Source organism: Chironomus tepperi, unplaced genomic scaffold (assembly GCF_022539635.2).
Source record: "Chironomus tepperi strain 1889 unplaced genomic scaffold, CSIRO-AGI_Ctep_v1 contig_48, whole genome shotgun sequence".
In the NCBI taxonomy this organism is placed as follows: Eukaryota; Metazoa; Arthropoda; class Insecta; order Diptera; family Chironomidae; genus Chironomus; species Chironomus tepperi.
This window is the reverse complement of record NW_027226170.1, coordinates 168,970-229,917: the sequence shown is the minus strand read 5'-3', so window position 1 is coordinate 229,917 and position 60,948 is coordinate 168,970. Positions and strand designations below refer to the sequence as shown.

At 31.3% G+C, this 60,948-nt stretch overlaps 1 protein-coding gene across 5 annotated transcripts; it reads left to right on the top strand.

Moving 5' to 3' along the window:
• The first annotated feature begins 2,252 nt into the window (after positions 1-2,252).
• Positions 2,253-52,439, top strand: Sp1 (transcription factor Sp8). Of its 5 annotated transcripts, none has more exons than XM_070652506.1 (5): positions 2,253-2,393; positions 49,092-49,366; positions 49,428-50,128; positions 50,193-50,311; positions 50,372-52,439. In XM_070652506.1, the coding sequence occupies exons 1-5, from the start codon at positions 2,343-2,345 to the stop codon at positions 50,786-50,788; spliced, it is 1,563 nt and encodes a 520-aa protein (XP_070508607.1). In that variant the 5' UTR covers positions 2,253-2,342; the 3' UTR covers positions 50,789-52,439. The 5 variants fall into 5 exon arrangements, with proteins under 5 accessions (XP_070508607.1, XP_070508603.1, XP_070508604.1 ...); XM_070652502.1 differs by lacking the exon at positions 2,253-2,393 and adding an exon at positions 33,083-33,644; XM_070652503.1 differs by lacking the exon at positions 2,253-2,393 and adding an exon at positions 33,085-33,644 and having other exon boundaries at positions 49,428-50,122.
• Positions 52,440-60,948: the final 8,509 nt, after the last annotated feature.

Here is a 60,948-nt window from a genome sequence, read left to right as displayed (position 1 = left end):
AAAGTATTTTTCAAGTATGATGAAAAATAAAAAGTGATGACAAAGTCGAGTTCATCTTTATGCATTGAAGATCTAAAGTTTGTTTCAATTATTATTTCCAGCTACTGTATTTTTGCCGGGACGCTGCTTTACTTTTCTACCTTGCTGCTGTGTCCCGACAAAGCCTCAAAACGTTCAGATTTTCCATATAAATTTTGGAATTTTTGACAAATTTTGAACATTTTCCTCAGAGTGTGGTTGTCTCAAAAACGACCGTTAATTTTTTTCAAAAATATTTTTTTGTCGTTAAAATTCAAATTTTTTTTTCTTCGTAACGTAAATTTATATATTAAAATGAGTTGAGTTCGAAATTTTCGAATTTTCCGGCAATCTAATGTCGAAAAACTCGAATTTGAGACGGCCACACTCTGATTTTCCTTTTGAAGGTCCGTGTTCAAGCCCAGGACTGGAAATATTTTTTTGGAAATTTCATTTATTTTTTGCACTTTTTTGTAAGTTTCTAACCTAATTTAAGTAGTTCTCTGAATATTGAGACTCAAAATAGACCAAAAGCGCCGCAATAGTGCCAAACTTAGAAGTGTCCCGATTTTTCCCCAAAAGGTCTCGATATTTTGCGAAAATCCTCTGGCCACCCTATAATTTGCAGCACACATGTTTCCAATTATTCCAAATTCATAATGAATCGCAACAAAAAAAAGTAAATAAGTCAGGATGAATCGTGCAAAGGAACAAATTTAAGTATGTTTATAGAGCATGTGTCTATTGCTTAAAAATCGATTTTGAAAAGCCGTAAGGAATCGAAATGGACTTCGTAAAAAGTATTCTTGATAAAAAATGCCCAGTGAGTGCGAAACTGCAAGAATAGCGATGGTATATATACAACCGGTAGGTAATTACACCCTACGAGTTTCATGCACATCCATTTACAAGCCATTGATTGTACTCTGCTCCACACTACTTCTGGATACGTGTACACGAGTTGAACTTAAGCATATTATTACAACAGGGCTGGATGATGATGATTTGCTCTTACTTACTTATACCATTTCATGCTACTTTTTGGCTTCCCCTAAGTATCGGTTTTCGATTGCGGTTTTTTTTTCTGTTGTTGTAGTCAAATTATATCCAAACGTACCAATTTTCCATTCGAGCAATAATTTTTTTTTTTCTTTCTTTTATTCAGTTTCATGTATTTTTCATTTCGTATGGATTCCGCGGAAACGGCCACATCAGAGTCCACATCAAAAAGCTTTGATAAAATAGTTTGATTCAATCATTTCAACACGTCAGTTCGGTGGCAGAAATAATAAAGAAAAAAGAGAGTTGCTATATGCAAATTTCCTTTTTTTTGCTCTTTCAGAAGTGCTGTTCATGTCATTTCAATTCTCACGTTGTAACGTGATGGTCACTTTATTGCTCATACTAGCTCATACAATGATTGACATTGCATAATTTGTGGATGAATAAAGGAACTTATTGTTTCAATAATTGACAGAATTGTAATTAGACTCAACATTGAATGACAATAGTTGTGCATCGTGTTGGGGTTGAATATTAAAAAGTGAAATGATGTTGATAACAATCTAGACTTAATATTGATTGAGGACATGCTATGTGCAATTTATTGAGCAAAACGATTTAATTAGTGTAAATTTAAAGTGAATCAGAATTTTGTACGAAAATGGACTTCCTATATTTTGTATAAAAATAAATAATCAATAACTTCAGAAAGTGATTGGTCAATTATAGGTTTACTGGATGTTTACATGAAATAGTGAGGAATAAAAAAAAAAGTGAATTTTCATAGATTTTAATTAAAAAGAAGAATTTTTTGATTCTATTGACTGATTGACTGACTTGATTATGTGTGGATTCTAATTAAAATTATAAGTTTGTTGCATTGGAAACTGAAGGAAGCATTGAAAAATCATTGAGTTTAATTTTTGTACATTCCCTGTATCTCACCCATTGATCCAATTAGAGATTGAGGGAGGTGAAGACTTCTGATTTATATAAAAAGAATATTTCGTGTCGGAATCAAAACTCAAACTCAAAAAAAAAGGAAGGGAAAAGCTCCCTCATTAAAAATCGTTAGAATTTTCTTTGGAAGCGACGTTCGACTGTCTGCATTTTATGTAAATTTCCTTTTGTTTGGTTAAAATAATCATAGGGTAACACCTCAGCTTGTTTCTGTTCCTAACAAAGACGGAGAAGAAATTCTGAAAAAAAAAAAAAAAAAATAAGCAGCAAGACCGAAGAAATTTTCAAAAATCATATAATTTAATAATAGTGCGCGGCTGCAAAAGATTTTCACTAATTTTGTTATATATTTTTGGAAAATCATGGATCGTCAGGATAATAAACTACTATTGACCGAAGATTTACTATTGTCGGTAAGTTACTGTTGTTGTTCTCTATTGTATGTAATATACGATTAATGATTTGATTTGAAGGGGAGAAAATATTCTCTTTTTATGCCTGAAAACGACTGTTTTATTATTATCATGCACCTTTTTAATATGTACAATATAACAAAAAGTACAATAGACCGCTGACATATTACACGATTGATCCGAAAGCCTAAAATTAAAGCGCCAAAAGAGTTATTATTATACAGGATTTTTTCTATATGGGAATTGCTTTTTCTCTTTCCCTTTCTACTGATTATAGAACATACTACGATCTAAAGAAATAAAATAATATTAAATTGAATGATTAGCAGATTTCTTTTTTATTGATTGAAAAAGTCGTGAACTAAAAATAGCGCATGGATATTTTTGTGCCTTTATTGATTATGAGATCGTAATAATTTAGTAGACATTTGAAATTATATCCAATTGATGGGTTAGTGACAAATGTGATCTTGATGAAGGTCAGTTAATGTTTGGTAAAAAATAGTCGAATTAAAACAGCGAATAGTTTGTATTAATGGTAGATCTCTCTAATGGAAAGGTTTTGATTTGACTGATTGTATGTCATCATGGTGCGATTAGTATTTCTAATAACTAGATATGCCACTGTATGAATTATTTTTAACTGCCGACTCAGATCTAATTTTTTAAAATTCTGTTTATTAAATATACCTGAACAGACAAGAAGCATGCTAATGAGAATGGTCATAAAATCTAGCATGCTCAATTATATTATCCTAGCAGGCAAAGAGCGTGCTCTCAATATATTCATCTCTTTTGCCAGTTAGGGTTGATTGAGTATACTCATAAGGACGATCATTTAGGTGAGTATACTCATAGTCTGTTAGGGATTATAGCTCACAACTCATACAATCTGTTTTCTCAATTCTAGTCATTTACTTGTTCTATTAGTTCTTTTAATTTGTTTCTATTAATTTCATGACTTTCAAATGCTATTCTGTCGTGTAACATGGTTGTTACAAATTGCATTGCCTGAGCAAAGTTGATTCTTAGGCAAAGGCAAATGCTAATATGATACACATGTGTCAGACACCTTTTTAAAACGCCAAATGCTTCACACTACTTAGAAAGAACCGGTCTGTTTACATCTGAAACGAACCCGAAGAGCATTGATTCTTCCAAAAAATTCCGTCACCAGGATAAAGTGGCTCTGGCATGGTGCCGGATTGAAATCAAATCTGGCACCAAGTAAGAGTCACGCTTGCTTGAGACCCAATTCTTAATTGATTAACTGATTTGTGCTATCCTGGGACATAATGCAAAGAACATTTAAACAATATTTTTAATTTTCTACAAATATCCCTAACAGGCAATGAGCGTGTTATTGAGTATACTTAATCAATATAATCGAGCGTGCTCCATTTTGAGAACAAACTCAAGAACATGCTCCTTGTCTGTCCAGTATACTGAATCTTACAAGCATCTCTTTAGAATCACACTCATATATGATCATCATGGAGCCCATGCTCAATATTTCAAAAGAGACTTTCTTCGGTTCTTGTTCCTTTTTGGCACTTGAGTTTATTCTTCATTTCAAACTTCAAACATCATATAGCTGCATAAGACGTTTTTCTATCTTTACAACAATATCTTTTGCTGTTTTTTTGTATCATGAACTTATAGACCTATTCTATTGAACATACGCGTATATCTAAAAATAAGAAAAAATTGATGAAAAGTCATGAATGTTATCAGAAGAAAAGAAAGAACAATAATTTGATCGACAGTTTGGACTTCTATGGCGCTGCTGTTAACTCACACCACATTTGCCTTCTCATTTTCTTAAAATTATTAAACTCATTCGATCAGCATTTTTTTATTCCCGATCAAGCTCTACAGTTCATTTCTTTATGATCAAGATTAGTGTTCTCGACATGATGATGTAAAAAATACATGAAAAGGAGATAAAAAAGTCAAATATTATCTTGCTTAATTGATTTTTGAAGGGTTGGAGTCGGCAATCGGCTTCTGATTTTGCGCTAGTAATCAGACAATCGAGAGGTATTAAGAAAAACAAATGGAACCGATCCGGCATAATTTTAAAGCTATAGGAAGCTGATTTGGGTCGTACTCACAGTGAGCATGAGTAACTCCTCTCAAAAATAAAAGAGTTGCTTAATGCGCAATTAATAGCTCTGTGAATTGTATTAAGTCATTTATATTTGTATACTTGTCCATTAATTGACCGATGGCATGCAAAAATTTCATCGCATCAGCAGATGATGGAACCACAAAAAAAATTACTTATTTTCTTTCTCTTCTCAATGGGCTACATCACATGGCAAACAAGTTTTTTGCCTAATAATATAAAGTTCCCCAATCTCTTATTCTTCTGTTTCAATTTTCCGCACAACCAAAACTTTAATTGCATGGATTAAACTGCTGTCAGTTTAAATATCATATAAAAAGGAATGTGTGGTGAATGTGCGGTAAAATGGTCTTTAAATATACATTTTTTTGTGCCTTTATATATGATATAGAAAATTTGTCATGATGAGTTTTGGAAAACATTAAAAACAGACAGTTCCGAGTTTATCTTCCTTACTGCTTTTGTTTGTTTTCTAGCTATTTATACTTATATATATAGGCACTTAAATAAATGAATGTGATAATAGCATATTTACTTTAAGTTGATGGCAAAATTGTTCTATTATAGAAATCGATCGAACTTTAAGGTAGAGTGTGGCGATGATGATGATGGCCATCATGCTTTATTTCAGCACCATGTGCACATTTCATGTCACTGGATGATAAAAAAATATTTTGAATGTCTAAAAACATGAAAAGAAGGAATAAAAGAAGTACAATACAATGCGTCTTGGAATTGAAATATCTCGAGGGTCTTCCTTATGCAACTGTATACTTTATATCCATTTTATTCATACGATTGTTGTGTATAATTTTTATATATTGCAACATATTCAATTTTTTTGTGCCATTCAGGAAGAGAATGTACATTTTTTTATTGGTTTTTTATTCAAATGCCAGCACATTGTGATCTCCAGTGCTGCTTTTTTAATATCCTTGTGAAAAGGAAATGTTTTTTTAAGTAAATGGAAAATTGAGAATTGGGGGAAAAAGATAAAAGGTCGGAAGGAAATCTCTTATCACAATATAGTCATTGAGGGAGATTTATTTACTTATTTTTGATCGTTATGCCGTTTCTATTTCATTGAATTTCAAATTGACATCGTTGCTGTACATCTTTTTATTGCTCTTACATGAGCAATCTCTTTATTGATTTAACCCTTTAACTTTGAGTCAAGACAAAGACTTCTGCTAAATTCTGTTGCACATGCAATCTCCTCATTTATCTCATTCCAAATCGTAATCATTATTATGATATACTAGGAATAAAAAATCAAGACACAGTAGCTAAATTGTGAGGTTAAATTGAAGGTTAATTCCATATATTAACATAGATTTTTAAATCATGCTGCATTTTTTATACAGCTTATGATGGCTACTTAATTGTCAATAAAAATAATATATCCAAGGATAAGACATGATAGAGCATAAAATGGCTTTAAATGCATGAAATTAAGTTTACCGTCGAAGCTTAAAACAATAAAGCTATTACTTAATTATTTTTTTAAAAACGCATCGGCTTATTAAGCTTTCCATTTCACGTAAAATAATCATTACTTCATTTTGAGCCCACTTAAATCAAATTACACAACACTTTGTGTGTTTGTCGGCATCATTAGGCTTCTAATTTTATGTGTAATTTTCACTAGTTCTTCAATCTTATCCATAAAATCTTCTTCAGATCTTTTCATCTCCGTCTCTTTTCAATTTTTTACACATTTAATTTTAAGTGTTGTCTATTTGTGAAGAATTTCAATAGAATTGGACTTAATGATTCTTGCGAATATATATTTGATCATTTTCATGGGAATGAAATATTTTGTGTACTTGGTTTGTCTATTTTTATGCAAACATTGTAGGAATTGGAAGAATTTCAATTTGCATTCAAAATTTGGCAGTATGAACTATAGATTGACCCGAGTGACACTATACTGTAAATTTCATTTAATTCCTTCAAAAATGGGTTAGAAACAATCATCTTCTTTAACATGTTAAGAGACCGCTTTTGGGTACCGTAGTGGTATTTCTGTATCACGAGAGCATGTTCTTTGCCTTTTAGGGTAAGTTGCATTCAGTGCAGTATCATAGCAATGCTCTGGCAATTGTATTGTGATGCTCGAAATGCATGTCGCTGTAAAAATCTTTTGGATCGTTGTCTAGAAATTACTTACTTCCTTCCTTGTCTGGAAGTAGGATATTGCTGATATTAACACTAAGCTCTGGTAATTAAAGAAACTCACTGTCTGAGAAGTTGCCCCGAACAAACAGGAAGCATCCTTATGAGTTTGTTCTCTGAATAGATCAGTATTGGATAACTTTTTAATTTTCACGGCTCATTTTGGTCGTAAGCCTCAACCGAAATCTGACGCTGTATACGGATCATGGTCTTTGGCTCATTTGTTGTTGGCACACAGGGCGACACAGGTACACTGGAATACATCATACTCAATTATATTGATTAAGTATACTCAAGAGCATTCTAGTCTAGGTAGTGTGAGCATTGTCATTAGACTCATTAGACAATGAGCTATAGACACATATGTCAATGGATCGGATTCTACCTTAAGTATTTTGAGCAATCATCACAGGATCTAATGCGTTTAAATCTCTAATATATTGTCAATATTATGACATCAGTCATTGTTACTATTTTTAGAAAATTTCATAAACTAATACTTTTTTATCTCTTCCACACTCGAATCTATCTAAAAGATAAGGAATGAAAGAAAGCATAAAAATACTAAATAATAAAAAAAAGTTTCTATTCACATCACATGAATGAATAGAAATCAATCAATAATTAAAATAAAAGAGATTTTAAGAAAAAAACTACCGAGTTGATGGATGTTGGCGAATGATGGATAACTAAAGAATAGAAGTGCGGATGATTTTTTTTTACTTCTTCTGATTTTAACTACTGACTTCATCGTCACGTTTTATTATACTGAATATGATTTCAATAGCTTTCATTTCAAATGAAATTGATGATGAAGGTATGCCTGGACGGTAGCATGAGAGTTCACACCTTTGACAAAGTTAATAGAGAATCTAGCATCCATAGAATGTTTGGTCTGAGATTGGTAAATGCACAGAATTTCAATATGATGCAAACAATCTAATGTGAATTGGCATTGACGATGCAAATTTTGATTTCGGGTACGGAAGAGGAAGAGGTCGTCTTTGGGGTAGAGGAGGGGATACGACAGCAACTTATCATCCAGCACACAAATCCAAGAACGTCTAGGTTCGAATAAAGCAACAAATTTCATCAAAAAACTTGCTAGAATAATTCAAAGTACTTGAGTTTATATCCAATTTGCTTCTATCCAGTGAGATTTCCTTTGAACTTTGGCGTTCGTCAAATTGCGGTACATTAAGTGAATTGAATGAGAGAGAAACATATTTCAAAGATATTTAATAATGTTCTTCTATACATACTTACTTACTTACTTACTTACATATAACACAATACGATGATTTGCATAAAAATAAAATAGTCAGGCAACGGCAGCAGCAGCAATTTACTCTCTACTTATTACATATTATAAAGCCATGTAATTACAATTTTTGATGATCCATCTCATTTTTTTTCTTTAATTTTTATGCGTATTTATAAAAAAGCGAAAAAAGCTTCTATCGATCTTTGCGGCAATTTGTTGCCTTTTAATTTAAAAGTTCTAAAGAATGCTGGATGATTTCATCATTCACTCATGATTTTTATTTATTCCATTGCTGCTGCGTCTTATTTCATTTCATTGAACCCAATTAATTGTCGGAATGCTCTCTAATCTTCATTGAATCTCTTTATAGACTTTGCGCATTTATCAATTGTGCTGTTAAAATACTTGAATGACTTGAACAATTGTTGAATGATTTTTTTTTATTCTTTCAAAGTAGGAATAAAATCTCGGTAGAACTTAAAAGCCTAATCACGATTTGTGATGTGATGTCCAGGTAGTGATCGTGTCTTGTGTAAATTGTAGGATGGTCAAGTAACGCCATAGCAACTGGAATTTTCTTTGCTTTTATCCCGAGTGTCGCACTTTTAAGTGTTGCTGACTTTCTGGATGGAAAGAGATCTTGAGGTAGACCAATGGGCTTATGGGATTACTGTGTGTTGAACGATGCAGAAGTGCTGGAAATTAAGAAATTGGCAGAAGTTATCTAAAGACAGATCCAGCTGAAGCTAAAGATCCAGCTGAAGCTAAAGATCCAGCTGAAGCTAAAGATCCAGCTGAAGCTAAAGATCCAGCTGAAGCTAAAGATCCAGCTACACACGAGCACTAAAAGACGGCAATGAGCGATCGTGCGCCTTCGTCTAGGAAGTAAGAAGTAAGACGTCGCACTTTTCACTATAAAAATGAATCAAAATCAGTCATCAAGGTATCATCAAAGCAACTTTGTGCCGACGCAGTGTTGCCCATAGAAAACACGATATGCTGCTCGGGTACAGAGCCATTGAGTTGGTTTATTGATAAAAGCGTGGTCAAAAATTCAAATTTTGTCTCGAGACTGAAGACATGAACGATTATTTACGCTAGATTATCATATGCTGTTCATCCTTCGTTAAACTATTTTTCTACTGACATCAATCAAAACTAAATTACATTTAAGATTTCTGTTAAATGTCCATCTAGGATTTCTTTATGATTTTCTTTCTCATTTAATCATTTCGTTTCAGTTTTTTATTTCATAAATAAAAGATTTAATTCTTTTTTTGTCAATGGCGCCAACCACAAAAAAGAAGAAAATACAATAATTGCTGTTCCTTTTTTAATGCTCTTTTTTAAGTTTCTTATAAGACGCAATGATGAGCTCTTGTTTTTAACATTCGGTGCAGATTAAACGATTTCATGCAATCCATTGTTCCTTCGTCAATTTCAATCTTTGTTTTGCCTTATTTCATCGGCGAAAGGTTTTTGTGTTAGGAACATTTGAGTGGCGTTTATGTTTCTCTCTTTTTTTAGTCTTTTTTAAATAGTTTTTTTGAAGATTTATTGTGAGTTATGCTCCTTTGGTGTTAAAGCCAAGAGAGATATACATGTTTTTAGCATATTTTTCAAACTCTTGCTTAAAAGATGAAATTGTTCTCACTTTGGCTGTTAAATTGTTGTGCACAAATTGGTTACTTACTTCGATGGTTGTACAAATCAATTGTGATCCATGGTCTCCCTCAGATGACGCCTAAAGCTGGTTCTATCGCCGAATTCCGTCTGCCAATGGCTAATACCAAATGATTGTCAATACCAAATGCACAAATTGGTTAATCAATCAAAAATCTGTCCCTAGGCTGTTTCTGACTTAACGTCGGAATCGGTTTAAATCTGGCACCATGTCAGAGTCACTCCGGTCTGGTTTCAGATTTTGATACGATTAAATGTGCTATTCGGATCTGTTTTAAGATTGACACATATTTCACTTTTGCCATCATGGTGATGAAGCGGCAGTTTATGTACTTAGAACAATGTTCCAAATCCGGCTGCTTTCGTCAAGTGGGACTGCAAAATGGTTCAAGGTATTCTGCCGACTCGTCGCAGTGGTAACAACATTTCGAAGCATGTCGATCGGGGATTATGACAGTGCTAATTCCATAGTCAAACTATAGTCGATTAAATGACACAATTCGACATGATAAGCTGACCTTTGTCATATTATGATTTTATTGTGCCTAAATATGAATCTGATGCCATGCTAGATTTAAAAAGGAAGCAAAATATATGTAGGAACTGGTACAACGTTTAATGAAGAATGCGCTTCCGTACACACTCAACTCAAAAATATTTCTTACTTGTTCTCCTTCTTTTGCTAGACAAAAAGTGCTAAACTTTTTTCCTCGTTTTTAAAAAATGAACATCTCATAAGACTGTATCCTAATTGTTATATACATATGTATTTCCATTATGCTGCACATATGAGAGAAGAAAAAAAAAGATCTTTTCGGAAATGAATTCTCATTTTGATGTCTGGATTTTTGTCTGAATTGAAATTCACCGTTCATTCATAAAAAAGAAAGAGCTATTAAATCAGTCGGTTCTGAAAAAATAAATCAACGAATTTAGTACTTCATCAAGAAGAGGTGTTCATGGATTTATATTTTTTGGTGCCAATATGATATTTGGGTCTCTAAATTTTTTAATGAATTTCTGTGCATGAAACATAATCCCATTAATTTCATAGCCTTGAATTGTGCATGAAAAATTAAGGAACACAGTATGTAAGTGTCTTGTTAACATATTGCATTTCCATACATTTTAAATTCATAAAGGAACAGAGGTGGATGGCGCCTTTTTGAAGAATTTCTCCCTTTTTTGTCGAACCGCAACTACGGCATGTCTTTAAATGACGAATGAACCCATCCCAATTGCAGCATCATTTTTCATTTGCAATACATTTTTAAATTTTTGTTGCATTTTTTTGTGAAATTATTCTTAATTAATCATCATTTTGCTTTTATGCCTTAATATTACTGTTCATTCTACTCATTCGCATTATGTATTAGTCTCAATTGCTAACAAATAAAATTACTCAAAAAAACTGAAGATTCATAAATTTATGGATTGTTGCATCAAAGGCTGTAAAAATGTTTATGAAAGTGCAAGTGAAGTTTTTGTGCTCTTTTGAGCTTGAGTTTGAGGTGAATTAATATGCATGTAATGAACGTATTGGCAATGCATTCGATACATTTTGCTTAGAGGCATGAACGTTGATTCAATTAACTTTAATCGGATATGCATTACTTGATTGATTGATAAGTCTTTATCTAATTTCAGGCATTTAAAGGATAAGCCATGCATGTTAAAATCTATGAATGGAAGTTGTTGATTTTTGCAGTCTTAAATGATGGTTTTTAAGAATAATTTATGTGGCAGTATTTTCAGTAAATGAAGAAGCAATCGCGGTACTAAATTAGGGGGTGTTCAACTATTACGAAACGCTTCTAGGTGTGGGGGTTGGGGTAGTGTCAATGACGTCACATCCTCATCTATAAATACTGTCCGTTCTCTATGAAGTGCACTAGGGCGACTACTCCTTTGGTGACGCTATTGTCAGCTTATTGTCTTTAGCTGTCTCCAAAGTTTCTCCTGTTGGGTCTCGAACCTATGTCCGCTTGGTCGATATTACAATAATTAGGTATCGAAGTACGAAACGATTCCGCCACCGAGCCACCTCGACTCACCATTTATAAACAACCCCCATTCATATCAGCATTCTGTACATTACTCAAAAGATAGCCTTTGTGGAAAAAAGAGATTGCATTAATGCATCATCATAAAATTAATGCGAAAATTATGCTAATTAAATACAAGTATGTACATTTCAGCATATTTTTCAAGTGTAGCTATCAGAGATTAAAAGGAATTATGAAAAGAATCTTCGCTGTAATATATTTTACTGCACTCGTAAATTTCTTCTGCCTTCCTTTCAACTTCTTCCTCATAAATTTACTTGTACAGTATGGTGGGAAATGTGCCAGCATTAAAATAATTCTAAATATTTTCATTTTTTTAAATTTATATGATTGTTTTTGGATTATTTATCACATCGACAATGATGTACGATATCGGGCTGAAGCACCAACCATCTCAACCTTTAATCAAAAAATTGTCAGTGACCTTTATAATCGTTTTCGAAATAAATAACGTCATGTGCGAAATAAACATAAAAAATTGCTGAATTCCTTGGATTTTGTTTATTAAAAAAGGAGAAATTATATTGGAGTTGAATTGAATGAGTGAAATAGAGAGACAAGCAAACAGCACAAAACATCAGGAAAAAAATGTTTTCTGAAAACGACCATAAAATAACCCATTTGACAAGATAATTGTTCATCCCGTACAAATAAACAACAACTTCACAAGAATGGTTTTTGATGCTGCTTAACATTCGCTGCTTTTTTTTATAACCTCTCTTTCCTTTTCACTTCTCTTAATTCGAATTGAAAATCGCCGCGCACATTTTCATGCGAGACTGAGCGAATCTTGTTGGCATTTTATGGATTACAAGAAAAACAGATAAAAAATTGCTTGATAATTGTGCTATATAAAATTTATTGTATGCATGCATCATCTCATAATGAAATATTGAATTTATTAAATTTTTTAAGGAAATTTTTTGGTTTGGGGAATCTTAAGTACGGAGTCAAGATTGGTATTGGAAGGTGTACAAAAGGTAGAAAATGTTGGGACATTATTATGTTACATTTAATCGAAACTTCATAGTTGACATAGAAAAAACAATAGAAGATCATTCAAAATTTTAAGTCATATCATTGATTTTATTTATAACGATCATTTTTGAATTATTTTCGACATTATTTCGATGTTTTATAGTCACTTGCTCCATTGATTCGACATTTGACAAAAGTGACATAACCAACAAATTGAATTAAAAATGAGTGCAAAAAGTCAAAGTCATAAAATTAATGAAAAGTCGCGAATGAAATCGATATAATAGTCAATTAGTAGTAAAATACAGTCATAATGAATTAAAACTATCATAATTATTTCTCATTGGAAATAAGGACATTAAGAGACAGAACACAAACAATCAAAAAAGTAGTTAAAAATAAAAACCTGAAAATTGAATAAATTGAAATTAACTAAAATGAGATATAAATTAGAGACAATCCAAAAGCACAATACAGATGACAAGGTCGTAAAGACAGTCAAAAACATGAAGTGTGAACGATAGATTTAGTTAAATGAGAAGAAAGATGAGTCACAAAGATCCAGTGAACGAAACAAAAATTCAGTCGAAAGGCATGAAAACATGCAAAAATCAGTAAAATGGTAAAATATCTCACATTAAAATGAATAAAGTGAAAATAAAAGGCATAAATAAATAAGAAAAAGTGAAATTAATTAAATACGAAAATATACAAATATCAACAAAGAAAACATTTGAATTATGAAAAATCGTTACAAAAAACCATGAGCATTCACATTAAAATGTCCAGTTAATGGCTATTTGTAACGCATTTTTGTCCACATGGTGTTCACTCAATAGCATTGATATAAATCATAAATTTATTCATAATTAAATTTCTTGCATGAACATAAAAAGTTAATTCATTTAAATGTTATAGATACGTCTCGCAAGTCCATCGTAAAAAGTTCTTCATGGAAATTAAAATATTTTTTTATTTTATCTAAAGCCACGCAATATAAAATATTTTTCACTCTATAAAAAAGTCATCGTAAATTATAACGGAAGCAAGGAGAAAAAAAAGTATGTTTTTACCACAAACCATTGGCAATAAATTAATTAAGTTTTTGTTTGTTGATGTAAAAAAATGTTTTACAACTCTTGAACTATAAAATGAACAAACAATAATTTTTTTGATATATTTGAAAAGCTTCTGGTATGTGGAATAATTAATGCTGGCGACTTTTTGTCAAGTTGCGTAGAATAATATACATTTTATGAATATGAAAAAAGTGCTTTTAATGTTGATACTTATCAGCGAGTTAAAATGAAAAAATTTACACTCGTTTGTACAAATATGGGAGAGTAAGATGGAATGTTATTGTTGCAAAAAAAAGGGGGAAGAGTGCAATGTTTTCAATTAAAAGAAATTTGTGCTGAACGCCATTAAACATTAATGAAACGAATGCAAACTGATAGGATCTACAAGCGTATACGCTACGGGAAAAGCTTATTCGAGGAAGCGTCGTCGAGAGAACTTTACGCTCATTATTAATATTATAAAATTTATGACGTTTCATCCATGCTCTTATGTATACATATTTTAATTTACTTGCTTTAATTAATCTAAACTAGTGGTTGGCAATCTGTGCGTCGTGGCACGTTAGTGCTCATTTGAAGCTTACCACTAAGGTGTGCCGTGAAAAAGGATTGGTTTGCCCACCACTGATCTATACAATCATGAGAACGTGAATTTTTATGTGAACAAAATGCTGTTCATGCTCGTATCTATGGATACTTTTAATTAATGAAAAGAAGAGATTCAAATCAATAAAAATATTGAGGATAAAAAATTTCCAACTTGCGCAAGTAAAATTTATCATTTTCATGCCTTTCTTCATTGTACATGACATTAGCTGCACGATGCTTTTAGCTTCTCAGTTGATTCAACAAAAGCAGTAGATGGTGTGAAGCTAGAAAATGAGAAATACGAGAATAACTAACTCACTAACTAACCGTTTATTTCTTAGGAAATCATTCGCATTCGTATTGCATTATATTGCAAATTATCTACTACTGAATGCACTTTTCACTCTACCCAACCTGCTTTTTCTTTTTTTTAAAGCACATCGCATAGCAGAAGTCAACAATGCACCTTTTTTCGCATTTTAAATTCTCAATTCTTCAACCATCATTCATTCATTCATTCACTCACTAACTCTTTGAGTGAATTGCCTTTCGTTTGTTTATTAAATGCAATTTATACTTCAAAAAATACAGAATAGATTTTTTTTTATTTAGTTGAGTGAATGATTTGCCCATAACTGGAGAAGAAATACGTCTTCTATGCTATGCTGAAAGAAAGAGGAGATATAAGCCTTAATCACTATTGCATGACTTGAAATACTTGTTTAAAGAGATGAGCATTTTTGTTTATAACCATATATGCACTCGTTGGATGTAATCTGCCAACAATGTAATCGTAATTTACAAATTGGCCAAAGAAAATCATTCAATTGCATCTGGGAGCTATACGTAAGTTTATATAGAACTTCTTACTACTTTTTTTCGACATTGATAGAATTGTCAGTCTAAATAATATCAATGTCTATCACATGCTTACATTTCCAAAGTAATTTCACTTTAACTTCTACTACTTCAAGCTATCTCAATTTATGTAAGCCCATAACCATAGACATCAAGCGATAATGGAAGGAATTTTCAAGCCTCTTACTAAATAAACTTTACTGTCGAATTAGCAATCTAACGCGCTTCCTACTTGAACTTTATGTATTGCACTGAATGACTGTTATTAAAACTTTAAATAGCATCATGTCTGGTGAAGTATTGCAAATTAAAAAATTCCAAAGTACTAATAAAATGAGTGCTACTTAATGCTGCTCTTTTCGTTGTTCAATAATGTGAAATTCAATGGAATTAAAAGGCAAAAGACTCAAGACGAGATCAATAAATTCAAATGGAAAAGAATAAGCAGTCATAGATTTAAGATTCAACACTCTTGTACATTTTTGTCGTGACTTTCATTTCCTATAAAAATTAACTGAATGTCAGTACATTTCATGTTGTACAAGATGCTAGCTAGGCTTACGATAAATACGGTTAAGTCTACTCCTGAAGATGATAATCGACACTACAAAACTGTGAACGTAGCATTAATACCCTACAGGAACTATATAGTAAATTAATTGAGACATGATAAACAAACAGACAACACCCGAAATACAAAAGGATGATGTGGAGAAGATAAATAATATTTAATTAAGAAGCCTTTATCAGACGAGAATTATTGTTATTAAAGGGCCTGAAAAAATGTGTATAAAAAAAAATAAAATCATTGATTGGCTTGCAGCGCTCAATCCAACAATTGAGCTGTCAATCATTTCATCACTTCAAATATCTCTCAGATTAATGCCATAATTACAAGTGAAGGCACTTCTTTTCACTTCCATCCCGAAATGGGAAAATTCCATATAATTTCCAGTCAATTTTCTCCTCCTTTTGTTGCTAAACATATCCTCACATCTAACTATGCTTCTTTGCTTTTATTGATATAACTGCGGTATAAGCCTCAACAGACAGTATAGTGTATAGTGTGAGTAAAGTCGTCCAAAATAGATGGTTAATATAATATTCATTAAAATATAATATTGTTATATACATGTATGATGATGATGATGATGTTGATGCACAGAAGTTATATTTAAGAGCACGAAAACGAAATAATTTCTGCATTTAAAAGAGCATCAGGCTCCTCAGTATATATACATATATTGAAAATGGTTGGTTTCAAACAAAATTACAGTTATTGTTGCACTAATCAAATTCCATGCACACACTTACTTACCCGTTCTTACGTAAACGAGTTACTTTAAGAATATATATCGGTCGAGAAGAGATTAGGTTGTCAATAGGTATCAGGCTGAAGTGAATTATTGAGTAACATTGAGTGAAATATTACCATAGATATTTTTGCGATAAAGGCAAAAGAATCGTTTCATGCCGTATAAATCCATTCGCGTAAAATGATGAATATCTGCAATGTGATGCTGTTGCATTTTTCATGTTTTGTCTTGCACACACATATTTATGCCCTATGGCTAATCACATAAAAAATGTTTCTTTTTCTTTGGTTCTTTATTTTTTTTCGATGGAAAATTTCTTCTCTTAAGACAAAAAAAGTTAAAGTTTTTTAAAAAATCATGAGAAACTATAGCATTAAAATTTACCTCTTTCAAATGCCTTAAAAATGCATCATTCACTCTCCTTTTCGCTCTTTACTGAGTTTTTCATGTATTTCCCGATCGGCACATATTGAAATGTTGCCATCACGGCGACAAGTTGGTATTATACTTAGATCCAAGTTGCAGCCACTTGGTAGGTTTGGTTGTGACTGCCACGAGATTTTAAGTATGCTGCCACCTCGTCGCAATGGTGGGATCATCTCAACATGTGCTGATCGGGTTAGGAATTGAAAAAGATTCCTTCAAAACTGAAATATTTGTGCTGGATCATTTCAATCTTTTGTTAAATTTGATTTTAATTGTGGACTACAATTTGATTTTAAGTTATTAATTGTATTCGGTTTATGCTTTTGTTTTACAAAAAATACATCTATTAGACTTAGAACACTAACCTACTCACAAAACCTGTGAGAAATTCTGTGTCATTAATTTTCATAAATGACTTTTTAAAATTCTCCTCAAAATTTTGTGGGACTTGCTGTATTAAAAATAGATAAACTCCCTCAACAAGATTGTAATTAAGCACCTGATTCATAATATGATCAAATTGTTTTACACGCAAGCAACTTTGTTAAAGTCATAAAGTTTTTTTAGGGTTTTAGGCTAGTCTACTGAAGTGGAAAATTGTTTCTCCTTCAAGAAAATGTGAGTGATGCAGATCGTGATTCTTTTTGACGAATTAAATTGAAAATTCTGTTACAATGTGGTAGATTCAAGGTTAAGGATGTTGATTCTTTACAGAAGTGTTTCACGAGTTTCTAATTGCAAGATTAACTTTGGTTGGTGAGAAACTTTTGATTAAAACTCAATTAGCACAAGTCGAGTAATCGATCCAAAACCCATCACTAAGTCTTCATGACTCTGGCATAGTTCGGGACTTAAGTTGAATCCGACACAAAATCAATTGATCAATTGGTCGATTTATGCTATTTGGAAAAAGGGGAAGCACGTCAAAGTTTTTGGATTTTGAAGATGTGATCTATCAAGAGTTATAGCGGTGGGCTGCAGTACACTAGTATGCCATAGTGGATGCTCCTATATGTCGTAATTCTTTAGTTCAACTGACACAACTACTCAAGCTACATAAATTAGTAAATCAAAGGCTTGCTCATTAAAAGTATCATTAGTATAATTCCCAATTATTCCAGAAATATAAGCTATGATGGTCTATGATGAATTTGAAAAGTACGACAAGTGATTTTTGAATCTATTTCATGACATACTAGCTTGGTTAATTTTGAGCTCATTTGGTTTTGAAGTTTAAGTAAATGCTAGAAAAATCTGATTTTGATAAATTATTCATAATGGACATTAAAAAACAAATTGTAATTATAGAGAACCGAAAGAGATTTTTCAATCATTTAATTTGCTACATTTAAGTTTTAAAGTTTTGCTGCTTTTACATCAATGAAAGAGAGAAATATATTTTTGATGTTTAACAACACAAAAAAATGAGACATCTTAAAAGTTTTTAAATGATTTTTAATAGAGATTAATGTAATGTAGAAGAGACGCACGAAAACGCCTTATTTTTATGGTGGAGGTAAATGTGCTTGAGAAAAAAGAAGTTTCTTCCAAATCTTAATATTTATCTTCTTTTATTGTTGTTTTCGTTGCGTATTGAAATGAAATCTTTAATGTCTTTCTAATGCATAGAGGATCCGCCAAAATGGCTCCAATGGAATGCCGTGCCTTTAGGCTCCAGTGAATTCAGTAAATGCTTATATATCAATTGTTACTTTTTTTTTCTCATACTTTACTCAACCATTTTGTGAATTGAATGAAAAGAAGAATAAAATACTCGTGCAAAAAAATTTGTCGAAACTTGAAACGTGATTACTCGTGCCTGAATCATCATTTTAATATCATTTGAAAAAAACCAGCAGCAGCAGGTTATGCTTTCTTATTTGACTTCGACGTTTTTGAATATTTTGCGAATCTATTATTCGCAATTTACTTATTCAGCTCATATTTCGTGTAATTTTATTTCAATAAATGTTAAATTGCATGAACATAATTTTCGTGACATTTTTGTTGATACAAAAAGAGATTAAACTAAATGAATTTAGGAAGCATGAAATACGATAATTTTTTATATTGAAAAAAACTTTTCAACTTTCATGAGTTTTTGATGGGGCTGTCAACTCCTTGATAGCTATCGGAATGGATCTAAAGTAATTACATTTTGATGAATTACCATTCATCAGGCGAAATTGCGATCGAGTCTGAAGCTTTGCAAGACCATCAGAGATTAGGTTACTTATTTACGGACCCAAGTAAGGGTATTATCCAACGAAATTTTACTAATTTGTCACCAGATTACGTTCCTGACATTTTGAAAATGCAAGTGTTTAAAAAATACGTAACACGTTGTATGCCCTCATCCATCCAGAGTTCGAAATCGAGACACTTCAGGTGGACTTGAATCGACTCGACTCGACTCAAATCAAATCAATACAAGTCGAACTTATATTCTCGATTCGACTCGAAGTCGACCTAAGCTAGAGTTGACTTGTCTCGACATCGAGCTCTGCTTCTTTCCTTAAAGGACCGTTCGCTTGTTACGTTCATACGTAGGGAGAAATGAGTTAGGTTAATCTGATTTTAATGCTAAACTTGGGGGAGGTAAGGGTTAAGTCTGTACCATAATAAGTGGACGGTCATTCAGCGTTATGTAAATTCAGGTTGTTTCCAATGTAACTTACCTTAATATTTCAAGTTTTGGTACATATTGAGAATGTTAAGATTTACAACCCATCAATTCAATTTGCAATGATTTGCGTACCCCGATTTCAAAATTATATGCCAAAAAAAGTTTTGATATTCCTGATAAAATGGGAAAGTTTTCGCTGTACTACAGGTGTTGTAAACATGAGTGTACTTGAACATATTTTATTTTATTTAATTTTTGCAGATCAATTCAATGACGATAATTTCAACACAGTCGAGTGATTTGAAGAAATTCCGCAACAATAATCAAAATTGACGAAAATTTATTCAGTCAAATTTGCCCGCCTTTTGCGCGTTTATTTGATGATTTTCCCTTTTTATATTCATTCAATGAATGAAATAAATAAAAAAAAAAATGTCAATCGAGAGTGAGAGAGAGAGAAAAGTTTATAGAAACACGACGTATATAAACAGAAATGTCATTAGCTGAATGACAAACGTGTGCGCGACAGACATACAAAAAAGTAAGAGAAAGAGATCAAAAGAGATAGATTAGGGGTAATGTGAATACATTATCGCTTGTCATTGTTGTCTGTTTGTCTCTCTTCTTCTATACTTATCATATTTTAATCTCTCATTGCACATTAATGATAATTCGCAGTCTTCATTAATACTGCTTTAATTTAATGACATTCTGGATTCATTAAATTGTGTTTTATTGAAAATGATTCGACTTTCTTTACATGCTAAACAATAAGTCTATAATTTTAAATAAGGCCTCGTTTGAATGAATTACCATAAAATGAATTTGAATTTTTTTGAGCTCCTTATTCTACGAAAATCAATCAATGAGAACACCAACAAAGTTTATTTTATGTAGAATAAAGCAAAATTTAAATATTTTAACTTGTCAATATTTACATAAAGGAGAAAACACGTGAATTGAATTGAATTTCCTTTTATAACTCTTTCACTTGACATTTAAAATTGAAATTTTCTCTTTTTTTTCTCTCATGTATAGTCACACAAAAAATTGTGGGTTGAAACAGATAAAAGGCATCAATGTGGAAAGATAAACATTTCTCGATTAAAAGGTCAAAAAGGCTACAAAGGGATATAAATAATGATCATCATAATCATTACCATCGCCATATAAATAAAATATTGAAAAAACCTTCAAAAAAAGATGTGAGAAAGTTTATTTATTTGTGAGGAGATTGAAAAATCAATTAAATTGTCATTTGAAATTCAAAATTCATTTCTGTAGCTTTGAAATTGTAATTTTCTTTTTCATTAGACGAACTCTCATCGACACGCGTTCTGAATGAGAATGACTTGAATTTAACTTGTAGTTGGAATTTGATTTTAGAATTATAATGAAAATAATATAGAATATCCTCGGGGTGTTCAACGAAAGAATGAAACGCATTTTTGGCCAGAGAACTGTATTTAATTAGTATATAGAAAGGTCGATAATGTTCAAACAAGTTATAAGTAACAACGGTCTAATTTATTTTGAAATTTAACTGTCAAAAAATATTTAAATTTTCAAGGGGCTTAAAACACGTGAATATTTGGTATGAAAAATTGAAAAATCATTAATTAAAGTATATAGTCGTAATTTTAAGCTTCAATTCCAATCTTTAAATCAGTTACTCGAAGATATGGAGCTAGTACTTTAAACCCGAACTCTCAATGATGTCTGGATTCTGAGATCTCACGCTTCACCCAGTAAGCCTCCCAGCCGATCAAAGTGAAGTTGTGAGTATCGTTCAAAAATGCGATAAAAATCTTGTGCAATAAAATTTCAATTTTTGTCTTATTTCCTCTTTAAATAAATAAACATTTCGGGAGAAAAAAAAACTCGTTAGGGTGCTAAAGATCGCAGAGTATATTTTATTTAATTTGTCACTAAATTATCCACCCTTACAAAATTTTCATATGCTCTAAAAACAGGACAAGATTTATGATGATGAAAATGTTGAATGGTTGACAATAAAAAAATATGCTGTAAATTTTACATTCGCTATTTCTGCAGTATTTTGTGAAATTCAAATAGCTACAATCAACTTGAGAGAGAATTGTAGCCATAAAAAGTCAAACTCATGAATTCTTATTCAAGTGCTGGTCCTTATTGCACAGTAGTAGTTTATGCCAAGTATGTATGTTGGAAGCAAAAAGTATTTGAATGAAAATGATGAGAAACGAATCAAAATCATTGATAACGCTACGAGGGTGTCTAAGAAAATATACAGTATATACTCTTGGAGGGTGAAAAGTGCTTTTTGTGCAATGCCCTCAATAAAAAGAAATTCCGTCATGATGGTTTGAGATGAGTAGCAAAGTGATGGCAATAAATTCTGAAATTAAGGGCGTTCTGTTTTGATTTTTATTTATTTCACCCTCGCATATCTTATTCCCCATTCATGTGTATACCATGTATACATCACTTCTATAATCCACTTCTAATCCATAAAAATAGAAAAAAAAAGATGTGTATTTAATGTTTATCGTCGATACCCTCAAGTTGATTCATCGTAAAACCACATAAAATGCTTTCCATTCTCTATTACTTATTTTTATTCATTGCCGTCTGCTATCAAATGGTTTGTATGAATATATCCGATATATATATCGTAAGTACACAAATCCTTGAAAGCATACAATATCGGGGAATCGTTAAGACGGTGCCGTTATGACGATCGCTATTCTGGGAAGAAATTTGATGCATGGAAAAAATGTACCTATTTTGTTATGGACTTCAGACTCGATTAAAAAGTCAATCATAACATGATGCACATGTTACGAAATTTCATTCCTGTATTTCTACATTAAGAGTATAGTCGTGAAATTGAAGGCAAATAAATGGGAATAGGAAAGAATCAGAAATGGTAAAAAGGAACAAATTGGCGGTTAATTAAACTACAGTTTTAATGGTTCATTCAATATGATGCCATTTGTTCTGTTGTTTCTATTTTTTGGGGTGCTACAATCATTTTAATTGAGCCATCTGTTTCAGGGATCTACATTTCTCCATCTCCAATATTTATTATGCTTACAATTATCGCGGCATTATGTATATGCAGAGAGAGAAAATTTTGTTATTTGAAATATACCTTAGTTCCTGCAATGTCAGCAAATAAAGAAAAATTGTTTCCCTTTAGTACCAAGCCATTGCGTCTAAATATTTTCACTAGCATTAAAGAGTACGGAAAATTTATCTACTATGGGGTAATTCAAGTTGAATTTGTTAAAACATTTTCTTTTTCTATTTTATAGGATTAAATACAGCACATAAAAATGGGGAGCAATAGCTTTCAAGTGTATCCACTTCATGAGTGGATTGATTTATGGCACTTAGACACGCCTTTCTATAAAAACGAAAATGTACTTTCATATATTTACGCAATTTTCATTTAAAATAGACGAAAAATCTTTCCATTTTGTTCTTATAATCGTGTACGTGATATTTTTTGTTTGTAGTTTCTCATGGCTTATCACAATAATTTTTTTTCGAAAAAAAGCCACCGTCTTTAATTAATTTAAATGCGATACTTCAAGCCTAATTAACCTCCACTTAATTCCCCATTTTGTTAAATGTCATTCTTAAGACTGGCTCTGTTATGTTGCCTACTTTATTCTTGCTTTTTCGTTTCTACTTCTCTATAAAATAAGCTCCATTAATAATTCTCTCTTGTGACATTGACAACCTTATTATTATCGTCCGCAAATAGCAATTTTCATCATTTGTTTTCTAACATCAATTCTAGATCATTTGTTTTCTTGTTTCATTTGTGTGTCGTTTTTACATTTTCTTTCTTACTTACTCTCTTTCATTTGATATTGATGAACGGTTAACTTGCTAAATCACCTCAAATTATATTCTCCACAGCTTGTTAAACCGTGAGATTTAAACAGAGCTTAAAGTCGACTTCAAATTTATATGGAATTTAGTCAACTCAAGCTGACTTTTCTATAGAAAATCCGAGTCGACTTCGAACACTGGATTTAAGTCCATCAAATTAGTATTACACCAATTAGGGCTAAGATAAGGATTCTCTGAGGCTTTTCTCACAGATGGATTGAATTCGATCGTCAAGGTTCTGTTCGGGTAACTTAGCGTATTGTTGTTAATACGGCGACATAGCAGTGCCCTAGCGAACACGTTTTACTGTTCGAATCTTTGATGATATTAAAGTGAATATATCCATTTCAGAGTTAAAATATATAATGAACTAAGGGATATTCTCTTTAATTTTTACATCAGCTATATAATGAGACAATCTATATTTGGGTTATGTGAACTTTGGGACATTTTACTGCTCATCATCTATACTCTCATTTGTGCTTTTTGTTTATAATTTGACTACAATTTCAAAGAGAATGTATGAGTAGTCCTTAACTCTTTACTCAAAATATCATAAATTAGCTATGCTTTTAAAGATTGTTCCTAATCAGTAAACTTCAAGTATATCTTTTTAAAATAGTTAGTTCTATTGTTTTTAGATTTGTTCTGATGCTCATCATTGATTGGATATTCAATCCAAAAGAATAAATAATTAATGTTAAGTAAATACGTCTGAGTATTAGCAATTTTTCATCTTCATTGTACCCTCATAGAATAGTTCATATTTAAGGAATATAGAGCAGACAGAACATAATAAACTAGCTTAGAAGAGTTTATGAAACGCCAATTAATCATTATTAAAACATCATTAAATTTGTAATATTTTTCAAGGATGATTTCAATAATTAAAGTTTCTAAAAGAAGAGCGACCTTGTCGAAAAGTACGAGCATAATGTTGAAAACATTCCACTTAATTATCAAACCGACACAATGTCAATTAATTTGTTTTAATGTCCTCAAGGTTTGTTTAGGAAATGTTGAACTTAGAAAGAACTTAGAACAATGACTTTAATAATTCATTTGTACACTTTTCATTATGAATGAACATTTGAGTGAAATAGTTCTATCGAAAAATGACAAATGACATCAAATTACACCCAACATATTTATCCACACCTTGTTAATTCAAAAATAATGATTCAGTGAAAATTATACCGAAAAAAAATCATCTATTTCACTTTTTTTCAATTCTCTTTTGTGTCATTATTCAATTTTTTACGTGATAATTCGAAATTAAGTGTTAGTGATGTTCCAGACATTTTTTTTTATTCATTCATTCTAAGACATTCCAATGTGATTCTTAATTGCGATTTTGCGATATTATTCAACATTATTATTTTGAAGAAAAATGAAGTTAGCAGATAATAGCAATGCTTTAAAATGCAAGGTTGATATAAATTCAATGTGGATTAAGAATTTGGGATTTGGAACGCATTAATCTGATTTGCTGTTGAACTACATTATGTGATATAAGAAAAATCGTGCTTCTATAAATGGACATTCATTATTTCTAGAGGCACAATTAAATCACTCGGGCATTGTCATATTGCCGTAGTAATGTTAGAATTCACAGATATACAGAGGAGTCCTAAAGGCAAGAGTTTAGATTCTCGACATAGTGTCATTGAGGTTGATTAATTAAAATGTCTTTAGTGAATCATGAAATATAAATGGTGCAGCATAAATGCAATTTTTGTTTTTGAAAAATAAATCATTAGGAAATAGGACAATAGGAAAGGAGATCAGTATAAGAGTAGGACTATCAGATATCATAAAACGAGTCGGATATCATAAAGAAGGCTGATATCATAATTTTTTTGAAGTCACGTAGAAGCTCCGTTAAATTTGAAGTCCGCGACGCACTACCTAAATTTTTGGGAAAATGCCTTGTACCAAAGTGAAATATCATTTGAATGTCCAATAAACTCTCGCAAAGAGGCTGTTGATAGAGAAAGTAGTGGAAATGGGCAGAATAAAGTAAGCGATGGAGCAAGCTTTAGACGCTATGTAAGAGAGGTTATAGATTTTGAGCGAAGTAAATAAGTTAAAACAGCGAATAAATCCACTCAGTCAGACAATATGCCAATCTTCAATCAGAATCATTCTCACTCCCAAAATCATTGCTTATCATCATCATCTCAAAATTAGAAATGGCCGAAATTGGAAGAAATATTAAAAATCAATTCATTTCATATGAAATCAAAAATAAAGTTCTTTTCTCGTATTCTCTCGTGTTGTCTGATTTAATGCTCATTCTTAATAAATTGATCATTAATTTGAGAACACAGTTGCAATACCAATACGTATTCTTCCAAAATTTAATAATCTCTCGCAGTTATTTTGAAATAAATCGTAAGTCGAAGAAAAACAACGCAAAAAAATGCATCCCGAAAAAAAAAAAAAATCGCAAAATTCTGTGTAACCTGTAATTAGCTTAACAAAGATACAAATAAATAAAAGGCAACGGGAGAAGTAAGAAAAGGCAAAGAAACCCTCATGCTTTATTTTCTTCTTCTCTTAACATTTTATTTCTGAAATCGAGTAAAGAAACATAAACAATAAATAATTTTTCATAAAGAATTTATTTCCATAATTTTTCTTACCTTCTTTTTTCCTTCTCTAGAGCTGTCGTTGCGCTTTGCGAGTGCATTATTTATATTTTCTGCAAACCACTTTTTGTAATGTTATTCCTCATAAAATAAAAAACTTAAAACAATGCATTCTTTTATAATTCATTGATATTTGTATTTTCTCTCCGGTTTCATTCAATTGCCTTTTTTTTCCTTTGCAACCGAAATTTAATTAAGGTTTAAAGGAGTTTGTAGCTTTAGAGAACTATTAAAAATACACATTTGTGTTAAACATTTTATCTGTAAATTTGAGAATTTATCAGATTTTTAAAGACATTGTGGTGAATTTTTCTTAAATTTTGTATTAACTGACCATCAAATATTCACCGTTTGTGTTTGTGGTGTATTAGCTGAGTGCCATTTGAGGTATCAAGTCATTTAAAGACTAATATCTCAGTTCATAAGTTGGGATTTTGACGTCGAGTGGCTACACAGTTGACCGAATATCTGTATCAATCATTTGTAAGCGCAGCTCGATCGGCGAATCCGGATGTTTTCGCCTAGTGGCTGCCACTTGACTTTGAGTATACGATCGACTCGTCGCCGTGGTGGCAACATTTCAATATGTGCCGATCGGGCATGGGTTCGACTCTCTTTTAATCACTATATAAACCGAACAGTCAATAAGCATACTAACTTAAATGAGCGTTTGTATGAGTATACTCAATTAATAAAATTGGTCGTACTCAATTTTGTGAGTATAATCCATATTATGCAATTTGTCTGTTCGGGTAGAGTGTTATCAGTATGAAAATCATGTGCAATGCTCACGACATTACAGTATTGAATACGGATTCAAACAGAAAATCTCCAAAAAGCATAATTGGAACTAGAAATAAATACAAAAATAATCAAAAAAATTCAATTTTTATGTCACCACCGACACTAAAGCTCCGAAATCGTTTAACCTCATTTCATATCCATTAATATTTTTTGAATTAACTAGACCTCATCCTTAAACATTGTCGAGTTCAAAAGCTGTAATTTACAATGCAAAATTTGACACACTTTATTAATGACAGCTCATTGCAAAATATGAAAATATATACAAAATCTTCTCTATTTCTCAACTATGTTATTTCGACAGTAATAATTGACAGCTCTTGAATACAAAAATAAAAAAAATCAAATTTTTTCCCATTCTTGAACAAATGATGCCATTGTTGTTTCCCATAGAATTTACAAATAACTGCAAATAACAGAAAAAAGCGTTAGTCAACAAAAGTATGATTATTATTATTGGGTTTAAATGCTAATGGGTCCTCTCTTTGCATTAGCATTAGTCGACAAAGTGAGAATTAGCTTTGTCGATGTGGACAGATGTAGCTACAATACCTAAAAATATTATTTTTTTATGACTTATTGCTTGTTATCAAAAATAATTAATGAGCTCATTTTTCATAGCTTTCATTCATCTAATTATCTCCTCAGAATTAAATCCTCTAATGATTCTCAATGAAATTAGTAACGGATAAATGTGCTGAAGGTTTTCCAATTTCTTTTTCTTTATTCATTTTATTTGAATTTGTGCTCATCTCACAGTAAGAAGTATTAAAATAACCCTAAAAGCTAGATCGACTGGTGATTTCACAGAATGGTGCAGGCATGTAAATATAAAAATAGCATGAAAATCTATTGAAGAAACTCAAATAATAATAATGGAGGTGTAGACGAAGAGGCAGATTCTAGGCCGGTACATAACGCGCTGAGCACGCGAGTTATTCTTACAGTGAACAGTTGTTGCCTTTTTTTTTCATGTCGTGATTGCTACTGTACATAAGTAACTAACCGAAAGATTTTTTGAAACAGAAATAAAAATTGGGTGACAGTTTTGCATCCTCTTTATATTCCATTCATTGACGTCAAGCAATTTTAAAGATTGAAGGTTACAAACACAAAAAACAAACGAATGATGAATGAGAAATTCAATACCTTTTATGAATTAAATAAAGGTATACTGTGTGTGCAGGGATTGGATGTGGATGCAGATTTTGACACGTGTTACTCGAGTAAATCCGGAAACATCTGAATGAATCAATTCAGCATTTATATTTTTTTTCGCGACAAAACTTCTCTTCTTATTCTATTCATAGAACGCACATTGAATGCATTACCAGTGAATAGCATAAAAATGCATAAAAGAGATTGCAATAATGTTTCATACCCACCCAATTCCGGTTGAGTGCTATTATAAAAATGGATGAACCTTTAGGTACAATAAAATTATAGTTCATCTATAGCTTAAATTGAGTTTCCTCTTTCATTCATCACTATTCATGCCTTTTTCTCTTTTTTTTATTTACTACTGAAATGCATTTGCATTGATACTTAGAGTATATTCCTTTTCTGTCTTCAAAGAAACATGGAAGTAAGACTCATTTAATTATTCGTTAAGAAATGCATCGTCTTAAGTCGAGCAGAGGAAATTTAATATATTTTTTAATAAATTAAATAAGGATAATGACATTCGTGATTATGAGATGATCAGATCTTCATCATTTCATCAGTAGAACGCAATAGGATTAATTGTATCGTCCACTCATAATGTTGGTATTTGGAATGAAGATAGAATAATATGATATACAATATTAAGCGTCGTTACTTGTCAATTAAGTTTAGTTTATCAAGATATTTTTGATTTGAGGCATAGTAAGAGTCTCTAAGGGATATAAGTGATATAAGAATCTATAAGGGATCTGAAAAGTTTCATCCTAAGTCAGTGCTGTCCAAACTTTATGGATTATGTTCAACATTTTGTTATTATATTATGCATATCACTATGCTGCGGTACATATCCGAGTGTAAAACTTGACATAATGTCTAGTTACTAATCCGACCGATTCAAATAAAGAAGGTTCGTCACGGAACTTTTAAGGCTCTACTAGACCTATTTTATTAGCATCAAATGGAAGCCATATAGATGGAAAATGGAGGCATCTTCGATTTGGCGTTCCCAGAAGAGGTTAAATCTTATATGAGCCTTCAAAGCTCCATGGTATAGCCTAAAAAGATCCATGGCAGAGCCTTCTTCATTTGTGTCGCTCGAGTAACTTTAGGTCTTGTCGACTTATGATAAATTTAAAGGAGCAATTCGTAGAAATTATCATTAGTTGACCGAAGGTCTAGTTGTCCACTAGACTAGTTGTCCATTAAAGTAGTTGTCCACTAGACTAGTTTTCCACTCGGAAAAGTTAGAACAACAATCCCCTAAGAATATAAACACACAAATTTCCGAAGAAAATAACCAAAAATTAAATGATAAAGAAATTATTCAAAACAATCAATTTAAAAGGAATGAGTTCCTTTTCCTAGAAATTTCCGATGAAAAATATAGACTAAGAAAATGAGTTGTTTAAAAAAAGTTGTTGAAAGGAATCATGTAGGATACAATTAAAATATTAAATTTAGTAATTACACACTGTCATAAAAAGAGTAATTTTACATTTCTTTCCGTTTTAAATCTGAAAATGTAAAAAAATATAACAGAATGGAACTAAAGGAATAACAACCCTGAGTGAAAGTAAGTACTTTACTCTTTAGACTACATGAAACCATGTTTAAATAATGGATTATATTCAACCATGAATCAATATAATGAAAAGTTTTTTTTTTTGGAATTTTAAACAATTCGAGTAGCATGAAACTTTAGCTTTGAAAACAGTTCAGTTAATTACATACACTTTTCATATTTTTGTGTAAAAAATTTATATTTATGTTTGTTTCTGTTCGTTTTGCCTTCATCACTATCATTCTTTAATTAGCCAACATGTAGGTATTATGAACTGAGAGAGTGCAAGACACTCATTGTTATTAAAATATTAATTTTTAAAAAATGTTAATTCAACTTAGTTTTTATTTTCATTCACAGAACACACAAAAAAAGTGTTTTTTTAACAAATTTTAATGAATTATTCAAAAGTGAAAAATTTACATTTTTTTTTTTATTTTTGAAAAATGAAAAAGTTTTTGTTTTAAAAAATTGTCGCGTTGACGCCTCAACTTTTTCTGAATCTGGAGGTTACATCATTTATAAGGCTATTCAAAAAGTTATTTTTATGATGGGAACCATTGTTATATTTTGAGTAAATTTATGGATTAAGAGATTCGAATTTGATATTTTTAATGCGTTCATTCTCACTTCATAATTTGTAATTTATATTCAAGTAGCTCAAGCAGATGAGCATCAATGACGTAACTAGCCCGATCGGCACAAGTATTTCTTTATAATCAGGAGTCGACCACATGGCAATTTTTATGGTAATTAACTTGAAAACTGCTATATGGATGCTCAGACACTTAACTGTCATAAAGAAATTGTGCTGATCAGGCAATTTAGATCAGAGCTCGAATATTAAATGGATACTCGAATAATATATGGAAATCCAATTCAAGTTGACTCGACTTAACGTCATATTCTACTCGACTTTGAAGTTTTATGCATATTAAGTGTGTCATCCTCAGTGATATAAATGAAGAATACTACGCCATGGCGGTTTTATGGCTCTGCTTTAGCTGTTTTATTAGCACTAAATCGAAAGATAAGCCTCTGTGTGTCTTCCATATGGCTATAAAATAGATTGAGTGAATAATCCATCATAACTAGTTGATGGCAAGTTAATTTTCAGTAAATGTCTAGTTCTAACCAGTTCAACTGCATTTTTGTTCATTCGGGAAAGTCTTTAAAGCTCCTAGGTGAAGTCTTCTTCAGTTATGTCACTCGGGCTTTTTGAATGAAGTAATTTTTAAGTCGATGGCCCTCAAAAGACTTGAAACTCTGAATTGACCTTATTTTCAAATTTAAAATTTACTTAAAGATTGTCATTCATGGGAGATACTCTAATTAAGCCTCTGCATCATTGTTTAAATTCTCAAACAAAAACTGTAGCTTTTCCGATCAAATATCCAATAATTTTGATTAACTTTGCTTCTCCATTAACAATTTTTTTATGTTCAATATTCAGGACCAATATTCATTACTTACATTCTATCTAAAGTAAATTTATAAGCACATTTATTTTACAGCAATGAGAAGAAAAAAATTGTATATTTATGAATTTCAATTAACTTTAGTCCGCTTTAATAATGCTTTACGGACTGCGAAATCATAATGAAACAAAATGATAAGCATCAATCTGTAATGAAAATCTCTTTCTCATTGCTATAAATATTTTTTTTTTGGCTGTCTTAACTGCCATCATAATATTAATATTTCCCAGGTTGAATTTAATTACAGCCTTAGCTGAAATTCTTCTAATCTGAAATTTCATTAGTTATGAACATGAAAAGGAGAGCAATGAATATTGTTTAGCTTCCTTCTAACTTCTTATAAAACTCACATCTATGTTCAGTTTGGATATAACGCGCAAAAAAAAACTCAATTTAATATTTCTCACGATTTAATGACGCCAAAGATTGGTAGAAAAAGACGAAAAAAATGTGTTTAAAGTCGATGTTGAGTATAGTAGACGAAGTGATGTTTGCAGCATAAAAGTGCATCTCAAAAAGCATAAGAAATCATATTAATTTCTTTGCCAAAATGTTCATGTTAATAAAAGAATATATGAAAGAAGCATAGCAAGCTTCTTTTCCGAGTACGCTCATTTCTTGTCTGTTAATTAATAATGCGCCTTTTCTCCTTTTATTTTATGCCTGATCGTGAATATTAGGTACTAATATTTGTATATTTCTTTGTTCCGTTCTTGCTGCTTTTTTTCCCATTCTTTATTTTTTCTACGGGAGATTCACTGGAAGAGAGACCAGCTTGGCCCTTTCGCAAAAAAAAATATATATATACATATATCGTTCGACTGAGTAAGAACTCTTTATGATTATTAATATCATATGAACAGACTGACGAAGCGACTGATGAAAAATTAATTAATGTTCCTTTTAATTTCTTATCCATTTTTGGTGATGTGAAGTTTGACTTATTGAAGGAAATTTCTTAGAAATGTGATGTATGTGTTGCATGTATTATATTTCCATTGAATTGAAGAAATAAGCCACACAGAAGAGAATATTATATTTTTTATTACAAAAAGGCATAAAATATATATTTTCATTGCACTTTGCTCGTCGATCATGATGATATTCATCTAAATTCGCAAGCACTGCCCCGGAGCGACTCAAAAAGCGAGAGCATAAAAACATATCGCAGTTTATTAGTCACATGAAACATGTGTTGAAAGTATTTAATGTTCATAATAATAATTATTAAGAAATAACACAATTTAATCAAGGGAAATCTTCTTCTGCTTGGGATATAAGGAATGGAATGAATGAACTTGATTGACAATAATAATGTTGTTCCATTAAAAGTTTTTTCTACTAAGTTCTCTATAAAGATTTAATATTCAAGCATTAAAAGAACATTTCTTTGGATTATTATTCTGCGCATGTCCAAAAATATTCCGGTTATTTTCTTTCTTTTTTTTGCACAAAAATACGGAATAAAAAGTGAAAAATCTTCTTTAATCTTTTCAAAAAAATAAGTAAGCATTGTATTTGTGTCAGAAAAAGAGATATTGATGTGCGTACACACAAGAAGAAGAAACATTGTATCAAGCAATGGGCGTGAACGATTGTTGAGGCAAAATAATATTTTGTGGTGAGAATACAACATACAATTTTCATTGGTCGTCAACAAATTGTAACAAATTTAATCCACTATGATTGTATGTGTTGTGTGTAGGAAAGAATAATGAACAAACGAAACTAGTTTTCAGCATGTCTTTGTATTGTACACACTTTTTTTTTGATCAAAGCACACAATGAAAATGTGTATATTCACAATACTTCTATAATCCCATATGTAGATAATGTATGTATTGAGTAGACTCATGTATTGAGGCTAAACAAAGAAGAATAAAAATGAAAAATTGTTTTGCTGTGCTGGGTGCGCTCTTTCAGTTAAAAAAGTTTCATTGAATGAGACGCGATCTCTTTTTTGTGTCGCTTTTTGTTTATCGTAATCTTTTTTGTATCTCTTAATAGACAAAAATAAAATAAGAAAAGAAGGGAAAGAAAAATATAATCGAAAAATAAAGGAAAGAAGAAAGGAAGAAAGTTATTGAATTCAAATAAAAAAATAAATTTTTTTGCAAGCTTTAGTGAGCCTCTTACTTGTCTTTAGTGTTGATGTCCATTCAACCCCTTTTCTTTATTTGTGGATCATCTATTGTGTGACATGAGATTAATATAAATCACGTCTGCATTAGCTTATCAAATTTTGCAAAATTTTTAAAAAGTGAAAATTACTTGTGAATTGCCTAATAAAGGAAATAAATGTCAAGAATAAACAATTATAGACAAGAAAGCATGATAAACTGAATAAAAATAACAATTAAGAATCTCGACATTAATCAAGGATAATAAAAAATACATAAAAAGGAACAATAGTGAAGTCAAAATTAATTTCAAAATGTTAACTGATATGGCACCGTCGGCAACGGGTCAATTTTATGGCTCGCAAATGGGAATCGCAAATATAGCACCACATATTCAAAAAACTGTAAGTAAATTGTGAAATAATCACAGATTTTGATAATTGAAGGAAGCAAATGCTTTTGATAATTTTATAAAATTGCTATTAATCTTTTCTAACTAATTCCATTTTGATGGACAACTCAAAATAATATCGTGTGTGTACACAATTCATCATGTCATCGTCGCGACATGATATAAAGCATCAGCTCGCGTGACCGACGTATAAACTTTTATTTTTGTTTTGTGTGTAAAAAAAACTTTATCCAGAAATGATCCACAAAGACATGAGAGATATCATGACATTCAAAAAGGCTGCAATAGTCATAGAACATTATAAAATACAAACAGATATATAGGCATGAAAAATTTAATATCAAAAATCTGTTGTCTATACTTCTAAATCCATAGAACTTTTTAGTTCGGCCGCCCCTGTTGGATATTTGGTAAAAGTGTCAATCACAACAGCAGGAGTCCGAGATCATTGTCTGTGCTCTCTTCCTTTTATTTTATGCTACAGTGATTCTTGTAGTGCCGCAATATTTATAGAATCTAATCATCATTATCATTCATCATAAAGAGATTAATAAACAGGGATTCACAGTATGCATTAATGTTTACATAAGTAATGGGAAGATGACACTTTTTGGAATGTTGAGTATGTCAAGAACTTGTGTTTTGTGTGCTGTTTAAAAATACCATTGACATTCGAGAAATGCGCAATAAATTAAGCTATTTGAGATGAATTTTTAACGACACAACTTAACACATGTGTTATGTCTTTGTTAAGCCGCTTAAATTCCATGAATCTTTTAGGGATCATTAAAAGTTATAAAGTTGCACATTCATAAATTGAAATCTTAATTTCAGTAAATTAAATTCCGCAAAATGCTCTGAAGTGCTAATTTTCACCCTTCAAATGAACAGCTTCGAGTGGCTCTGTAAAGTACTTGAGATTTTTTTCAAGAGCTATTTATTGTACCTAGAATTACTTAAGTTACTAACATTTATTCTACTGTGAATGCTGTAATCCTTAAAGCAAATAAACATGATGTATTCGAAGAATCATAAGTACAATAAGTCTCGTACGTTTAAGAATATGACTAAGAAGCATGAAAGAAGAAGAAATGATCCTTTGATCCATCAATTGTTATAGCTAATTCCTCTTGAAAATGAAAATTTTCTGTCAATTCTTTTTCTCATCACAATGATTGTTCTGTCCTTATATTATTCATACCTTTGTCTCACCTAAATGCAATGGATAAAAAAATATTTTTTTCTTTTGTTAAATCAAAAAAAGCCATTAGAGAACTAATTTTAGTTCTTGTGTCTGTTCCTTTTTCTTACAAAAAGAGTCCAGTTATTATTGCCTTTTTATTCTTCTTGATGCCATCAAACATAATTTCCTTTTTCTCTCCTCGCTCCTCTGCGGTCCCAAAAAAAGAGCACATACAAAATTGCCTTGTGTCTACAGAATACTGTCGAAAATGCAATAAGCAGATTATGATTCTGTATTCTTCATGACCAATTTTCTTCTCCTTCTTATTTCTAAATACAACGGTTATATCGTACTGTTTTATATTAAAATTGAATTTAGAAAATTATGTCTTGAAAATTGCTCATCAGACGATTATGAGGAGGGTAATTTAAATATTTGCGTAACCACATTAAAGAGTTTAATCAGACATAAAATGCAATTTTATTGCCGACTAATATTTGCTGAATGAAACAATCACAAAAAATCTCAATGATTACTTTACGGGTGTTCTCAATCTATGTGCCAATAAGTTCATACATAAGGATCTTACAAGTCATCCTTTATCAATTAACCATAGCTTGTTAAATCTTGAATCTGGCGTTTAATGTTCCTCGATCCGAAAATAATTCAGAAGCATTGCACTTACATAACCTAGCATACGGTATCCTAATCTTACGCTACCAATGAACATTCTTAGGTAGACGAGAATGCCAGTTAGCATACTCACTACCGTAGGATACTCATTGAGCATAAGCTCGTATGTTAGAGTTGAATTTAATATTCAGACTCCTAGTGGACAAGAGTCTATTCGATTAGTTGCATGCCTATTTACAGGTATGACAAGTCACATTTAGACGACCCTAGTCATCCTGAAAATCAGACACCTTGTCAAATCCAACTCTATCCACTATCCTCAACAAGCACTTAACAGTACTGTGACAGCATGTTCTTTGCATGTTAGGGTAGAGTACAATTTATAAAAACTTAGAATCTAAGATTACACAAAATAAATGTGGATATCCTTTTGCAGAATTGTGCCAAAGTCATAAATTGAATTTCGGCAATTCTTGAATGCCGGAATCATCATAGATTATTGACTAATAGTCATTGTCTGGATTGCCTTTTCTCGTCAAGAAAGAAATTCCATTTGATTGATGATTGACACAGACATGATTGTTTCCTGAATAAAGATAAAGATCAGTGCACGAAATTATTGACACATTTTTCCAAACTTCATGTTGTGAGTGCACACATAAGAGAATTAATGTCAGAATTTAAAGAGAGGCATAAGGAATGAGGAAAATAAAAAATAAAAAAAAAAGATTGCAAAAAGTCAAAAAAGTTATACCTGACTTGAGATATACATACTTGACTAATTGATTGTGAGTGAAATGAATTTCATCCGATAATGATCATTTTGGGGTAATTCATATATGTGCATATATACGTTCCGGGTATAGATTTAACATTGTTGGAAAATTGTGCATGAAAATTTCTTATCGTCAATTCATCGCATCATGTTTTGAGTGTGTGCTCATTCAGTATTCAATCATTTTCGATCGATCATTTTTCAACAATATCCCTGGCTTTGATGCATCATGATCTCATCTCATCTCTTAAGATTGTTGGAGAAATTTTATATATTTTATAAATTTACTATCTGTAAAGTGATCAAAGGAAAGGCAAGAAATTCGTTATTGTGAATACGCAACAACATAAGGTTTTACTTGCATTTATGCCTTTAGTATTCTTTTAAAGTCTTGTTTTTTTTATGCTTCTTACATAAAACGCATCAAACAGATTTTTATGCTGTGCAATTGCTAAATTCTCTCGCAGGCTATATTGAGAGTCATTGCACTCAAACATGTGTTGCTATTGCAATTTTTATCTCTTATGATGCCATGCAATCTCGTCTTATGGTTTAAACTTATTCCTTTCCTTTCTTTTTCGTCAAACGAAACTTTTGCTACATCCAGATGTGTCTTTACCATACATCTTGAGATAAATTGTTGTGTAATGCTATAAAAATCTTAAAAATTGTCACTAATCGATTATGGTTGCATTGTTGAGATTTTTTCTAAATAGGCAAGTCAATGATATTTATGTCCTATTCATAACAGCCTTTTTCATAAAGCATATAGCATAAAGGAACGTGAAATTGAAATCATTTTTTTCATGGTATATTATACACAATACAATATGGATGTGAGTAGAGATGGCAAGGGCAATAATATCACTAGAGCAGCAGCAGAAGGAAAGAAAAGAAAATATTATTTTTAAAGCCTTACGATGGGCGATGACTGTTTACATTTTGAGACAACAGAAAATAAAAAAAAAAATCAGTTGCAGTTTATTTCTGTATACAATAATAAAAGTCCATTATCACTTGAACGCCCAGCAGCCAATTGAAATAAAAGTAAAATTAATTGACATTCAGCTTCTGAAGCGGAGGTAGCAAAAATCAATAAATCATGAACTTTACACAAAAAAAAAAAATGAAACTAAAATCACTTACGGGCAAGAGCCAATGTGGCAACCGTAAAATAAAGAAAATGCAAATTTTTTGACTTTTCGTATTTAATTGCTTTGCTGCATTTGGTTTAAGCGATTCCTCAAATAAATTACAATGCATCTTACTATTGCCGAAATGATGTGAAGTTAATGAATATTTTTTTTTTCTTATTCCGTCCATTCCATTTGAATAACATATGCAAAACATGAAAAACAGCAGCAAACAGTATTTTATTGCTCATCCAATTTCAATTTAATTTTTATTTGCTGTTTAACTGTTTTTTAGTTTTCTCAGTGTAAAATACCAGTAGCCCGCAAACAGCCTTGGTTAAAGTGGGTTGTGGTAAAGAAATTCAAGTGATGATTACGCTTACAAATGCCTATATAATTCCATTAAAAAAAACGAGAATTTCGCCTTGATGAGCAATTATGGGCTCACTTTTTTAAAAACCCGATACATCCGGTATGAGTTATTTGTAGTTCAATCGAACGCAGATGCAAAATTTAAATTTGACTCACAATTGCCACTGGTACTATTTAAAATGCACATTGCTGTCATTCTTATGAAATAGTTGTTGGAGATTGGTCTATTAATTTGACGACCGTATAGGAATTAACTATTTTTCCACAACATTAAGTCATATAATGCATGTGTTTATATATATTTTGAGGTTAGGAAAGGAAATACCAACGAGAGTTAAATTATCAGTCAATAATGTAGCATGAGGATCGTACGAGAATATCAAACTGCCAAAAAATAAATTCAATGAGCAATTCAGCACTCAAAATATTATTTTCTCCACTCCATCCTTCTCACTAAAGCATTACAGTGCATTGCTGTCTATATACGTATGAGCAAGAGATATAACATGTTAAACTTCTGCCGTCTCTGGATTATTGTCGTATTTCACGTTTGTATCCTTAGGCAATGAATCAAACTATTAAAACATGTATCCGTACATTAATGGTTATTTTATTCGGAAAAAAATGAATTTATGCCTGTCCATGCTTACGAGAAATTCGTAAAACAAAATAAATACAGATTTTTTTTTTTATTAAAGGCTAGTGAGACAAGCTTAGCTAGTGAGTTAGTTAATCATTTAATGTGTATATACATCGACTCGTGTGCTAACATTTGATTCCATTCGACAGATAACAGTTATTGCATTTTTAGACACAACTCACGAGATTTTTTTTAAATGAATACTGACGTTAATGTAAGGCTGACTAATTGGTCTATGATTAATCAATCGATTCTATCAATATTTTCATTCTCTTACTCACTCTCTCCCATTCTTTAACACCTTTATCATCGCATAAGCTAACACTAGAGTGTGTATTTATATAAAGGGTGTCAATAAATCATCATCAATTATATTTTTTAAAGGAAAAATAGTTAATGAAATAACGTAAAGTAAGCGTTACTACTCATGATTGATTGTTTCATCAACATGGTGACTTGCGGGGCTTCTCACACGTTATTTCATCAATTATAAATAGCATTATTGCAGTTTTTAATAGCATGATATCTAAGCACGTAAGAATTTGATTGAATTGAAAAGTAGATAATGAATATCCTTAAATTTATTCAATAAAATCGTGAGATATTTGTCATTATTCAATAAATATATTAAAGTTAATTATATATTGTATGGAAATAAATCCTACGCGATGAATATTTTAATCAATGTTACGAGTTAAAGCTGGTTTTCAATAGAAAAAAAGGCTCAGCGAGGACAGTCAGTTTGTCATTGTAAGTTGGTCTTACCAGACCCGAGCGACACAAATGACGAAGACTCCGCCACTTAGCTTTTAAGGCTTTGGTAATCACTCGGAGTTACTCGGAAAGTATCCAATTGTTAGAAATTGGCGAAATCTCATAAAGAATTATAGCACAAGTGGCACAATGAGGGTAACTGTCATTGTTGGGTCTGAATTCGCCATCACGATGCCGTCAGGGCAACTTTTAGTCTCACAGTTAATACAGCGACGTAGCGTTCCCTTAGCGAACATAATGTGCTATTCGGATAAATCAAAAACTGCGCTTAATCCTATGATACATTCCATACCCGATTTAAATATAGTATACTATAAATTATTTAATCATGTTTCAATTTTATTCCTTGCAATACAATGGAATCATCACTGTCGTCGCATAAAAATTTTTGTATTGTCATTGTACATTTTTTCAGTACCTATACTGTTTACTAGTTAATTTACTGAATATTTCATAAGCTCATATCTACTTTTTTTCGTAGTTGTTTGTCGCTATTGGTTAAAAAATCAATTCCTAGCAATTTGCATTTTTTGATCGAGTCATGCAAGGAATTTTACTGTTGATGGATTATTGATGGTAGTAAATTGCACATATATATTATCAGATTAAAGTGAGTGCATTTATGGTTGAATAATAGCTTCCATTTTTTACTCTGTCTTGCTTTCATATGCAGCCATATGTGATTTCCACAAACTCAGTTCGAGTGCTCTTTTGTATCAATTTTTTTTGTCAAAAATAATATTGAAAAAAGATTAAAATTGCTGTGGATTTCTTAAAGGATAATTCAGCTCATCTTTGTTTGTTTGTGCTCTTTTCATGCGACGTTCTGAAGAACTAAAATAAAGGCAAGCAAAACAAAATAAAGACCAGATTTATTTCTTATGTTTCTTTTAAAATAAATAATAGGTACTTATAGATCAAGAAAGGAATGAATAAAAATTCAAGTGCAGCATGAATGCTAATTCCACTTTAAAGAGATCTCTAATCCAGGTCGACAAGTTAGTATGGCAAAACAGAAGAAAAATATAAAAATTCCATTTAATGGAATTAAGTGCACCCAGAGAATTACAGTTTTGCCAGCCATTTGTTAGGCTCTTTGAAAGTTAACCACGATCGAAGAGATCCATTATATTTTTATTCTCATGCTCTCGGCATGGTCAAATCGTTTACAAAAACTTCCTGCTGTGATCTCAATAGATATACATAAAATTTTTGTTGTGATGAATATAAAAATGCAATAAAAGCGCAACACAAGCTCGTTCCAATGAAATGAAACGGTAGCTGAAAAACATTCTTGATACATTTGTTTAATAATAATCTGTTATTGACTCAACATGGGGCAATTAGAACTGAGTGCGAGTGCTGTGATTTTGACAGTGTGTACTCACAACGTGATCTTGGAATTAATCATTTAAGACTTGCACTAATGAGTTAACTAGTCTCATTAAATCAAGGAAAATTAGTATTTTTGAGGATGTATTGGTGACATCATTGAGATTACTTTAGCTGATATCCATCAAAATATTATCTACAATTACTCATGTTTCATTAAAAAAGTAACTGATCCAGAATTAATGGCTATACAAGCTTAATTCAGTTTTTATGACCTTTAATTCCTTTTCATCTTTTTTTTATGTTTGTTCATCATGATGCAGCCTTTTGATTTTTAATGTATATGTATATATCTTAAGTAATTTTGATCATCGCGTGCCAGCACATTTTTTACTTACTTTAAATATAAATTACTTTGATGATGAAAAATTTTAATACTTGAAATATTTTTTATCACATTAATTATGCAATTTCTTCCGTGATCTACATTCCTTTATATCGGTCGTGAAAAAATATTTTTGTGTCCATCAAACACGTTTCGTATATGTTTAATAAGATATGTAACAACTTGAAGCCAATTTATCCACAATTTTTTATATCGCACATACAAGTGAATTTAAAGAGAATCTCATTTCATGCCTATGGCAATTTGATGCTTATAAATCATTAAAGTTTTCTCCGTTGTTGTTTATCATGTTAAAGTCGATACTTATGAGTTAATTTTTAATGCCTTGTAAGAACGAAATATTTATGGATATGAATATTTATTAGACCAGTTATTTTTTTTTTCGATCGAAATTTACATTTCATTCATCATTAAACCTTAAAGAAATTAGCTTAATTGATTTATAACATGGATATATGTGAGCACCCAAACAAAAAACTTTTCCTTAACACACAAATTGATTTTTAATAGCACTAAAAAATTCAAATAAAAATCAAAATCATTTTTGTATATTTATCAAGCTAATGTACGAATTCCCTCCCATACAATAAATAAGACACGCTATTAAATATGACAAAATATATGAAAGTTTATAAATCAATAATTTTACACCTATTTTATTTAATCATGAAACAAAAGTTTGCGCTACATACGATGAGTTAGGGGGAACAACCTGTATGTCGCGGCACTCCCAGGTGGTCAGACTCGTCGAAAGCCACACAACGTCTATGTAATTTCAAAAATATTTTGGTGTCCAATTCACAGGTTTCCCACCACTGCACCAAGTGCATAAAAAATATGCTACTCATGCTGATGTTAGTGCTTGCCAGTAATTACTGCCTGAACACATTTTCTCATCAAATTGTTAACAAAAAAAAAATTATTTCTTTTATTCACGAATGTGGAAAAAAAAATGTGAATTGAAAGTAAACAAGAACTTTATTCTAAGTTAAAGTCGATGAATTCCCCTCGGTATTGTAAACTCATTATATTTTATTTCCCCCAGAAATTTTTCCTACTCTTTTGCGCCTTAATAAGCTTCACACACATCATTAGTGTCAAATTACCTTTATATTTTAGTATACATAAAAGGAGAGAACTTAATCGAAGAGTGAAATGTAAATAGTTAATTAGATGATTCTACCAAAATAAAAAAAATTCAATAAAATTTCCTTCCTGAAAAGTAAAGTAAAGTTGAATGTCGATGGTAATTTAATTTAAGGAAAATATTTTTATTATATTTAATTCAAATATGCCAAGGGCAATATCATCAAATTGAGATATTCTGTGAAACACTTGAGCATACTTTGTGGTCATGGTCATATGAATTAAAAAGCTATGCTTATAGTAATCTATCAAAAGAATTAAAAATTATGCATATGTATGCGATTTTAATTCACTAACTCATTTACTCATTCTGACTAGTCATTTTAAATTGCAAAATATATTCCCGATCAGCACACGCTTCAAATGTTTGACTATGACACCGAAGTAGGGATTTCAATCCCGGAGTCCAATCCTAATCTCTGGATTGTGGAATCTTCTCCACCCTAAACCGAGGTGTTAGTGTTTAACAGCAAACAGCGCTTATTCAGAATCATATCTGAATTTCTCAATAAGCCACCTCTAAGCAATAAGTACACTACTGTTGAGCATGTGGCTTCGACACCTCAATGTGTGCTGGTCGGGCTTGTATCGTAGTTTCACTTGGTTTTATTATAACAATGAACTTGTTTCTCTCTTGGTAATTAATTTAGAGATACTACATACATTAATATAACAGCTTTGTATATTTCATGATATTCATGCTTCTTTCACAAACGTGTACATATTGATCGTCATAATTCAACAAGTTACTACTTTTTATAATAAATGAAATATTTTTCAATTAAAAAATAAAATTGATTCTTTAATGCATTCAAAATGAAATTGACTACGATGAAAACCCTGACATCTAACACAATCAATTTTTATAGAAGTAGCTAAAAAGAAGTAGCGACTTTGATGCTTAAGTGTGTAATGATAATTTTATATTTTTTTCTCAGATCGGAATTCACGATTACTGTTAAAAAATATATATATAAAGAAGATAATTGCTGCTATCATTATTAGTCACATAATTTATAGAAAACCGCAAAATAAAATGAAAAATAAATTCCGTCATAAATTGGAAGTCAATTTTAGTCAAACATGTGGTGCTACTTAATCGACAAAATATGTTTTATTTGTTTAACATTTGTTTACTTTTTTACTGAGTAGCATTTTGTGGTTTAAATGCATTTTTGTGGTAGAAAAAATTAATAGTCAATTTACTTTCTATGTCGAGAATTAATTAAGGATAAACAGACGGTATAAATAAATATCTTGTCAAAAATTGCATAAAATGTGTTTTAACGATCATTTGAGATTTGAATTGTACGAATTGTACATAGTTGAAACCCCCTTTTTGTACAAAAGGGCAGTTTGTATTTAAAATTTGAAGAATAAACATTGAATATTATTAATCCGGAATGATATTATTATTAAAAGCAAGGACATTACAGTTACAGCTATTAAGTAACTGTAATCAACATATTACATCCATTATTCTTTACAGTAATATAAGGAGTTTTGTAAATTTGGCCACAAATTTTGTAAATCCACAAAATATACACATAAAATATTTCAAGTAAATTTATTAAGTCACTATCCATGAGTCACTTACATGCGTAAAGAACAAACACCAAAAATAGTCAAGTGATGATAGAATCGTTAATGATACTTTTAAAAGAACAATGAAACAAAACAAAACGAATTGATCTCCGTAAAATTTGTTTGTATTTATACGGACTTCTAATTTACAATACAAGATCAATTAATCTTTCTTCATCAACCACGCTCGGTGTGCTATGTAGACATCAAAAGAGCACTTCTCCGAATTCCACTTGATTTCCCACTTCAATAAGATATTCATAATTTCATCTCACTCACAAGACTAAGAATGAATAAGAAAGAGAGTAAGACGATCATTTTAAATTAGTTTGTTCAATGTATCATCATCGCATTGTTGCATGCATTGTATTAAGCGCGAATAGATGCTGTGAATGGAATGAGATAAAGCGAGATATCTTGGATATATATATGTTAAAAGTTATTAAGCAAGTTGGCGCCATCAGAGACATTTAAAAAGGAAAGCAAATGAGAATCTTCTTAATTTCTTTTTGCGGGTTTTCCTTTTCATTTTATAGGCTTTTGTCGGGACCGAGGAGATGAACAAAAAAGAACGAAAAAAATGTTTTTCATCTATACCAATTTGTTCTATTAATGACGATCATTCTCTCCGCATGATACTGCATTTTATTGACCTGCTTCATAATAGTAAATCCGATCTCTGGTCGCAAAAAATTGAGATTGAGTAAAAAAAAAAACAATTTTAATTTATTAATCTTTACCAAATTGACCATGAAGTGAAATCAATCTATTTATGACTTTACGGAGAGATTCATTATTTAAAAGCCTTTTTTTCATTACATCAACAACTGAGAAGCTTAAAACAACAACCGCAAAGTGGTCGTAATTGACTTTTCTCTCTTCATGCCATATTAAGCATTGTGATGTTGTCGGGCAGTGAACAAAAAGTAATCAAAATATCGACGAATCAATCTTCAATCGTGTTTTTACTTACTCTTTTCCCCTTTTACGATAAATTATTACCATAAATATCGCATAAATAGAATTTTAATTAAATCGATTTTTATAAAAAAGTGATTACCAAAGTACATTAAATTTATTTCTTCCTTGCTCACATTTTCTTATACATTCGTATTCCCAATTGCGTCACATGTTCAACTTAGAACTGTATTATCCAGATAACATGGATAAAGCTATATAGATCATCTAGATATGATCGCTTTTAATATCTCACATACAGTAGTCAAGTAGGATGTTGTACATTAATCTCCAACTTGTATTTGAGTTGTAGCTTTACTTGCTCTACATAGCAAAAATGTTCTGTCGATCGAATATGCGCTTGAACTGTTTTTCTGCCCAAATCAACATTAATCCTAATCAGATATGGAGCATGCTCATCAATTCGAACAGCATGCTCACAATTATATTGTTTGAGTATACTCATACTATGCTCATGGTCTATTAAGAAATACAAGAAAAGGTAGTAAAGAACACGAATCTATAATAACTGGATCTACATATACCTCTGCATATACTCATAAAAATTAAATGTGTATCATACAATGTTCGTATTTAATAAAGAATAAAGTAAGCTCATCAAAATTAGTTTTCTTGCTTCTCCTTTTCACGTTCATTCGTTCGCCAAGTTCATTTTTGCTTAAAAGAACACATTTTTCACTTTTATCTCGTGACATAGTTGATAAATATACGTTGTTATTGAATGTCCAAAAAATTGTGATTAAAGAATTAAAAGAATATCAAAGATCCTTCATATCTATCAATTAATCGTTTCATTAAAGATTCTTGATGCACAACATTGTTTGATGGGAAAGCTATAAGTGTGAATATTGTAGTAAATTAAGAGATGTGCCCTCAAAGCCGAAATATTGTGAATATGTTGTAAGAAATAATATATATAATGAAGAAGAGAGCGAAAGGAACCTTAAAGGCATGTTTGTTTTAATCGATAACTTAATGATTCTTCTCGATTATGTGTTCTTTGACCAAAAAGTTTGGCTTATATCTATATATGTAGTATGGATGCAAAAGTCATAATATTTAATGAGATTTTCTCATCGCAAGTGACAAGGGATGGAACAAAACATGTACAGGAGGAAAAGATAATGTTTAACAAATATTTATCATGTCCCATTGTATTTCATGCGTTGCTGAATAATCATTTTCCTATGTAACTAATATTTTTATATCTATTCTCATTTTACACAACTTACAACTAGCTATATGCAAGTAAATCCAACACTATTTTGTCATGTCACGCCATATAAATGAAAAACTTTACAAGCCGTATCGTAGTTTCAATTGTAAATTGCCGCGTCGTCGATGCGATAAAAAAAAAGTTGCAACTATTAAAAAAAATAATCTATTTTTGCGGTTCGTCGCCCATTTCTATGTACCGACTTAAGTGCTCACGATAGACATCTCTCTCGTTTTTTGGTTTGCTTCTCAGTTACCACTACTTACATTGTGCTTAAACGAAAAAAAAAAAATTAAAGTCTCAAGAAGTTCTCATTCGTAGAAAGCAGAAGAGAAAGAAGTTGGAGTCGTTAACACGCAACATTATATATCCACTTTAAAAAAAAATTCATTAAATAGCATTACCTTACGTTATTTATCGTTTTTCGATCGTGATAAAACTTCTGAAGTTGCCCGATTTAATTGCCCGTTTCTATTTGAAATAAGAAATTTTCTCTCTCTTAAATTCCGCTTCTTCACTTCACATTGTTTTACATACTTATAGCGGTAATGGAAGCCTCGTGTTGGTAATTTGTTTTCTTACTACTTTTTTTTCGGTAATATTAATAGTTATGTCTAGTGACTGAATAGTAGAGAAATGATTTTGTATAACGTAAATGGCGGTAATTATGAAACTAAGAAAATGACAATTTTGTGTGCGTCGCGATTACTTCTACAAAAGTAATCGTTTGTCACCTAAGCAACTAATTGCGTACTTCATAAAAATGACAAATTGCTTTCTTCATTTTGAGAGATTATGATGAGTTTGATGTGAATTAGAAAATAGTATTAAGCATATGGTAACACAAAACCACAAGCATTGAAATTACATTAGCATAGTGAATCTATTGGGAACATGACTTTTAACTATGTAAATTAGGTGTAGAAAAAAAGCAATTTAATGTAATTTTTTCTGTGAGCAGCTCTTTCATGATTATACTACATTTTTACACCCAATTTGAATATTTCAGTAAAAATGTTAAAACAATTTTCATTTCAACTTTTTATTTTATATTTCGGGACTATGAAATTACAATGGCAGAAGCAATTAAGGAACCTTGAAAATTATTTTATTTTCTGATTTTGAATGATTTTTTGTTGAGCAGCACTTCAAACGAGTTGTTATACCAAATGCACTTAATTGCTTGCAAATTAGATAATTAATTGTGCAAATTAATTGTTCAATCTGCTATAAATATTTTCCGTCGAACAGCACTAGGGGGTCGTTCACTGGCTATGTAACGCTCTTAGTCAAACCACACCCCTTACCCCCTCCACCTAAGTGAGGTTGAGGTTATGTTACGCTTCAATGAAGGGTTACACTTTATCGAGAGGGATGGACGTGGGAATGTTACCTAACAAGTGAACAGCCCCCTTAAGAAGCATGTAAAAAATAACATTTTTGCATATCTTTCTGTATATACCCACAAGATCTGCTTTATCCAGATGACTGTGACATTGAAATTGTTTAAAAGCCTGACAATTTTGAAAGCTTTTATGACAAATGCTGCCCTAAGGCTATAAAGCAAAATATGTAAAGCAGCAAAAAAAAAATGTAATTTACCTGATCATATGTCGATTAATTACTTTTTCCCGTTCATTTGTTGTTTCAATTGAATGTTCAGAAAACGCATTAAATAAATCACTATAAATGTCATATATTAGTTCACATAGACGTCAACTGCATTTGTGTATTTCCCTGATAGAATTTTTAATGGACTTGTAAAATAGTGAATGCATCAATATATCCAGTAATACGTACATGGAGTGAAAAAAGAGATAAAATTACATAATTAACCAGAAACTAGCTTGTTTATTTACCTATGTCTATAAAGTTTTTTTTTTTTTTGGATTACTGCTAGCTTCTATTTCATGGGCAATAATCCTCATCACGTGTAGATTATTTCTCATTTAAAATTATGATGTATTCATCATACAAGGCACTAAATTAAGAATAATTGCATCCCATTATTGCTATTAAATCTCTGACTCTCTCTCACTTACTTGCTTTTGCTCTACGCTTGTCTTTGTTTTACTCAATCTTTTGCTTGTTTTCTTAGCTACTAACAATGAAGTTTTTGCACATACTGCATACCTATACATAACATCAATTTACATTTAAAAGAGATTTTTTTTTCGTTCAATATTGATTAAATCCCGATCTTGTTGTTGCTGTTATAGGCCTTTTTTGAATGACAAGTGGATGACATTAATTGCATTCCAATAGACTTCCAACACGATGCGATTATTATGCAATTATTTAAAGTAATCGCACATGATACAATGTAGGCACAAAATAATCTTGAGATGATGATTTATCTCTTGCAATGTTACAGTTTTGTAGCATATAAAATAACGATTCAAGGCTTCCGTACGACTAATGATGTGACTTGACAATTAAATCGTTTTCTCATGACTATGCGTATTTAAAGTAATCTATTCGATACACTGATCCACAATCTGATGTTGGATGATGATCGGGACTATCAAAAAAAAAAATATAAACAAGATTTCGAGTCTTTTGCGTGTTGTTTTATTATGGCTATATAATCTTAAGCAAACAGTCAGTTAATCAACAATGTGGTGGGTCGATCGTAAGAAATTCCCGCAAAATAACAGGAACATTGATTAAATTTTCTTTTACGATTGATCGAGCACACAGCATGAAATGCTATCGATTTATCAATTAATAATTAATTCAAGAGTCATTCATAAGTGTCAGTTTATAGACATAATTTTTATTACCTCAAATGTTTCATTTATTAAAAAATTAATATCAAGAATCAATAAAGAATATCGACATTTCATGATAATTTCTACAACCTCATTTGAATCTCATTAAATATGTCTGTTGAAAACCAAAAAATTAATAATATTTTGGGGATCTGAGAAGGTATATAAAAAAATGTAGACAGGCAGAATGATGCGAAAGAGGAAGTCATTAAAAATCATATGAAAATAAATCTGTCCGAAATCGACACCAGAAGATGCTATAGAATATGAAAGGAACGTAAATTGGATGTAGAATGGAGAAAAAAGTAATGAATTATTGCTGTAACAATCGCGAGAATATCTAGCGCCGGCTTCTTTTTTAAATAGGATGAGAAATAATTTTCATTTCGGCTCTTTTTTTAATTCAAAACCTTTAGTCAGCATGCAGTCGTTCATTCACAAAAAAAAAGAATATCGTAAATTAATGTTTGTTAATTTTTTTATTTCTTTCTTCCAGGAACATCCGTCATTAAAAGGAACACCGCTAGCGATGTTGGCTGCACAATGTAACAAATTGTCGAATAAGTCACCACCACCATTAGCTGATGCTGCTGTAGGTAAAGGCTTCCATCCATGGAAAAAATCACCACAACAATCATCATCAGGTCCACAATCCCCAACAAATGTCTCACCACAGCATAACAATAATAATAATAATCATAGTGGAAATTTATCAACACAACGAAGTATTTCAGGAAGTCCAATGAATAATTCATCTATTACTCCAACAAGGTAAGATGTCTCTCCCTATTTATTCTATAACAATTTTACTTATGCATACATTCTTTCACAGTCGCACATTAACGTCATCATGTCCTTCTGGTTCTGTTCACACGCCAACTTACGGTAGTGATTTATATTTTTCTGGTGCAACAACATCACCCGCAATGGGGGATAATCCGCACATGCATCAGGGATTATTAGGTAAAGTTGAAGTTGGCTCTGTATATACACGCCATCCATATGATTGGCCATTTAATGCCGTCACGACACATAAAACGGATAATATGAATGGTGGATGGTGGGATATGCATTCAGCTGCTGCTGCTGGAAGCTGGCTTGATATGGGAAGTGCTGCTGGTATGCATGCAACAATGGCAAATTATGCAGGAACTGCTGCTGATTATTCGACACTTACACATTCACTTTCAAATACGGCACATTTATTGGGATCTGGCCAACATTTACTTCAAGATACATACAAAAGTATGTTACCGACACAATCTGTAGGAAGTTTTTCTTTAACCCACGCAACAACTTCATCACCTCCCGCTCCTACAACAACAACAACGACCTCAACATCAAGATCAAATAGACGTTATGCTGGTCGTGCAACATGTGATTGTCCAAATTGTCAAGAAGCTGAACGTTTAGGACCAGCTGGCGTTCATTTAAGGAAGAAAAATATTCATAGCTGTCATATTCCTGGCTGTGGAAAGGTTTATGGAAAAACCTCTCATTTGAAAGCGCATTTGCGTTGGCATACGGGTAAATGTACATTTTGCTGAAAATTGTCTATGATTTTATTCTAAATTCCATTTCTTATTCCATAATATAGGTGAACGTCCATTCGTCTGCAATTGGTTATTCTGTGGTAAACGTTTTACAAGATCCGATGAACTTCAAAGACATTTACGTACACATACCGGCGAAAAAAGATTCGCTGTAAGTAAGACAGTTAAGTCTTTTATTACTGTTCTTAATTAAATCTAATTAAATACATTTATCTTTAAACAGTGCCCGATATGCAATAAACGATTTATGCGATCAGATCATTTGGCAAAGCATGTAAAGACACATAATGGATCAAATCCAGGAAGTGTAAAGAAAGGATCATCTGAATCATGTAGTGATTCTGAGGAGCCACAAAATGCAAACGATTTACACCAAAGTACACAAAATAGTAGCAACAATAATAACAATAATAATAATAATAATAATAATAGCAACACACACAATAATAATCCGCTACCAAACAATATGGATGTAAATGGATTGCATGTACAGCATCAACATAATACAATGATCTTAACACCACATCAAATCAATGCACCATTACTTCATCATCATCATCATCATCACCATCATCATACACCAAGTCCAGGTTTGGAACATGTCGGTAATCAATTAGATATAAAGCCAGGCATTGTCTGAAATGAAATGAATGGTGGTGAAATTGAGTCAACGACATTGTATGGTTCATATGCCATCATGAGACCCAGTTATACGTAAATAAATATATATTATTGTCAATTTTGTATTAATCCCCAAAACCTACCTACCAACCTTCCTTATTTTACCCCATCTTACAGTTCATAAATTGTACATTTAGCTACGATATTACTGTGTATTATTATTTTTATTATTATTGTTAGTGTCATTAGTTTCGTCAGTTCCATGTTAAATGATCCAATCGAAATCATATACACACATAGGTAAAAAAATAAAGTTGTTTAAAAGATACAATGAAAAGTACAAAAAATATGAAAATAATCACTGGCAAACATACACACACACACATACATACATACTAAAACAAGACGTGGAAAAATATGAAATGATAAAAGTACACATTACAATTGAATTGAATATTAAATTAAACAAATTAAATTGAAGCATTCTCTATTTGAAAAAAAAATTGGAATGATGGAAAAAAAAGAGAACAAGAGAGAATTACAATGAGCTGAGGCAGAACGTATGGAAATTACAATGATTGTTAATAATTTTATGTTACACGCAGCATGAAATGAAACAAAAAAGTTGAGAAATAATTGAAAAAAAAGGAGAGTTAAAAGAAAATCATTGGCTTTGTAATTGATAGAGCACTTCCTTTGCCGAAGAGAATTGCTTGCTAATATCCGATCATACTGAATTCGGAGTAGCATTTTTATGTGTAAATATGATATCTCATTGTTGGGCTTATAATCATTAACTCAATTTTTTATTATTATTATCATCAAATTCTAACCAATATGAAAAATGAATTAAATTAATGATAATTTAAAGCAGAAGCAGAAGTAAAAAAAAACATAAATTTTATGGTATAAAATGTTAAAAAATAAATGTGTAAATGTTCTAAAATGTGCGTGCAAGAATCCATCAAAAAAACTTTTTTCCATGCTCTTTATACATATTGTTGATACTAAGAAGTTTTGCATGAAACAACACTTATTCACATGTAGAGAATTTTTTTTTATTTGTTCCTATGGGTTTTCCTCCTTATTTATGTCCAGTCATTACAGTATTTCACTTCATTGAATCACACCATCCTGTTAATATAAAAATTATACAGCAGCCAAATGTTGGTAAAGTTGTTGTCAGGTGATAGAAATTATGGCAACAACTCATTTTCCTTTTCAGGATGGAATTTTCCTTGATTTTCTTGATAATTTAAAAGTTGAAGTAAATTTGAAGTTGATGGTCTTATTTACTAAAGTTAGTCATTAAAAAACAGAACTCGATGTCGACTAGAATTTTGTACCTGAGAGACACAAATGAAGAAGGGTTTGCTGTATGGACGCCTAAAATAGGCCATACCTTCAGAGTTCCTACCTATAGATATCCTTTAGAGTTCCGTGGCAGACCCTTCAGTCATAGTGTCAGGTCGATTCGAACCAACTTCGAGTTCTGCTATAAATTATAAATTCCAATTCGAACTTAGCAACTAGAATATGTTGCACACTTACAAATCCATAGGCCCAAAATGTCAAATCAACATTGTTCCTTTTTCACCACATTTCCTACAACTTATTTACCCCCAAAGTTGATAGATATTTTTTAGTTAAAATATCGAAACATATCACAACATAAATCCTTAACAGACAATGAGCATACTCACCTAAAATGATCGTGTTCATGAGTATACTCAATCAAAAGTGCTGAGCATGTTCGTTGACTGTTCGGGAAATCTATCTTTACTTTTTGATCAAATGAAATACCTAAATAAATAAAGAATAAAGTTATATTAAAGAATCAAAATGTTTTTGTATCATACTTAGATAAAAGAGCATTAAAAAATATTTCAACATAAATTTTTAATCACATTTCTTAATAAATAAAAATTTAAATATCTATGACGTAATAAATAAAATTAAATGAAGAAAAAAAGTGAAGAGTTTAAGTAAATTTACTTATTTGTAAAATTCAAAGAAAATATGAAGGAAAAAAAGAATAAAATAATTGATAAAATTTATTGCAAGAAATTGTAAATTTATTTGTTTTATTTAAGGTATTGATTCCAAGAGACACAAATGTTGATCTCGAGGGAACCAAATGAAGGAGCATTTAAGGCACTTTTGTTTACAGCAAATTTAAGACACCTCCGTGTGACTTCCAAATGACTGCCCAATATAGGCGGCTTTAATTTGGTGTTCATAAAAGAGTTTAAGCTTCGAGGCTGAACTTATTTCATTCATTGTCGCTCGGGGTTGTATTCATTCAGGATTGATTCTAGAAGTCCTTTCCAGAGCTCGAACTCAACTCGGATTTTGTTTGAAATAGACGACTTATTAACAATATAAAATTCGAGTCAATTTTGACCTCTGGTCCTATTATACTTACTTACTTCCTTAGCGAAGGCTCACGGGAGCCCATTGCCACATTTAGAGTTCGTCGAAAGCTGGATCTGTCTTTATATAACTTCTGTCTATTTCTAATTCCCAGCACTTTTGCATCGTTGCTCACACAGTAATCCCATGAGGTCTCTGGTCCTACCTGTGTTTCTAAAAAAAAGTCTTGTTCAGTTTGAGGATTCAACATCATTATTATTTGGTTTTCCTGATTCAATTCTAGACAAAAACAGAAGTTTTTGGTAACTTCTCTTTACAACGGAACCGAGACTAGCTCGAGTGGAACAAACTGAAATTATTCGACTGTTCGTCTAGAAATAAACTTGAAATTTCATAATAAGTTCAACAAATGTCAAGTTTATAACTAGACATACATAAGGTCGACTAATCTTTGTCTGTTCCACTCGAGCGGCTGTTTGACAAAACTGAATCTTTTCGTAAGTTTTCAGAACTAGAAAATTACAAGCAGAGTTGGTAGGATCCTGCCAAATCTAATTATAAGAGTCAAGGCACAGCTTCACCAAAAAGACTTCAAAGACTTTCAATACTTTCACAACTCCAACCGACTCACAGAATCATGTCGCTAACAAATTTTGCTTTAAAATTAATCAAAATAAATTGAGACTTTTAAGATTGGGATCAAATGACTAATTGAGTCCAGCGACAGTGTCATATGAAAAAAAGAAGAATGTATGAAAAGTCGACATTCATTAAATTTAATTATCCTCTTTCAGCATAAATAATTATCGTCTCGAAATTCAGTCCGCAAATATTTTCACCCTCTCACAAAAAAAACTATAAAAATTATTTTTACAGATACTGCGCATCAGCAGCTCATGAATTTTTGTGTCACAACAGTCTTCTTTAAAATTATTTCTATTTTTCCCCGAAAATGTATTTTCCAATTCAAAAATCACAGAGGAAAATCATTATTATTACGATCATTGACGTCGTCATCTCTTTCATCCCCTAAGTAAACATTAATTCGACTCGCTTTCGTGTGACACATTTTTTGGTACTCGTTTCACATTTTTTTCTCTATTCCATCTTTCAACTTGATATCATGCTGTGACTAATGACAATTTTAGGAACAATGATTTTTATAACCATATCATGTCTTTATGTCTAATTCTTTTGTTGATGCTTGAGTCTTTGAAAGCAGGGTTATCCGATGGGTGAATTTGGAAAGGTATCTAGCCTTATTATGCGAGAGTTTACCTTTTTTAGGAATAAGTCAAGCCAAGTCGTGTCTAAACATGAATAAAATCTGTTGATTATTCCTGTTTAAAGTCATTAACTGTTGTAAATTTTTGTCTTTGCTAAAGAATTGGTAGATGGCAATAACGGGTGATATTTATGATGCTGGTAACATTCTGGGTTCCTAAACCACAAACTGTAGCTCTACCTTGTTTGATAATCCTCATCCTAATCAGCGCATATAGTAACATTGCCATTTTATCAGCCAGATAGCAGTATAGTTAGAACCAATTGGCAGTCACTTGGTAAATTAGGTTGTTTTCGTCATGTTGCTGACACTTAGTTCTAACTATACAGCCGTCTCGTCGCAATGATAGCAGCATTTCAATTTGTGCTGATCAATATTTTAATTTTTACCAACTTTCATAAAAAAAAATGAAATTGATTTTAATGCGCTTTTGACACCAATTTCTAATTCTCCTTCATAGTGCGTGCGTTCTTGGGTTGATTACCACACAAAGCAGCCAACAATGAACTTACATACGATACAATTTCGCATTCATTTGTATACATTAGAAAATTTTTCAATATTTCTTCCTTCCCGTTCATATTCAGTGCTCTCGATGTATTACAAATTTCACAGGCAGTTATTTACAATGAAAATCAGTAAGAAGCAGTGCTGATTACTGAAAAGGAGAACGTTATTCATGTATTTAATTTTTAAAATAACAAAAATGAGCATTAAATTATCCACAGGGGGCTGTTGTCATTTGGAAAATATCTTTTCACCCTTGATACATAAAAAAGTTACTCCATAAAATGAGATATATCTCTTTTACAGTGTGGTGTATTTGATGACACATTAGATTTATGTTTATGTATTTTACAATTCCACACATTGTCAAATAATATCACAAGAAAATAGATATTTATTTATGTATTTGTCATTAGGAAGGAAAACTTTCTAATTATTGTGAGGGAGAATGATCAGAATGTAAATTGAGATTATAGATTGAGCTGTGCTGTACGCAGTGGATTTGAAGGATAATGATCTAGATATTTAGAGAAAAAATATGTTTTTAGAGGATCTGCCGTGAATGGCGTTTGTACATGTTGATTTTACAATCCTCAGCTTTTAGCATGACAGTATCAGACTTTGTGGATGGTAAGAGATCTCGAGGAAAACCGAAGAATTCATGGATTGGATGTGTAGAATAGGACACTTAAATCCTTAACATTCTGAAATGGCAGAAATATAGAGCCGCACAAGTACTTGATAATTGGTCTGTTGCCATATATTTTTTGATTTTAGGGCTGCCTACCTACAAACAACGTTGTTTGAATAGGTCTTTAATATATCCATTAACAAACATAGCTTGTCCGTCATCGATGTATACAGCAGTATTATGGGATATCATGGTTTTAAATGACCAGTAGACCAATAACTCGATTTAACTGAGCAATTAAAGCAAACTAGGTCTCTTTGGTCTTTACGATTTTTTGTTAATGAGTTTTTGCCCCAGCTGAAGAAAGAACATTGTGTAATATTATTAAGCTACCTTTTAAAAACAAGTTTCAATATGCGCTGGTGAAAATGTGACATTTGTTCAATTATTACTTATTACTGATTGTCCAGTTCGATATGGACTTTAGCTAGTTTGTGTCGCTCGGTCTACTGACACTGAGTTGTGGATACTAATAGCATTTTGAGCCTTAAGGATAGTAGCAGAACTTTTCTTCAAGTGTACCCCACCTACATAAATAAACAGTTCTTAAAATCTCCAGCATATGTCTTGAAATCACTGAAAATCACTCAAAATATGTAAATTACCAACAAATTGCATTTGCATAAAGCAATAAAAAATCAACAAAGTTAAGTACAGAAATTTAATTATATCAAAAAATAATACAGTGTATCATCAGCATAAGATCATTTATCTCAACCCTCTTCAATTTATTTTTACATTAAATAACGAAATAAAAATTTCACTATTTGGTTGATAATGTCACATAGATGAAAATAAGAACCGTGGATATAAAAAGCATCAAGAAGAAGAAAAATCATTTCTCGTATTAATAAATGACTTTTAAGCATCATAATTCATTTTTGCCGCTCGCTTGCTGCCTCATTATGGTTGGTGCTGATGTTGCCATCTATAAATGTCAAATTACGGAATAATTTGATTTAATGCTTCGAGCATCACAATTCATTTTAGGAGGAAAAAATTATCATTAAAATGAAAATAACATTATTGAATTACCAGCAGCATTAAGAATGGAATGTTGTTGTATATCATGTACAAATTTTGAGTTTGAGGTTGAGGGTAATAGTGTCATCGAGATTTTCTCTTGCTCGGATGCTTGTAAAAACCACAGTTTAATGCTCTGGCTATCATTGAAGTTGATTAAATTTTCGTATAATTTAATTTTCTTTGGCAATAAAAAAGAGGGAAAGGAAGTTGATTCAGTAGTATTATAGGATAAAGAAATAATAGCAATATCAATTTGAGGATGATGACTTAACAATATTATCAACGATAATGTCGTTGATTTTTATCATTGAGAAAAATCTTGAGAAAATTAAATTGCAAAATTGTCAACAAGGAATGGGGAAGGAACCCTCTGTTTAAAACGATCCGTTCATCCCTTGCTGATTTTTCACAAGTTATTGTTGTGGATTTTATTGAATGCGACAGCAAATACAGCTCAGACCATTTGTTTTAAGCATTTATTGTTTAATGTCTAGGTGTCATTTCAATTTATTTAAATTTTCTACTTCAGGAATTCCTTTTTTCTCAATCACAACAATGAAAAATTGATAATCATATTTTGAGTAAACAAAAAAATTCACGACTAGGCACATTTCCATCACACATCATTAATTCTCAATGTGCTCTCCTTTCAAAAAATAATCACCTGAAGTTTATCGCATTTCTGTTGACTTTTCAACAGTCACTATTCAAAATTAATTAAAATCACGTGTGACTGCCACACATTTTAACGGCCGCATTTTTCATCTCATTAATCTCTCCTCCATTTAACCCCTTTCAACTGCAATAAATTTTCTTTCAAGAATCTTTCAGTAAAAATATGAGAAATATTTTTAAACTATGTATGTAGACACAGCGTCATGCTGAAGCGATTTCGTTTATCACATGTTCTAAAACTTCATGCTTTGTTTAACGAGTTTCATCTCATCCATAGCTAGCTTGTTTAGTAAAAGAAACTGTAAGACTCGTTATATATGTCGGTACATTTAATAAAGTTGTTTAACCGTTTTGTAGCTTTTTTCACGTCAAGTGATAAATCCACAATTTTTATGATATGAATTTTACGTAATAAATTTAGAGCATTTGAGTAATTGCAAATGTCTGACATGATGCATTATAGGAACAAAAAAAATTGTACACATTCGTGAAGTAAACAGGAAGATGATGGTTAATTAAATAGAATAATTTGATAATTTTATGCTTCGATGAAGTTTTCGTCTTACTTTCATTATTTTTAACCAAACAGTTGTAAAATCGTTGTGGTTTTTCCATTAAACAATCGAGAACCGACTTCTGTCATTTTTATATACTTTGTTTAACTACATAAATAGTAATTAAATAGTCTTTGTGGGTGGATCTAATGCGGTTTACTAGTAAAATATATAGTTGAATGTAATGTCTCAGCCACGAATCGATATGAAAAAAAAAAATTGAGTCCAAAAATGGTGAACATGACAACATATTTTTTATTATTTCATTCATGCTTACCGCGCCTGTTGAATGATGTGTTAAAGTTTAAAATTATTATGTATGAATTTATTTTAATATCCATCCCATTTAACTTCACTTGTTTCACAATTGAACATATCTTAGGGCGAGTTTAAATAAATAAATAAGTTTCATTATATGAACATAAGTTACCTATATATATTTTGCAACTTAATTATAATAATAATAATAAAAGAATAAAATTGTTTTTAATAACGTCATATTGAAAAAAATAATAAGTGCATACATGAACGATATTTGCATGCTATACATTGTAAAAAAAAAGTCTTAATAACTATGATCCAACATGTGGTGTATTTAGCACATATTTCATGTGTATCATCCCATGCATGCATGCGTTGGATTAAGAGAGAGAAAGAAAACGTGTGCTGATGACCGTTTCTTAAGTCATTTAATTTATTAGAGCCTATTAAAGCATACACATACTTTACGCTAAAATAATATTATGTATTTTATAAAATGTACACTTAAATAATCATTTTTAAAACCCGGAAAGTTTAAATTAGATGCTTCATACAGCAATGATGAACAATTAAGTAATGTCGTGTGTCGATATTCCGAATGCTGTTAATGAGGACCGGAACTAAATAAATATTTCATGTCCTCTTCAAATTTGTCATTAGCAAAATTTCAACTGCAGTTTACAGTTTGTTTAAACATTTTAAAATTGTTGGTGAATCCTTTGGGAATTTCCAAAAAACATTTGATGCTGTAAAGTTGCTATATATTATTACTACTTACTTCCTTGGCTGGGGCTCATAAAGGCCCATTACCGCTCGTAGGGAATGTCTAAAGCTCTCTTCTTCGAAACCTTCTACCAGTAGAGGATATTCAAGACTTTAGCCTCCTTTGAACACATCCTATCCAGGAATTCAATTATTACTAACTTGCTTTAATAAAGAGTTACTTCAGTGATGTACCAAAGTGGACAAAAATACTCTTGTCATTAACTTTTCTTCAACTAGTTATAACATATTTTTGTCCACTTGAGGACATAGGATCGATTGCGAAAACATTGTCCAACACGGCATGTGTGATGTTGTATGAAACCTTATCTAAAACATGTGAACCCAATTTATAAGAATAGGGAATGCCAAAATTAGATGCGCAGTATGTAAATGAAAAACACTCCGCATTCGGATGCGCATCTAGAACAAAAGAAAATTCATGCTTGCAGTTTATTTTGCAAACCTTAAAAAGGATCAAGGTTTCAATCAGAAATGAAAGAATATCCTAATTTCAACATAGGAACATAATAATAGTAAGTGTAGTCTTAATTGATTTATATGTAAGTCCCAAATTCACGTCCTATACTTGACGACGTATCGATGGTCTAGAGACTATATTGTCCAGCTCATGACTAATGATATCGTGTAGAGCTCTAGATTGTTTGCTATCCTCTCCAACAATCCTTTCCTTGACATTGACAAAAAATTCCTAATTTTTTCAATGAAGCTATGCGTATGTGTTAATAATAATAAAAGGTAACGACATTGACAAATTATTTGTTAAATAAATGAATGCAAAAGATAAATCACATTTTAAAAAAATCTTTTTAACTTTAAACTGTCAGAATCATTTGAGGCATCATCATAGGATTTAAATAATAAAAAAAAAAACGAGAAAAGAATAATGAAAATTTACATGAAAGATTCATTTATCAAAAAGTTAAGCATCATCACAGCATACATGTATGAATTAGAGAAAGTAAGGAGGTGCTCATTGTAAGTGTTATATTTAGACTAAGAAACGCTTGATGAAAACAGCATAAAGGAAGAGTAAAAGAAACTTTTTTCATACTGCATTAAGATATTTAACGAGTCATTGCCAAAAAGTAAACATCACATTATGTAAAAAAATGCTTTTCTCTTTTTTTTTATAAAGGCAAAATGTCAGCAACATTCATAAATCACATGCCGCATGTATCTTTAAAGAATCGCGGCTTGAAAGATTAATTCAATCAAGTTTATGAATGAAAAATTAACCGTAAAAATTAATTAACATTTAAGTTAATAAACATTTGCTCATTGGAGCTTGTTAAGCTTTAAACATGGATGAATCTTCAATATGCAAGCGTGACTATTGATTTGAGTCAACGATTTCATGGAATATCTTGCCACATATGATTTATTAAATCGCTATTTAAATTATGAATGATGAGCATTTATCAGGAATACAATGGTAAGCAATACTATTCTGTTGATGATCTTATTGGTATGTTGTCTGTAATTCTATCCTTATAAAAGGATATCAAGTACCTTTCTACCTGCTCATGAGTTTCCTTAATCTCACGAGATTTCCTATTGTGAATGAGTTAATAGCTAATTATATCAAATTTCCTTTATGTGAGAAATCTTCATTGTGGGTGCTGAATATGTTTCACTTCCTCTTCAACATCCCATGTCTAGATAACAGTCACAACTCTTTTTAAAGACATAATGGCATTCACTAATGAAATAAGAATCCCAAAAAAATAATTCCTTAAATTTCATTTTAATGTGTATATATCAACAGCAGCATGAACATGAAAATGTTTGCATGTAACCGCAAAAAATAAACCCTTTCTTGACAATCGAGTAAGAGACTGAGATGAATCGATTTGTACAGCGACGACATGTGTTTGATGTAAAGACAATGGGACAAAAAAGAATAAAGAGGAAAAATTGTGCGTTTCAGTTTAATTATGGTTATGTCTTCAATTCACTCTACAACATTAAGCAATGAAGTGGAATTTAATTTCAAAGTCAATTATTGTCATTAACTTGCACCA

Coding starts and splice junctions, on each gene's coding strand:
- Sp1 (XM_070652502.1), top strand. CDS start 33,555: ATGTTAACTGATATGGCACCGTCGGCAACGGGTCAATTTTATGGCTCG. Junction 33,645..49,091: donor CACCACATATTCAAAAAACT/GTAAGTAAATTG, acceptor TCTTTCTTCCAG/GAACATCCGTCATTAAAAGG. Junction 50,312..50,371: donor GATTCGCTGTAAGTAAGACA/GTTAAGTCTTTT, acceptor ATCTTTAAACAG/TGCCCGATATGCAATAAACG.